Genomic DNA, 72,089 nt, shown 5'->3' on the forward strand with positions numbered 1-72,089 from the left:
AGGACATTGAAGGCAAAGCTCTCAGGAATATTCAGCAGCTGCCTTTCTCTGGAGGTGGCCATTTTGAGAAAATCTGGCCCCACCCGTCAGTCAGTGCTGAGAAGCCCCAGGGCAAACAACAATCCAGGTGGGATCACAACCCCACCCCTCAGTAAACAGGCTTCCTAAAGACCCCTCAGGCACACAGCTGCCTCTAATCCCATCTAGAGACTAAGCCCCATCCACTAGAGGGATTAAAATCAGCTCCACCTACCAGTGGGCAGGCATCAGCCCCTCCCATCAGCAAGCCTACAGAAAGCCCCTATACTGACTTCAGCCACAAGGGGGGCAAACACCAGAAGTATGAGAGGCTACAACTCTATTATCTGTAAAAAGATCACCACACCAAAAACCTATAAAAATGAAAAGACAGAGAACTATAACTCAGAAGATGGAGAAAGGAAAAACCCCAGAAAATAAGCTAAGTGATGAGGAGATTCTTAGCCTCCAGGAAAAAGACTTTAGATTGTTGATGCTGAAGATGATGCAAGGCATTGGAAATAAACTGGAGGCAAAGATGGATAACTTACAGGAAACACTGAACAAAGAGATACAAGATATAAAACTTAAACAAGAAGAGATGCAAAATAGAATAACTGAAATAATGGGTTGCCCCCATGTCCAGTATTGATCCCCTGTGCTGCACGGGTCTCTTGTGTTCCACTGGACCTGGTGTCCCCCAGCCCAAGAAGCAGCTAACAGCAGAATACAGGAGGCAGAAGAACGAATAAGCGAAGTGGAGGACTGATTAGTGGAAATTACGGATGCAGAACAGAAAAGAGAAAAAAGATTGAAAACAAATTAAGAGAGTCTCAGAGAACTCTGGGACAACGTTAAATGCACCAACATCCATATTATAGGGGTGCCAGAAGGAGAAGAGAGAGAGAAGGGGACAGAAGAAATATTCCAAAGATAATAGCCAAAAACTTCCCTAACATGGGAAAGGAACCACTCACTCAAATCCAGCAAGCACAGAGTACCATATAAAATAAACCCAAGGAGAAACACCCTGAGACACATACTAATCAAACTAACCAAAATTAAAGACAAAGAGAAAATATTGAAAGCAGCTAGGGAAAAGAATCAAGTAACATACAAGGGAATCCCAATAAGGTTATCAGCAGATTTTTCAGCAGGAACTCTGCAGTCCAGAAGGGAGTGGCATGATATACTTAACGTGATGAAAGGAAAAAACCTCCAACCAAGATTACTTTACCCAGCAAGGCTCTCATTCAGATTTAAAGGTGAAATCAAAGCCTTCACAGATAAGCAAAAGTTGAGAGAATTCAGCAACACTAAACCAGCCTTATGACAAAATACTAAAGGAACTTCTCTAGGCAGAAAAGAAAAGACAGCAACAGGAAACAAAAATTCCTCAAATGGCAAGTCTCACCAGTAAAGGTATATATACAGTAAAGATTCAAAATCATCCATGCATGATTATACCACCAAAATCAGAAAGCATGAGAAGAGGTGGGTACAAATGCAGGACACTGCAGATGAATATGCAATTGAGAACAACTTAAAACAATCTCATATACATATAGACTCTTATATCAAAACTTCAGAATAACTAACTGTAAACCAAAAATCTACAAGTGATACACAAACAAGGAATCTCTGAAGAAGAAATATCCAAAAAGGAATAAGTGCATAATCCACCATGAAGGGGGTCATGTGACATCATTCTTGGAATGCTGAGGTCTCCTTTGATCTGATTCTGATTTCCTCTCCATCAAAGAATTTATGATAATTATAATTAAATAATGCAACTGTACAATTAAATAATACAGTTCTACAATTGTATTTTTAATAACCATTTCTCTCCATGGTACAATGTAAGGTCTATAATGTCTTGTTTGTCACATCACCTAGAATGGTGTAATGCCTATATTGAAGAATCAATAAGATGTAAATTGTGAGGACATATTTATATAGTTACACTGTTTTTTAACCAATTTATGCATTTTATATTTTACTTATTTTCAGAGGGTGTATTATTTTTGTTATTCTTACCAATTAAGTTATTCTATTTATTATGCTATACAAAATATTTAATGGTATATAAGGCTTTCTTCTTTATAAATTTTAGTTGCATAATATACACAATTTTAATATAATGCTAATTTTTAAAAAAAAATTGAAATGTAATAGATAATACTAAACAGTAAAGACAAAAGCCATACAAAATGGGATAAAGTATAGAATAAATTTCCTATTTGTCTCAGCATATTTTACATTCCACTTCTAAGGAGGGAGTCACTTAATCTGTTTCTTAAGATCCATGATATAATAATCTGTGTGAATGTAATTGTGTTTAAATATGTGTATTTTATTCTGTAAAAAAAATAAAAATAAAATTACAAAAAAAACCCCAATACACCTCTGGTTGATGTATATATATATCTATTTTACATGTTTTGATGACATCACAGGTATGTTCATATGTCCAAACTCATTAAACTGTATATACCAAATATGTGCATTTGTTTATTTATTTATTTATTTAGTCTTTTGAGAGCCACACCCATGGCATATGGAGGTTTCCAGGCCAGGGATCCAATCAGAGCTACAGCTGCTGGTCTAAACCACAGCCACAGCAATGTGGGGATCAGAGCCACATCTGCAACCCACATCACAGTTCATGGCAACGCCAGATCTTTAACCTACTGGGAAAGGCTAGGGATCAAACCCGTGTCCTCATGGATAGTAGTCAGGTTCGTTAACCACTGAGCTGTGATGGAACTTCCTGTGCATTTATTTAAATATCAATTATACCTCAATATGCATTAGACAAAAAAAAACACAAAAAATCTCCATATTAAAAATCAAATATGAGCATTCTTCTTTGCCTTCCTATTCACTCTACGCTGTTATCTCTTATTTCTCCTCTTTCATCAGTTGTGAATGCTATTTAAATAAGCACAGCCTTACTGAATTCTTTAAAAGAACTATTACTTTTAGTCAAATTCACATTTTAAGTGGGTCTATTGCAAAAAATCCTGGGAAAGGAGTAATTTTTTGGAAAACAGAGCTACATGAAAAACATCTGAATTGGGAGATTCATGTACATGAAGGTGTTTGCTTATGGCATTGACTGCATTTTAGAATAATTTCTGGACATAGTTTTTACTTGTATCTCTAAATAGTGAATTAAAGGTTTGGAATCAGTATTTTCACAATTGTTTTTTTTATATATGAAAATATTCAGTAATGTTTTATATTTGAGGCTCTCAGAATGAGGAGAGTTCTTTATCCACTGTGAGGACAGAATCGTCCAGGCTTTTCTGCAGAGTGGGTGGGCAAATATCCTAGAACTTACATTCATGAACAATTGTGTTTCTAAGAGGCAATTTGGTGTTATCTTTTAATCCTGATAAAATAAACATATTGTTTGAAATGTATTCTTAAACAATCTGCTTATGTATCCACAAATTTAAGATAATAGAAAAGTGGCCTTTTATTTCTACATGGTTAGGAAAGTATTTCTTGTGAAGCATCAAGTAATAAATTTTTTCCTATTATTATTGTTGAAAGAATGGGTTGAATAATTGCTTTTTTGCTCTAAAGAAAGTCTTTTGTATCAAATTCAACTATGACTGTAAAGATTATTTTAATTAAACTTTTATAGATGAAGAAAACTCACATCAAGAAAGACAAGTTGATTAATATCATGGGTTATTGTTGGCTTGGGGGATGAGAATCTTGAATACCCACCTTACATCATATCTTCCCCACTATGCTACTGCAGTTACATGAGATAAGTAGATTTTAATCTCTGAATGTTTAATTATTTAAAAGTCTTAAAATTCCTTTTTCAACAATCTTAAGAAACATCATCAAAATAGAAATTAAAACAGGTCAAAATGCTTTTAAAACTAGGGCACTTCCCACATGTCTTAAATTACCTGCCATTATTGAGATGGAATCCTTGATTAAACCAAAAATTCTGGGCAAGGTAGTTGCTTCAGACCTTCTCACATTGAAAACTAACAGTGATTCCACCAATTTTTTCCATTATATTTGTTCTATGACTTTAATACATCATCTTCATCTTTAAATAATCTTAACTCACCAAACCTTCTCTTAGGTACTTAGAATAAAGTTTTCTAAAATAAATCCTTTAGCAGATTACTTAGATGGAGTGTGTTGCTGCCACCTTTCACTTTGTGGATTATAAATTACACTTATACATCTTAGCAGTGACATCAGATTAATGATATATTACAGAGACAAGTAATCAGCACGGTATTTCCTTAATAATGTCTTCCCCCAAGTCATCAGCATCACAGCATTACAGAGATATTACATCGATGGTGGTTTTCACCAGCCTATCATCTGTGCAATTGCACATCATTTCAGCAATGGGGACAGTAATAAATCATTTGCTGCCACTTTGGTATAGAATATTAACTGAATGCTGCCATGAGGTAATTGCAGAAATGGGCTTTTTTTCTTCTCTTACTCATTATCATTGAGGTGGAACCCACTGAATGTCTGGATGCAACTGAGGTTTAGTGAGACTTTCCTTCAAGCACGATAAACCCCTGGCATTTTAGAAATTTTGGATCTTCAGAATCTCATCTGTTAGGATGAGAAGTTGCTTCAATCAACACAATGGTTTTTAATATGAATAAAAACATTTAAAATAATTTACCAAACTGGAAAATACAAATTGGTATAGATACAATATAGAAATATCTTTATAGATATTTTATATAGATTCTACTATAAATACACTTGAATTTAAATTTCTTGGTCTGCATGTGTGCATTGTGATTTGTGTACTTCATAGCAATTTAAAAAGTAATATACGGAGGTCATATGTGTTTAAAAGAAAGTCTCCTGTAATTTAGGTGCTACTTTAAGTGTAATGTGTGTGTATTTGCATGTGTATGTGTGTGTGTATCTTCATCATTGTACAAAATGGCATGACTTTTAGATGTTTTACATGAAGATTACTGGAATATTTTCACATCTAATAGATATTTTAATCTTAACTATGGACTCCTTTTTACTGTTAACTGTTTCTCTCCTATGATTCTCAAAGTATTATTGAAATTCTGAAGAAATAGAAAATGTTGTATATTTTTAAAACCAATATTTTTTTATACAGTCATATTCACCATTACATGATATAATTTTTTACTTCAAATAATTATATTCTGAATGACAGACTGTATGTCAGTATAGTTTTAAAATTTTTATTTAAATTAATTAAATTAAAATAGGTTTATATTTTATAAGTACTATTTCTCAAACCATTTTTTTAACTTTTATTTATTTATTTTATTTTATGGCTGCACCTGTGACATATGGAAGTTCCCAAGCCAGGGACTGAATCAGATTTATTCTGCAGTTGCGGCAATGCAAGATCCTTTAACCCAGTGTCCTGGGCAGGGGATTGAACCCATGCCTCTGCAGTGACCCAAGCCACAGCAGTCAGGTTCCTAACCCACTGTGCCACAGTGGGAACCCCTCAAACCATGTTTTATAAAAGGAAAGATTGAAACAAAATGTTTAAGTTGTGAGAGTGGGGAAAACATTCACAGAATAAAGAGGGCATGCTGTTGGAAATGTAAAGAAACCTCACAGAATATTGTGTCTGACACACTTGTTCAAGTAGAAGGACTAAAATAGTTTCACATGATTTCTGTAATAACTGATGTTTCATTTAAGGAGTCACTGGTTTTTAAAAAATAAAATCACTGACCATAGAAATGAGCTTGAAGGATGAGAGTGAAAGTAAGGAAGACACGGGGAGCCCAGGAGGGACTATGAGTCTGGGTTAGACAGAACCATGAGTTCCAGGAGAGTGCTTCAAAGGAAAGTGCACCAGAGACACAAGGGCATGATTGATGTTTGAATACTCAGGACTTTAGAAGATGCTATGAGGGATTTGCACCCTGATTATTTATATGCTGTAGGATTCACTGGGTGCAGGGTGAGACGCTGGTGGAATTGAGCCAATGGACTTGGGAGATCATGAAGGCTCATTCCCAAGGAAGGCACACTTTTGACCAGGAAAACTTGGGATGAGGTATATGTGGCTGTAGGTAAGGGCATGATGTGCGTAATCATGACTGCAAAGGCTCAATGCTGATGGGGCCAGGGCTGTGGGAATTGGTTTGGTTGGTTGGGTTTTTTCTGACTTATACAGGAGACATATTGAAGGACATTTGAAAGTCAAAAGAAACAGAAGAGAAGGCTGGAGTTATTGAACTGTCCATAGAAAAGTAGTGTCAGCTTGAATACAGCTTGGACTTGATTTTCAGAAGAAAATTTCTCTGGATAAAGAATAAAAGTTGTCCTGAATCCAGATATACTGTAAACTTGCAGTCAAATTATGCTTTCTTAATAATATATGTTTCTTGGGGCTTTTGTTGTTGTTTTTCTTTATCTTGGTAAAGTTATCTCAAAACACCAGTGTACTATTATATTCAATTTATCATTTTAAGATTATGAACATTTTAAAAAGTTTAAATGCAATATGCTATCCTAGAGAGGAGACGAGAAAAGGATATTTATTTATTACTGTTTCAATATCAATTCATAATCTTGGATTAAGTTTTTGAAGAAAAATAGGAGGCTTAATGCCAAATCTTTGTTGAGATGGATGTGCTATAGGAATCATACATATTTTGTCCATATAGTGAAAGCAGGAAAATTGCTTTGTGTTTAAGAAATTACACAGCATGTGACTCTCGCAGAGGTACTTTATATGTTGACCACTCTGTGTAGCAGATTCTATGAGAGCTGTGCTGGCAGAGTGGTTAAAGGCAGAGTCAAAAGACATAAGTTTACATTCTGGTCCCAGGTTTAGTTGTATGCTTGAGGCCGTATTTCTTCATTTATTTTCATACCATCTTCTTTTTCTTTTTAATAGCTCTATTAAGGCAAAAGTAGCACCCAACAAACTGTTTATACTTAAAATGTAGTATTTGATAAGTTGTGTCACAATGTATATTTCCTCCTTCACTGTCCATTCAGTTACTGATCTCATCAGTGAATTTTTAACTTACACATAGTTTGTTACAGCTCTAGAAGCTAAATCTGGGTCTTTTTAAAAAAATAATTTCCATGGCTCTACTTAACTTTTGAACTTGTGCAATATGGTAGGAATAACTTAATTTTCTTATCTTCTAATTCTTATATCAGTGTTGACCCTGGGCCTATTATGCTTTTAAAAATCATTATAGTTTCTTTTTTTTTTTTTTTTTCCTGCAGCTTTTCATAGCTGGTGATCTTTGACTGGATGTTAGACATTATAAAGTTTAACTTATTGGTGTCTGGTATTTTTGCATTCCTATAAATATTTTTGGGCTCTGTCCCAGGATGAAGTTAAGTTATTTGGAAATAGTTTGATACTTTCAGGGTTTGTTTTTAAAGAGTTATGAGGTGGAGACAGAACAATGTTTAGTACAGAGCTAATTATGCACTAGTGAGGCAGGGCCTTTCCGAGTACACTCTGTGTTGCCTTATAAATTATGAGGCTTTCCCATCTGGCTGGTTGAAGTAAACCCTATTCCTAGCCCTGTGTGGATCCTAGGCCCTGTGCCTTACAGTCTTTATGAAGGTTGTTTCCTGCCTCTCCAGATCTTGGGAGTTCTATCTCCTCTGTGCTACAGTCTCCTACAAATTCTATCAACTGTCTTCAGGAAGCCCACTGAGCTGTAGTCTGGGTCCCCCTCCACTCACTACTATCTGGAGATGCTCTTAAGGAAGTAAGTTTGAGCATGTATGGGATTCACCTCTTTCATTCCCCATCTCTCAGGAATCATTATCCATTGCTGTCTGATGACTAGTATCTTGAAGCCCACTATTTCAAAAACCATTTGGTCAGATTTGTGGGATTGTTTCATGAAGAATTTAAATCTCTTCTTTGATGTTCCATTTTGTCTGAGTTTTAATTAACACCTCTGTGCTGATATTTCTGTCTATAAATGAGACAAGGCTAATATTTTCCTAAATGTTATCTGAGATTAATGATTAGTTATTATGTGTAAAGTATGTGAAATTTTGTTTGACATTTAAAAGGGCACAATATATATTAGTTTGTTTTATAAAAGTGAGGAAGTATATATTGTTTGTAATAGTGTGGTAAATATGGAGTATATTTATATTTTGATTCTATTAGATCTACAACCTTAAAAGAAAATGTAGTGTCATAGAAGTAGCACGAATCTATGTTTCAATGCTATGAGACTCTGTGCAAGTTATTTAAATTTCCTAAATTTCAGTTTGCTTTTTTGTTACATAGAGGTTGAAACAGCAACCAATGCAAGGAGTATTCATAAGGATTATATGTGCTAGTCATTGCAAAGCACTTGGCATAATACCAGGCTTTTGATAACTGGTTCTAATTCTTTTTCTTATCCCTGGAAAAGAGTTTGCCAAAAAACATTATGAAGTCACACACACACACACACACACACAAAAAAAAAAAAAAAACCAAAGAAATGATTTCATTTTTTTGCAAAAAATGTATTAGAATATCATCATAGATAGATAGGTGGATGATAAATAGATAAATATACATATACCTAATGACTTTTAAAAACATACATATATGTCATCAATGAATCAAGAATTCTTGAGTATGTAAAATTTTTTCAGATACTTTTGTCTAGAAACCACTAGTCCTGTCACCTCTTCTTGTTATCTTCATTAGTTTGATAATGAGTCTTCCTGATAAAAGATAAAGAATTCTGCCGCTACCAAAATTCCACAAGTTGATCTATTATCTTAGGAGATGGGATGCATCAACAATCTGTATAATTTTATTAGCTTGGGTCTATTACATCATTATAAAGCATTTTAATTAAGGCATTTTGTTTAACTGGACTTTCAAATATTTGTGTGCAATATATCATACATTGAAATTAATTAGAAGTGGACTCTATTAAAATGGTTTTGACCAAGATTGAAATAGCAATGTTATTAAAGGACTGAATCATTTGAATTTAAATGCTTTATGGTTATGACCTACATGTAAAAAAAGTTTCAAATTAGTAAGTGCTGCCTTATTTCATCATTTATTAACACTTTTAGTTATTATATTCTGAGCTTTCAGAAAAGAACAATGTATGCAAATACATTTTTCACAATTTTTATACATCATGTTATTAGGAAGCTTTTTATTAGGAAGTAATTTTTCCCTTTAGTGGACCTTGAAAAGCAGCATGTGCAGTTAAAAATCCATTGTGTTTTTTGGTGGGTTTTTAAATTTTTTTTTTTTGCCAAGATATTAAAATTCTTGAAAGGAGAAGATCAAAGGTTTCAACTCTTTTGATATCAACATATTGTTGAAATTCCATCTCTATGTATTATAAAAGTTCCTTATATAATCATTGTAATGCTTTATTTGACATTAAAAATTTTGCCTTCTCTGAAAGTACATGATTACATATAACATTAGAGATTATTCTATCAAACATAGAGTTTCTCACAATAAAGCTGGTTGCTGATTAATTCCAATGTGTTTTGATACCTTGATATGTTTGTCTTTGACTTAAGCTTACTTTATTTACATAAATGTGTTATGGATGGCAGGCAAAACTTTTGAAAACTCAAAAATTACTGAAAGAAAATGCTTAAAATCAAGTTATTACCAGATTTTATGGAAATTTTCACTAAATGAAATATTTGGAGTAATATACTGATGAGACATTTAAATTAATTTCTTAAGAAATAAAGAAAATCAAAGAAAAATGATGTCATTTATCCCAAGAAAGTGTTAGTGGCTAAACATTCAATAATTGATCAGTAGAGATCACTATTAAAAAAAAAAAACTGAAGAAACCTCTCATAAAAATATCTAGTAGATGGAGGGAAAAAGACAAAATCCATCATTAATTTGTATTGACTCTTCACAAAATATAGGATGTGACTGTTTATTACTAAAAGACTTACCAAAGATAATATTGGAATTATTTCCCCTGTGATAAAAATAAGCGTAAGAATACCCATTGATATGCCTTCCATTTAACATTGTATTATAGTCTCTAGGCAGTCCAACAGGCAAGAAAAAGTTAAAAAACTAAAATGGAAAAATAGAAATTATATTGTACATAGCTGACAAAATTATGGACTAGGAAAGAAGAGCAACAGAAAATACAGATTATACCAGCTAAAAGTGAAATTAAAAATCTCTTAACTTAAAAACTTTTGCACAGCAAAGGAAACCATTAAATAAAGGAAAAGACAACCCACAGAATGGGAGAAAATCTTTGCAAATGATGCAACTGACAAGGGCCTTATCTCCAAAATACATAAACAACTTATGCAGCTCAATAATGAAATAACAAACAATGCAATTGAAAAACTGGCAGAAGACCTCAAAAGACATTTCTGTAAAGCAGACATATGGGTGGCCAGTAGACACATGAAAACATGCTCACCATCAATAATATTAGAGAAGTACAAATCAAAACTACAGTGAGGCATCACCTCACATTGGTCAGAATGGCCATCATTAACAAGTCTACAAATAACAAATGCTGGAGAGGGTGTGGAGAAAAGAGACCCCCCCCTACACTGTTGATGGGAATGTAAATTTGTATACCACTATCTTAAACAGTATGGATTTCCTCAGAAAACTAAATATAGAATTACCATATGATTCAGCAGTCTCACTCCTGGGCATCTACCCAGACAAAAGAATCATTCAAAAAGATAACATGCACCCACTATGTTCATTGCAGCACTATTCACAATAGCCAAGACATGGAAACAAACTAAATGTCCATCGACAGATGAATGGATTAAGAAGATGTCATCCAAAAGAAGATATACAGATGGCCAACAAGCACATGAAAAAATGCTCAACATCCCTGATTATTAGAGAAATGCAAATCAAAACTACCATGAGATACCACCTCACACCAGTCAGAATGGCCATCATTAAGTCCACAAATAACAAATGCTGGGGAGGGTGTGGAGAAAAGGGAACCCTTCTGCACTGATAGTGGGAATGTAAATTGGTACAACCACTATGGAGAACAGTATTGAGGTACCATAGAAAACTATACGTAGAACTACCATATGACCCAGCAATCCCACTCTTGGACATATATCTGGACAAAACGTTCCTTGAAAAAGACACATGTGGGTTGTTTCCATGTCTTGGCTATTGTCAGTAGTGCTGCAATGAACATGTGGGTGCATGTGGTTTTTCAAGGAACGTTTTGCCCAGATATAAGCCCAAGAGCGGGATTGCTGGGTCATATGGTAGTTCTACGTATAGTTTTCTAAGGTACCTCCATACTGTTCTCCGTAGTGGTTGTACCAGCTTACATTCCCACCAATAGTGCAAGAGGGTTCCCTTTTCTCCACACCCCTCCAGCATTTGTTATTTGTGGACTTATTAATGATGTCCATTCTGACTAGTGTGAGGTGGTATCTCATGATGGTTTTGATTTGCATTTCTCTAATAATCAATGATGTAGAGCATTTGTTTCATGTGTTTGTTGTCCATCTGTATCTCTTCCTTGGAGAAATGTCTACTCAGGTCTTTTGCCCATTTTTCCATTGGATTGTTGGTTTTTTACTGTTGAGTTGTATAAGTTGTCAATTGAAAGCTGATTGGATTAGGAAGGTGTGGTATATATACACAATGGAATACTACTAAGCCATAAAAAAGAATGAAATAATGCCATCTGCAGCAACATTGGTGGAACTAGAGACTCATACTGAGTGAAGTAAGTCAGAAAGAGAAAGACAAATACCATATGATATCACTTATATCTGGAATCTAATATAGGGCACAAATGAACCTTTCCACAGAAAAGAAAATCATGAACTTGGAGAATAGACTTGTGGTTGCCAAGGGGGAGGGGGAGGGAGTGGTGTGGATGGGGTGCTTAGGGTTCATAGATGCAAACTATTGCCTTTGGAATGGATTAGCAATGAGATCCTGCTGTGTAGCACTGGGAACTATGTCTGGTCACTTATGATGGAGCATGATAATGTGAGAAAAAATGTATACATGTATGTGTAACTGGGTCACCATGCTGTACAGTAGAAAGTTGACAGAACATTGTAAGCCAGCTATAATGGAAAAAATTAAAAATCATCCATATGTTCAGTGCAGCACTATTCGCAATAGCCAAGACATGGAAACAAACTAAATGTCCATCAACAGAGGAATGGATTAGGAAGATGTGGTATATATACACAATGGAATACTACTCAGCCATCAAAAAGAATGAAATAATGCCATTTGTTGCAACATGGATGGAACTAGAGACTCTCCTACTAAGTGAAGTAAGTCAGAAAGAGAAAGAAAAATACCATATGATATCACTTATGTCCAGAATCTAATATATGGCACACATGAACTTTTCCACAGAAAAGAAAATCATGGACATGGAGAACAGACTTGTGGTTGCCAAGGGGGAGGGGGAAGGAGTGAGATGGACTGGGAGTTTGGTGCTAATAGATATAAACTATTGCCTTTGGAATGGATAAGCAATGAGATCCTGCTATATAGCACAGGGAACTATATCTAGTCACTTATGATGGAGCATGATAATGTGAGAAAAAAGAATGTATACATGCATGTGTCAACTTGCTGAGTCAACTTGCTATGCAGTAGAAAACTGACAGAGCATTGTAAATCAGCTATAATAGAAAAAATAAAAGTCATCATTAAAAATAAAAGATGTTCATATACACAATGGAATACTACTCAGCCATAAAAAACCCCAAATAATGCCATTTGCAGCAATATGGATGCAACTATAGATTCTCATCCTAAGAAAAGTAAGTCAGAAAGAGAAAGACAAATACCATGTGATTGTCACTTACATGTGGAATCTAAAATATGATACAAATGAACCTACTAACAAAAAAGAAAGACTCAGATATAGAGAACAGACTTGTGGTTACCAATGGGGAGGGGAGAAGAACCGGGATTGATGGGGAGTTTGGAGTTGATAGCAAGAATCTTACTGTAAAATTTATGTGAATTTCATCAGGTCAAGAATTGGAAGACATAAACAGTAATAAAACAAGCCATTACAAAGCTCAATATTTTAAAGAGTGGCAATAGCAGAGTAATAAATAAACAGGATTCTTAGCCAGACTCATAAATATATGATTGAATACTTTTATTTTGTTATTTAAATTTATTCAGTCATGCTTTATTACACAGATGTGATCTCCCTTGGAGAATGTTCTATGTGACCTTGAGAACAATGCGTGTTTAGCAGTAATATGGAATATTTTAGAAAATTCAATTATATCAAGATAATTGAAAGTGCTCTTAAAGGAGTTCCTGTTCTGGCTCAGTGGTTAACGAACCTGACTAGTATTCATGAGGATGCAGGTTCGATCCCTGGCCTTGCTCAATGGGTTAAGGATCCAGTGTTGCTGTGAAGTGTGGTGTAGGCTGTAGATGTGGTTGGGATCCAGCATTGCTCAATGGGTTAAGGATCCAGTATTGCTGTGGCTGTGGTGTAGGCTGGCAGCTACAGCTCCGATTCAACCCCTAGACTGTGAACTTCCACATTCTGTAGGTGCAGCCCTAAAAAGACAAAAAGACAAATTAAAAAAAAAAGTGCTTTTCAAGTCAATTATATTATTACTGATTTTATGCCTATTTAATATCCATATGAGACAATTGGTATGATTTTCATTTTTTATATAAAAAAATCTAAAATGTAAACAAATTAACTAAGATTATGCAACAAGTAAGTGCCAAAATATTTGGTTTCATAACCATGTATTCACAACCCCCAAATCACTCTCTAGCCAATGTTTCCTCTCAGTATTCCAAAATACACAATACTCAATGAAATGGCTAGAAATCACAAAAGCTGAAAGCAACTCCACTTCTAGGTATATATCCAAAGGAAATGAAAATAAGATATTGAAAATATATTTGTACTCTCATGTTTATTGCAGCATTATTCACAAGTCAAGTTATGAAAGCAACCTATGCATTTATCAACAAATGAATGGATCAAGAAGATGTACACATGTACACACCACACACACACACACACACACACACACACACACACAGGGATATTATTCACACACAGCCACGTGAAAGGAGGAAATCCTGCCATTTGTGAAAACATGGATAGGTCTTGAGGACATTATGCTAAGAGAGATATTTCAGACAGAGAAAGACAAATACTGCATATCAGTTATACATGAAATCTAAAAAAGCCAAACTCACAAAAACAGGCTAATGGTGATTACCAGGGGCTGGGTTGGGGGAAATTGGGGAGATGTTGTTTAAGAGTACAAACTTGCAACTAGTAGAACTCTTTCCCTCACTTCTTTACACTCTAAAAATATATTTTTTCTAAAATAACTCAGTCATATTCTAGATTTAAAACTTCATCTATATGCTAATGATTCCAAAATATACATTTTCCTAATCACACGTCATTCCTGAAATTCATATTCATTTTTCACTTCCATCTGGATTCTACAAGCTGCAGTGAATAGGACAAACTTTTCATTTATAACCATACCCCAAATCTACCCTTAGCTTCCAGATGTGTGCTGGCCCTAGCTTACACTGACTTGTAAGAGGCAATTTTACATTTTGCAGGAATTTATGAACAATTTGTTATTAGTTGCTTGATATAAGACATGGTGAGTATATTTACACCGTAAAAATTGAGAAACTGTTACCAATCAGGGTTCTTTTCATGGAAAGCATGCTGGTAATCATTTAGCATCAAACCACTGCACCTAATTTTCCTCTTCTACGTAGATTTACCACTTAAGGAATAACACATACTCCCTTTTGCTTAAATTTGGAAAAAATGAAACAGGAATCTTCTTTTCTTACATCATCTCTTACATCCATTCCATTTGTATGTCCTGTCACTTTTAATAACATATCTGCAACTCGACCCCTTCTATTATTCTATGATCACATTAGTCGAGTCATCATGACTTAGAATTACAGCAGCTTCCAATCTAGTCTTCTAGTCTCTACATTTTTTTCTACTGCTTAATTATTTTTCATATTGTAACTGGAATTATTTACAAATGCAAATCAGGTAATAAAACCACCCAAATCTCTCTCATTGATCTGCTGAGAGCTGCTGACTGCTAAACTCACCAATTTCTTGTTATACTCTGTCCTGGAATTCTTTCTGCTTCCTCATCAACTACAAAATAGCAAAAACATATATGCCTGCCTCAAGGAATCTGAAGGAGTTGTGACTTAGCCTAGAAGAGTCCCTTAAAACTTCATAGAATTGGCATTTTCCTTCTCTCCAGGTCTTGGCTCAAATGCTATTTTATTTGAAAACACCCCAAATAACTGCCGATCATCATCCCCGTTCTTATTTACATTCAGCCTGTTTTACTTACTAATATCTGAGATAATCACATTTGTTGCTCTGTATTATGTGTCTTGTCCTTATAGAACAGATGCTCCATAAAAGCAGAGACAATATCTCCCTTGCGGTCTTATTCACTGCTATAACCTTACCTCCTAGAACAGAATCTGGTGATATAGAGGGCAGTGAATTATGCATTATTAAATGAAAATAAAACCAAAAATGTATTTGATACTCTCATGTATGATTATAGATTGACGAAATCCTGTATTAAGGAGTAGTATGCATTGCACCAACCATGCAAAACAATTATTTGTCATACCAGGGAGAGTTTCTAAGCACCATGTGGTTTATTCTGGGGATTTCAAGATTGTTAAAATTTGGGAAATCTACTTCTACAATATATTACATTAATTGTCCTAATAAACAGATATGCCACAATGATATTTATTAAATGCTGATCTGTGATAGGCACTATCTTAAGTACTTTACATGAAATATTTTATCCAACCTCAAAATAACTTTATAAGAGCAGTATTCTTACCAATTTCATTTGAAAAATACGGAAAGTTAGACATGGCAAGATTATATAATTTGTGTGAAGTCATACAGTTGGTGTGGATAAACCACTGAATCTTAGAGCTGTTCTCTCATGAGTTTGTAACATCTCAGTTGATCAAAATATGTAGTTGATAAAAATTAAACACATGTTCTGTGGGTTTTTAATTTGTTATTTAAAGCTTCTTAAAATTAATACATAAAATTACTGTTCACACTACATCTTGACCAAAAACTATCTTTTTAATTTTAACAGTTATTTTCTCTTTTCCACCGCTTACTCTTTCCAGTGTGTTTATATCAGATGAACATCTGGATTTATATCAAACAGCTTAAGAAATAAAACATTCACTTGAATAACTGAGTTTGTCTCTCAATCTTTTTCTTCCTCTACACTTCTTGATGTTGGTGTTGATCATTCCCACATAGGCATTTTGACTTTTACTTTACAGTATGTATGTTTAAAAGTCTATAGCTCTCTTTTAAAGATTTTGAACTTTATGTAAATGAATTAGTATCACATATATATTTCTAAAACTTTTTTGCAATCAGTTATACATGTGAGCTTTATTGGAGTTAATACATAAAATTTAAGTTCCTTTTATTCTTATTGCTATAGCATTTCACTAAATAACACACCACCGTTTAGTTGCCCATTCTCTTATTGGTGGTAACTTATTGTTTCTAATATTTCCCTATTCAAGAGGCACACTGAACACATGTACACATATCTAATATATATATTATTTTCCCTTCTATATTTTCTTAACTTAAAAATGCTTTTCTCTGAACATATCATAATGTTTAAAATATTTTCCTCCCTGTTTTCTTCCACTAACTTCCATGATTTTCTACAGGGGCTTATTTTGCTTGTAGCATTAATAACATGGAATATGATTGACACAACATGAGATCACTTGATGAAATTTGCTGCATAATTTAGTTTGATATTCTCATTTAACTATAAAATATTGTTATCTTTCTATTTTGAGATTAAATGTAGTCCACATTGTTATTATAGTGGGTCCTGTGAGGTGAACTTATATGTATATACTAAAACCAATATCTATAACATTATATGTGAGTTCATTATTGAAGAATAAAATATACCTTTAGGGTTTATAACTGCTTCCCAAAATAATATGAAATAAATATACATTTATTTATTAATTACAAATAAATATTTCTTACATTTGAGCAAATTTAAATACATTGACTAAACATTCTATTTTCCAGAATAAATATACTGAGTCCTTTCACTCATTCTGCCTTATCACGATTTCTAGATCTTTTGTTGACCTGGAGAAATAATGATTGAGCTCATTACTTTATTGTGGGCAACAGAACATGGTCTTGAAGTTTTTGCAATAAGTGTTTGCAACTCCCATGGAAAACAAACATTGTCTATGTGCTTGATACCTGTTGTGTTACATTTATATAGACTAGAAATTTTTTATTTAAAAGCATTACTGAGTTTACGGAAAATCTGTCACTCTGCTTTTTGTTTTCTTGCTTTTGATAGCAAAAGTTAAGCTATCATACATGTTGTGGGGGGGCAGGGGTGTCCCTAAAGTTATTCCCAGTGTGTAAAAAATTTCTGTTCCTGAGATGATTGGATATTTCTCTTCCTTTCGATTATGGTAGACGTTATAGACAAATCTAGCCTGCTTTTGAGATTCTGTATTGGAACTTTCATGGGTGTATAAAACAAAGCCACCTTGGCTCTGACAACTGCTATAGTGTATCTCTTTTTTGGTCAGTGCAGAATTTTGCTAAGAATACTGAATTCAGAGTGGTAATTGTTAAAAACATCTGGGCTTATTATTATAGCTATCATATCATAAAAGATAGCTATTTTTAATAAATGTGAAGTAAATCAGAGTAAAGATCATCTGTTTGAAGAATTGATACAATGTGCAGAAAATAAAATAGAAAATAATGATTAAAATTGAATCATAAGGTCTATTGGATAAAGTTTGAAATCATGTCATAATGAAATTATTTTTCCAGGAACATAATGGGATATTTGTGACATACCCTTTTTTTTTTAAATTACTGTATTTATTTTTTGTTATAGTTGATTTAAAATGTCCTGTCATTTTCTGCTGTAGAGCAAAGTGACCAAATTACACACATACATATCCTTTTTCTCACATTATCCTCCATCATGTTCCATCCCAAGTGACTGGATATAGTTCCCTGTGATATATGGCAGGATCTCATTCCTAATAGCTCCAAATAGAATAGTTTGCACATACAGTTATTAACCATCTGTGATTATCATTTCCATCAACTGCCTGACTATGAAATTTTTTTTTAGATTTTTTATTACAGTTGATTTACAATGTTCTGTCAATTTCTGCCGCACAGCAAAGTAACATAGTTACACACACACACACACACACACACACACACACATTCTTTTTTTTCACATTATTTTCTATCATGTTCCATCACAAGTGATCCGATATAGTTCCTTGGGCTATATAGCAAGATCTCATTGCTTACCCACTCCAAATGCAATAGTGTACATCTACTAACCAGGACCTTGTTGTTTATTCATCCTGTATATACTAGTTTGCATCTGCTAAATCTAAACCTAAACTCCCAGTCCTTCCCTCCTCCTTAGTCCCTTCCTCTTGGCAACCACAAATCTGTTCTCCATGTCCATGAGTCTGTCTGTTCTGTAGATATTTGTGACATACCTTTTAAACCAATCATTTCAAGGTTTTTGATGGTATTTGGAAATATTTTTTGCTCGAACTACTGCCTTTCACTGATGAACATTTGAAATGTAGTAGGATGTTATTTTTCCTTATATAGTTCACCTGGTTTTCCAATTGCTTTTCACATCTTGTTCCCTGTAGATTTTCATTTTTCCCCAGTCGAACCTGAGAATGTCTCAGCATGAGAGACTGTTGCTAATCTGCAGGCTCAGCTGTTTTCTCTGGTGAAAAGTGTTTGTCACTTTGTTTGGTGTTTGGTTCCTCTGACCCTGATCTGTTGACTGAGAAATGATGAATGGTAAAATATTAACTTGTGTCATGTTTTATATGATACAGTTTTGTACTTTAACTTATTTAACACAATTAAAATATTTTTAGTAGAAGTTTTGATTAACCTGGATAATCACTTAAATGACCAGAATGAAATTATTGTTTAGATTGGCTTAGGAGTTCCGATCACGGTGCAGAGGAAATGAATCTGGCTAGGAATCATAAATCTGACTAGGAACCATGAAGTTGTGGGTTCAATTCCTGACCTTGCTCAGTGGGTTAAGGATCTGGCCTTTCCCTGAGCTGTGATGTAGGTCGCAGATGAGTTTTGGATCTGGTGTTGCTGTGGCTGTGGCAGGCAGCTATAGCTCTGATTCGCTGATTCGACCCCTGGCCTGGGAATCTCCATATGCCATGAGTGTGGCGCTTAAAAAAAAAAAAAAAAAAGAATAGATTGGCTTAATATTGTTGCATATTCTGAGAACTCAAAATATTACCTTGCTGTGCTCTTTTGTGTTACATACAGCTACTGAATGCAGAGCTCCTGAGTACATAGCCTGACTTATGTTTTTATTACAACATAAAGCATATTGACTATACACTGAAGGTCCTTGACTGAAAACACACACACACACAAATAAGACTTACCTATAGGTTGTCTATTGGAAGATTACTTCATAAATAAAGACACAAAAAGATTAAAAGATAAAGGACAGACTGAAGTGTAATATATAATAATCAAAGGAAAACCAGAGGGACTATTTATATCATATAAAGTAGGTTTGAAAGCAAAGAATATTACCAAGGGTTAAGTGGTTATCTCCCAATGATAAAGGGTTTTATTCACAAGAGCTGCATAACTAAGATTAGCATTGTGTACCTAAAAACAGAGCTTCAATTTATAGGAAACAAAATCTGATAGTATTTTTTAAAATAGATAAATATACACATATAATCAGAAATTTTAACACCCCTATTCCTCAATAATTGATAGAGCAGGTAGACAGAAAACCAGTGAGGAAATAGAAGACTTGAGCAATGCTATCAAACAGCTCAACTAAAGCGATTTGGCTAGAACTCTCTTTTTTTTTTTTTTTTTAATTTTCCCACTGTACAGCAAGGGGGTCAGGTTATCCTTACATGTATACATTGCAATTACAGTTTTTTCTTAACATCAGTAGAATGAAGTCATATTCTTTCCCAGAGCATTTAGAATATTTATCAAAATAGATCATATTCTAGCTCACCCACTGAGTCAAAATAAATCTAAAAGGCATCAGTTCATACAGAGTAGGAACTCTGGCTACAGTAGAATTAAATTACAGGTAAAAAACATCTTTGTATTATTCAGAGCTAAAAGAAAAGAGCTATCAATTCAAGAAAAAACTTACAGGAAACCTAAATACATAATACAAAGTGAAAGAATCTGAAAAGGGTACATATTGTATGATTCAATTGCATGACATTCTGGAAAAGTTAAAACTGTGGAGATAGGAAAAAGATCAGTGTTTGCTTGGGCGAGAGGATGTGGGAGGAATGAATAAACAGGGCACAGAGGATTTTTAGGACAAAATATTCTATGAAAATACTCTGTATGATACTATATGATGGATACATGTCATTATACATTTGTCCAAATCTACAGAATGTGAAATACTAAGAGTGTAACGGAATGTCAACTATGGTCTTTGGGTGATTACAGTGTGTCAAATTAGCTCATCAGTTGTAACAAATGTACCACTCTGATGGGGGATGTTGATAATGGGGAAGCCTATGCATGGGTGTGGGATATCATTGTACTTTTCTCTAATTTTTTGCTGTGACCCTGACACAGCTCCAAAAAAAAAAAAAGAAAAGAATTATACAAAATCTGACTGTGTGTATATGGAAACACATGTAATGTATGTGTTCATTATACTATTTTCCATTTTAAAATTTTGAAATTTTCAAGGAAACACTTTACTTATTTTAATTTATTTATGGATGATTTTAGCAATGGTTTGTCTATATTCATATATTTGATTTTCTACATTTTCTAAAATAAATCAGTTTTATTTTCATTACCAGAACATAAAATTTGCACAGTAACATTTATAAACCTAGATGCATATAAGTATGAACTAAATAATATAATATGGTGAAATATTATTAAATAATATAGTATTAGATAAAAGATAAAACTTTGGGCCACTATAATTTTTAACTTTGCTTCTATTTTTATTATTTATAAAAATGCTTATGTTAACATTTGCAAGGTGATTTAACACATAGTTAAATATAGTTAAACATATGGATTGGATCTATGTGAGTCTAAGAATGAGTATTGGATCTAGTTTTAAGAATGAGTATGGAAACTAAGAAAATACAAATATCTTTGCAATTGAGGAAGAATGGCAGACAGTATATAAATGTTGCTCAACATGTGATTCTATTTTGAAAATATTTAATAGCCATTATTATACATCTATAATATATTAATACAGACAAATTATCTAACTAATGCCTTGAAGTTCAATATTAGTATCACAAATAAGAAGTTAATATATTCACCCATTCTGTAAGTTGTCTTTTTGTTTTCTTTTTGGTTTCAACCAGCTATAATGGAAAAAATAAAAATCATTATATATTTTAAAAAAGTTAATTTATTCAGATAAAAACAGTTTTACAAAAAGGCTTTCAATGAGAGATAATTACCCTCTGATTCAAAACAAAGAGTAGTTTTACATATGGTGATCTATGCAAGTTAAAATGGTAGATATATTTTTGGTCTAACGGAAATAGTGATTTCTTCAGAGATATGATGAGTCATTTGGCATTTTTCATTCCCAATATAATAAATGAATTCATGCAATTGAAGCTGGTATAGAAATATGGGAAATCAGAAAACCAGGTTTTCTTTTATTTTTTTCTTTCTTTTCCTTCCTTCCTTCCTTCCTTCCTTCCTTCCTTCCTTCCTTCCTTTCTTTCTTTCTTTCTTTCTTTCTTTCTTTCTTTCTTTCTTTCTTTCTTTCTTTTTCTTTCTTTCTTTCTTTTCTTTCTTCCTTTTTCTTTCTTTCTCTCTGTTTTTCTTTCCTCCTTCCTTCCTCCTGCCTTCCTTTCTCTCCTTTCTTCCTCCCTCCCTTCCTTCCTTATTTTTTATTCTTCTTTCAATAAACAGAATACCATTCCCAACTGTCCCACTAAGAAGTTTGTATGGCCCTGAGTCTCTATTTTTCTTAGAAAATAAACAGATTAAATCTCACCATCTGTTTTAGTGTTATATATCTGTTTTTGAAGGTTATAGGTAGTTTTTAATCAAATCCCTCTAATGACATAAAACAAACTGGGGAAAAATAGAACAGGTCTTTGAAGGAACTATTGAGCAATTAAGTTAGCCAGAATGAAACAGCCAAGATCCTAGGAAAAGGCACATGAATTCAGGCAAGTTCATCATTCTCCACTAATTTTCCATTTGAGATGATTGATAATCCACATGCATTAAAGGCTTTAGGGTCACAGTTTCTGCAGTCTTTCAAACATGCAAGAATGCTGCTGAGAGTTACTCAAGATATCTGCAGTCAAAAATGTGGAGAGAGGGAACCACAGCGAAGTCAGCCTGATATTCTGCTTCACATTATCTCAAAGCACCTGCTGGTCCCTAAGCTGTGTAGAGCAAGAGGCAAAGAAGAGAGCATCAGATAAAAGGTCAAAGAGCTAAGCAGGACTTTTCCCCATCTAATGCTGAGAAGAGAAACAATGTAAACTCAGAATATACATAGGAAGAGGTGGCCTGTTTAACAGCCCAGGCTTTCAAAGGAGACCACTTGAGTGGGGGTAAATTTATAAATACTGTACTCAAGCTCAAATCATCTCAAACATTGATTGAACAAAGGTCATTTGACCCTAGATTTAAAAATTGCTAGAAGCGAATTTATGCTTACAGGAAGAAAATAACACTGCACTGAACCTCTAGAATTTTTCATACTCTGTGCAAGTTTCATAAAAAATATTAGGCAATTTTCACATTCTCCCACAGCCAGAGATCATTAAAGCTCATTTTCAAACCCAAGAAAAGGAATAGTAAAGAGGAGAAAAAGAGTACAGACTAGGGTAAAGATATATATACCTAGCAAAGAGCACCCCAGTCTTTCTGCCAGCCTTCTCAACAGGGCAGGAGTGGAGTAGGTAATTTAGCCTGTTATAGTAGGAAGTGGCTTGACTCACACAGTGCCTATTATAATATATATACTGGCCTTTGCCCACCTCTGTAACATCTCCCATAGACATACAATCTTTTAGCTTTTGCACTACTATTTTTTAAAAATCTCATTTTTATTTTGCCTCTAAGAGGACTTACACTATATGCCTAATATATCATTAATTATTTGATTTAGAATACAATTTTTTTTTAGCCAAACATAGTTGGAACAGTAGAGCTAGAGTTTAAAAATTTCTCAGAGTAAAGGGTTTAAACTATGCCAAGAAATTTCCATTTACACTGTGACTTACTGTTGGCCCTTTTATAAGTTGGCATTCTTTGTACCTTCTATTTGATGACAAAAAGAGCAGCATAACTGGAGTGATAAAAGAGAGAGAGCGGAGGGAGTGAGAAAGAAGAAGAAAGAGAAGAACAATGTTCTGGAAAAGTATTTTGTGACTTGAAGCATTATTGATACAGTGCCAGCAGTTGTCAAATGGAATTATTTTGTGTCATCTCGGCAGTTAAGATGAGTGTTCTAACTTCTGAGAAGAAAATTACTTCCTTATCCTTAACTGAACAGAGATGTATAGAGAAAGTGTTGGGGGAAAAAATTGAAAGGGAAAAAATAATCTGTCATAGAGCATCATATTTTACCATTTAGGATCCTATGTCAGAGAGAGAAGACAGACTGATGACCGATTAGGAGATAATAATACAGACACATGACCTAATATCAAAGATGGACGTTTGCTTGATGAAAGATTTTTCTCTGACTAATGCTGACTTATTACAGGCAGAGGTCCCTCTGTGATTCACTTCATGGTGTTGCCAATTGCACTGACTTTTCAAATGTCATTTATAAATAAAAGTTTGACCTTAATATTTCAGCAGCATTAATGAAACTAAATCAAAGATAATGCCAATCCAAGAAAGGATATACAACAGGGGATGTCAGAACAGGGAACTTTTGTCTGTCATATTCTATTTGGGAAGAAAAAGTCATGAGGAGGAGTTTAACAAAGTTTCAAGTTTTATAAAGGGATTCTGAGAGCTTCTTTGGTGAGCTCTTCCAACAAAGTTTCCTCAGACTGTTATGTAGGTTCTGATTGGGGACACCAGTGTAATAGGCATGAACTGTGGTCCAAGGGCACGGCACCTAGCGGGAGTGTCCTTCAGACTTACAGCTTGTCTGCATTTTCTTTCTCTTATTGCATCATATCCCTTACTTTAAATATATGTCATTGTCTTATAAGTCCTTTAAAATATATAACTAGGGGAAAGTGCACCTAGATATTGTAAAGAAATTAAGTATGTAATTAAACATTTTTGAAAATATCCATGATGACCACAAAAGTAAAAAACTACAAAAGGACTCCAGATCTAAGAAGATTTGCTTGTGTGTTCTTCCACATGCTTAAGGAAGAGATATTTTTCTTCCTAAACATGCAGAAAAGGGAAGAAGAGATAGAAGTTTCTGAGTCATTTAATGGATAACTACAATACTAAAACCTGATAAAGATACCAAGGTGGAGGAACTACAGATGTAAAATTCAATAAAATGTCCACAAGTCAAACCTACAAAAGTATAACCCAGGGTATTGCAACATAACCACATAATGATTATGTTTGGAACTGAAAGGTGAGTTAGCATTTAAATTTATCAACAATATGATTTTTCATGTTAGCAGGAAGAGAAAAAACATCAGAAAAAAACATATAAATAACCCAATAGGTGTTGAAAAAAAATCATTTGGTATAAAAGAACTGTCTTAATATGATAAAAGTGTCCAAAATAAGACAAGTAACATCACTCATACGGTAAAAAATTGAGAACTTTTCTTCTGAGCTCTTTAACAAATCAGTTTGTTTGCATCAAGGATTTTGTAGCCTTAGAAGTTCCTACCACATGGCATATTCTCGATAATTGCTGGCTCTGCAACTATTACTCTTGACCAAATAAAGTATTTGCATTACATGAGAGAAGCTAAAAAGTTCCTTTTCATGTTATAGTTAAAAAGTTCTTTTTAATGTTACGCTTTATTTCAGATTTTAATATGCAGGGGTAATTTTCTATCCTTACAACTCTTCCTGCTTACCAAAATAATTTTGTCCAGGAATTTCCCATGCAATATGATTCCCTTCCTCATCCCTTTTATAGATTTATCCTGAATTTGTTAATCTTACACATTCTTTACAATCAAGTCATGTAAATTCATTGTAATAATTCACTGTATGAGTTTTCTGATGAGTTTATACATTGCTATATTCACCCCAATCCTCCTCCAAAACCCTACAAGTTCTGATCTTTAATGAAATGCAGTGTCCTCCTGGTCTCCTCTCAAAGTTCCAGATCAAGGCCCATCTGCACAGTAACAACCTGTCTAACTCCTCTGATGCAGTTGGGTCTGGCTACTGTCAGAACCAGAAAGTGAGTTATTTTTATGTTGAGCTTGTCATATGCTCATCCTTATTATGCACTTGCACACTAATCATTTATGGACACAACCTCACTGAAAACTTCTCAAGCCCATGATCGTGACTATAATTTTTGTTATCTGCTGAGATGCCCTTCTTATTTTGGCCCTGAAGTTATTGAGTTTCACTGGTTCTTTAATACCATATACCTTTCTTATTTACAGGGCCAGGGCTAGGATGAAGTGAATGGGTACTTTGAGCACAAAATTAAGAGGGACACCAAAAAAACCTCTCATGTGTCAAGAGAAATAATGAATGCGATATATTTTAAAAATCACAATGAATGCAAAAATTCATGATGAATACAATACAACATTTTAAGTAAATATGGGATCAGTATTACTAACTTTGCCTAATGTCCTGTGCTCCAGTATTACTCAGTATTATAAATCTTATTTATAAGCTGATAAAAATAAATATCTGGGGTGTTTTCATCATTTTATTAGTGTATTGATAACTGTAAACACAAAACTGAAATGATAGAATAACACCAGCAGTTTTATGGAACATTTAGGTGAATTTTTAAAATACTTTTATGCTCTTAGGAAATGAGCTCTATATCAAAGCTCAGATATTGAAGTCATACAGACTTAATTCATAATTGCGACCCTTTCAGAAGTTATTTTTAACTGGAAAACTTTGAGAAAATACCTAATATTTAAGATATAGTCTCCTTATTTATACAAAGAAAAAGGTATGAATGTCTTTGTAGGGTTAATAGGAAGATTAAGGGAAAGAAGTAATACATATAAAACAATTGCTGGAAGAGTTGCAATAATCTCTAAATTATAGATATTATGGTAACTAGAAAACACTGGTAAGGTATGTTAAAAAGTTCTTTTATGATCTGTAAAAATACAGATGACTCCTAAGGAGAAAAAGAAAAAAAATGACCTGTGGCTTCTGGAAGTTATGAGTAGTTCTAGGTAAATAGGTAAGCCAGAATTCAAGAACCCAAGCATTCTCTAAATGGGTCATGGGCATCTGTAAGACTCCTTTGTCCCTTTCTGACAAATCTCTTCAAAGGGAGAGGCTAATCCTTCAAAGTGAAAGATTCACACCTGAGAAGAGCAAGCTGCATGCAGAATGGATAAGACAGACTGATGGATAAGGAAAGACATTGTTACTATGGGTGGTGTGGAGCAACTATTCCTGTGTGAGGAATTAAATTTTACTTTCTCTAGACCTGAAAAAAAAGGGTATAACATTTCTGAATCCTTGAAGAATTCACTTGGGAAATAAACTTCATTTACAACCTTGATTAACAAGTAATTAGTAAGCACATATTATGGGTCAAAAAGAAAAACCAATGAACAAATAACAAATTAATAGGTGAAAATAATTTAAATTATAGAATTCTGATAGAACATGATTTCTATATCCAGGGACTCACAATTCAACAGAGGAAAAATGATAAATTCAGAACCATGTACGTAATATATGACCATTTGTACTTTCAGAAAGAAGGGAGAAAAGAGGAGGCGGTATATGTAATCAGAATAATGAAGGCATCAGTCAATACGTAATGGATTATTTTGAAAATCATAATTTTATAACTCTATAATTATATATAAATTTATATATAGAGAGACAAAGACAGAGACAGAGATTATTTCAAGTATCAGTAACTGCTTTCAAGATTATTAAGGGAACGTTGATGAGAGTAAGATGTTAGTACTATGCCAAAGAAATAATGTGTATTATTTGCTACTTAGAAGCAGAAAAAATAATTAATATCAATGCCTAAATCATTAATGAATGATAGCAACAGTATGGTTGGACATTTGGGATGATTAGTATTATGAGCTGTGAAGCATTACAAAGTAAATTACCACTAAGACGCATTTTAGCCAAAAGCTCAAACCTATATTTTTTTTAGAACAAATTTTCATTTTACAGAAAAGGAAAGTAATACCTCAGAAAAGTAGTTAGAAATATTGAGGAGTTGGAATAATCTGGGAGAGCAATAGCTTGATCTTGGTCAACTCAGAATTATCTTTCAAAAACTACCTTGCGTAATAAAAGCTATCAACAAATTAGAGATAGAAGGAATACACCTCAACCTGATAGATACCATATATAACAAACCCATGGCCAATACCATATTTATTGGTGAAAAGCTAAAGGCTTTTTCTTTAAAATTAGGAACAGGACAAGGGTACTTCTTCTCACTACTTCTATTTAATATATAGGACATGAAGTCCTGATCAGAGCAATTAGGCTAGGAAAAATAGAATCCAAAAAGGAATGAATGAAGTAAAATTGTCTCTGTTTGCAGATTACACTGTCTAATATACAGAAAACCTTAAAGACTCCACCCCCCAAAACATTGGTAGAACTAACAATCAATGAAGTCACTAAAGTTGAAGGGTACAAAGTCAACATACAAAAATTGATTGCGTTTCTATAAACTAACAACAAAATATCTGAAAGCAAAATAAAGAAAACAATTACATTTACAACAGAATCAAAAAAAAAAATACTTAGGAATAAGCTTAACCAAGGAGATGAACGACTTCTACACTGCAAACTATGAGATACTGCTGAAAGAAACTGAAGATGACACAAATAAATGGAAAGGTATCTCGTGTTCGTGGATCGGAAAAATTAATATTGTTAAGTATCCAAAATACTCAAAACCACCTGTAGGGTCAGTGCAATTCCTGTCCAAATTCCAACGATATTTTTTCATAGAAATAGAAAAAACAATCCTAAAACTTGTATGGATCCTCAAAGACTCTGAATAGGCAAAGCAAGACAATAAATATTAAGGCATCACAATTTCTGATTTCAATCTATATTATAAAACTATAATAGTCTATATAATATAGTGTTAGCATAAAGCAGAAACATAGAACAATGGGATAAAATCAAGAACCTGGAAGAAAATCCATGATCAACTAATATTTGACAAGTGAACCAAAAATATTCAATGGTTAAAAGAAAATTTTTCAATTAATGGTGTCATAAAATTGATGGATATTCACATAAAAAGAATGACATTGGACTGCTATCTTATACCACTCACAAAAATGAACATGAAATGGATTAAACAACTTAACTATAATGTATGGAAAAACAAAATTCTGGCAGAAAAATAAAGGTTAAAATTCCTTGATGTTGACCTTGGCAATGATGTTTTTGGATATGAAACCAAAAGTACAGGCAACAAAAGCAAAAATAAACACGTGGAACTGCATCAAACTGAAAATGCCTGCACAACAAGAGAAATAATCAACACAACTAAAAAGCACCTACAGAATGAGACAGAATATTTGTACACCATATATCAGATAAGAAGTTAAAGGCCAAAATATGTAAGAACTTCATACAACCTGACAACAAAAATAAAACAAAGAAAAAAAAACCCTACAAATAATCCAATTAAAAATGGACAAAGGACCTGAAATAAACATTTTTCCCAAAGAAGACAGAGGAATAGACAATTAATACATAAAAAGATCCTCATGGTCACTAATTATTATGGTAACACAAATCAAAATCATAACGAGCTATCTCCTCATACCTGTTAGAGTGGCTAGCATCAAAAAGTCAAAGATACAAGTGTTGGAGAGGCCTGCAGAGGAAACACTTTCACATTATCAATGAGAATATAAATTGGCACAACCACTATGGAATCAGTATGTAAGTTCATCAAGAAATTAAGAATAGAACTATCATATGATCCAGCAATCCACTTTTGGGTATATATTCAAAGGGAATGAAGTCACTACCTCAAAGAGGTATCTACATTCTCATATTCATTGAAGTATTTTTTTTTTTTTTTTTTTTTTTTTTTTTTTTTTTTTTTGCAGTAGCCAGGATATGAAAACAATGTTAGTGTTCATTAACAAATGGATATGTAGGAGTTCCCGTCGTGGCGCAGTGGTTAACGAATCCGACTAGGAACCATGAGGTTGCGGGTTCGGTCCCTGCCCCTTGCTCAGTGGGTTAACGATCCGGCGTTGCCCTGAGCTGTGGTGTAGGTTGCAGACGCGGCTCGGATCCCGCGTTGCTGTGGCTCTGGCGTAGGCCAGTGGCTACAGCTCCGATTCGACCCCTAGCCTGGGAATCTCCATATGCCGCGGGAGCGGCCCAAGAAATAACAACAACAACAACAACAACAACAACAAAAAAGACAAAAGACAAAAAAAAAAAAACAAAAAAACAAAAAAAAAAACAAATGGATATATAAAGAATGTGAAATATATATATATACTTAGCTATGAAAAGAAGGAAGTCCTGCCATTTGTGACAATATAGATTTGAGGGCATTAGACTAAGAGAAATAAGTCAGACAGAGAAAGACAAAATACTACATAATCTCATTTCGTGGAAACTAAAACAAAAGTGAAACCCAGAGAAACACAGAGTAGACTGGTGGTTGCCAGGGGTTAAGGGTTGGGAAAATGATGAAATGTCATTCAAACGGTATAAACTTCCAGGTATAAAATGAATAAATTCTTGGTATCTAGTATTCAGCACTGTGACAATAGTAAACAATAATGTATTATATACTTGAAAGTTTCTAAGAGATGAATCTTAAATATTCTCTCCACACAGACAATTGCAATTATGTGAGGTGGTACATATGTTAACTAATCTTATTGTGACCATAATTTTACAATATACCCATATATCAAATCGTCAAGTTGCCTATCTTAAACTTACAAAATGGTATTCATCATTTATAACCTCAATAAAGCTGGAAAAAAAAATGATTATATCTCTACTTGGAGTTTATCCCTCGTTCGTTCACGAGAATGAAATTACTGCAAACCCCAATCTGGGGCCTCTTTGTTCACACTTGTTGCCTACTTCTCAGAGTGTGTTGCCTTGTGGGCTTGCATATTTGTCTCCTCTGTGAGCTGTTTCTTCTCTGAGGCTGCATGTTTCCATCTTTATATCTTTGATTCCTGTGTGCGTGCTCACTACAATATCCAGCTCACAATAGGGATTCAGTAAGTGTTTGCAGATTGCATTAAATAATTCTCTAACTAAGCTCCCAGCGTAAGAGACAGACTCTGCTGTGACTGAATGACTGATAAGCTGGGCAGATGTTGGTGAGAAAAGGAGATTCCATAATCACTACCAGGTCTATTAAGTAATGATATATTACCTCCTTCCATAGGGCTGCCAGGAAGGGTGTTTCAGTTGGTGCTAGAGCACGGAATCTTTACCCAGCTTAGATCCTCTAAATATACACATTGCGATTAATTTTGAGGTATTAAAAACAAAACAATCCAAAATAAATAAATTTTAACTTGAGAGTTCTAAGTCAATTCAAAGTCGTTTTGTTTCTGTAGATAAAGGAGGCAGGGAGTGATGAAGAAAATTCAGAGTATGAACAGAATGTTCTCTATTTTGTGTGTTTCAACTTTGTGTATTCACTGTTCATCCATTGTGATTTCAACTGTCACATATCTTCAAACAAATCACCACTTGTTTTGCAACTCTGATATTAAATTAAGTTCAATAGATTTTTGCATATAGGCTCCATATTTGAGTTAGTTCATAGGGAGAACTTTTTTCTTTTCTTTTTACATTTGATATACAAAACTTACATGACAATGCTATACTCATCAATTATAAAGCAAAAGCATCCACTCCACACTGTCAGCATTTGAACTTTTTTTTTTTTTTTTTTTTTTTTTTATTTTCAGGGCCACACCCATCACATAGGCATAGGCAAGTTCCCAGGCTAGGGGCTGAATCAGAGCTACAGCTGCTGGCCTATGCTTCAGCCACAGCAATTCCAGAGCTGAGCTGCATCTTCATTCAAGGCCAGATCTTTGGCAACGCTAGATCCTTAACCCACTGATTGAGGCCAGGGATAGATCTTGCATCCTGATACTAGTTGGGGTCTTAACCTGAAGAGCCACAATGGGAACTCCTTGAATGGATTTCTTTTTTTTTTTTTTTTTTTTGTCTTTTTAGGGCTGCACCCATGGCCCATGGAGGTTCCCAGGCTAGGGGTCTAATCGGAGCTGTAGCTGCCAGCCTATGCCAGAGCCACAGCAATATGGGATCCGAGCTGCGTCTGTGACCTATACCACAGCTCACGGCAACGCCAGATCCTTAACCCACTGAGCAAGGCCAGGGATTGAACCCGCAACATCATGGTTCCTAGTCGGATTCGTTAACCTCTGAGCCACAACGGGAACTCCTGGATTTCTTAAATAAATACGTTATTTTATCTTGACCTTTGGAGGCTTCATTTAATCTCTTAATTGGAAAAGTAAGTGAAAACATCATTTTGCAATGCTGATCAGTAAAACACTGATTTTTTTTAACTAATTTTACAAGTTGCATTTTCTTTTATCCTATGTTCATTGGTGACTGAGAATTAGATGTACTGACTATATGAGAGAGAAAAAGCAAAGGTGTAAATCTTAAGTGCATTTTTGAAGCAGCAAGAGAGATGATTCTGCAAGTGTGATATGCATAGAAATAGTAAAGGCCTCAATATGTTCAGAGCTACTTCATCAAGCAAATACATTTACAAAGCACTGGAGCCAGCGGGTTGGCTCCTTCTATATGAGATGTCTGAATTATGTTGACAATCTAATAACGCGGCTGAGTAGCTAAAGGCTGATGCAGGCCTTCAGGAGTTAGTGATGTTGCTGCAACATTTTACAACATTAATGGCATCATGGAGATAAATGAGACTAATATAGTTTGAAAATGATCATCTCTCTTGTTTTAAAGAAAGATTTAAAATGTATAAATATTATATATTTATATGCCTATGCCTCATCATTCACATTATATGTCCTAGCACACTGAGCATTGCATATAAAGAAGAAATCAACAGTGGTAGGAAGTCTTTGTGAAATTCGACTTAACATTTTCTTGAAAAGGCTAATTAAGGTATAATAAATAATAAAGATTGATTTTGAATTTGGAAATGATTTGTAAGAGAGAAGAGCATGGATATTTCTATTCTTTTTTTCCTAAACATTGGCTGTAGCCTTATAAAAAAAAAAACATAAGATATATGAAAAAGTAATAAAGTGTGGGTGAACATGTCGACAGATGATAAACACAGAGTTACTTTGTAACTATATGTGATGGTAATTTAAATGTAGTCAAAATACTGCTCAGTACAGCACTTTAAACAAATAGTTGGTAATTTTATTTCATTAAATTTTAAACAGTAACATGTTAAACTGAAGGAGACTTGGTATAGCAAAAGTTAAAGACCATTTAGTATGAAGTGCCTTGTATTTAATATTATTTCCTTAATACCTATTAAGAAAAAAATTCTAAAAAGAAAAAAATTCTGTTAGAAAGTAACATGATATGTATTTGTCACTTAATCCATTCTATTTTCTTACATATCCTTTTACAGTAACAGGCATTTGATATGAATAATTATGCTAGCTATTCATTGACTGCAGTAGAAAGAATCTAAGAAAAGAAATATAGAAAAACATTGTCCAGCATGAAATAAAGTGATATTTTTTCTTTCAGTTGATACTAAAGAAATGGTTATTGTGACCATTCACTTTCAGAATTTCATGCTTATTTGTTTCATATGATAACTTCAGCTCTGACAAACTGCAACAGAAAGAGTCTATACAGTTTGTGACACCTAGAACTCCTTGAGCATTTTGTGAAAACATGCTAAAGCAGCAAGAGCATTACTGTTTATTCTAGGACAAACAGAAGGCCACTTACAGTGATCCGATTCAGGGAGCACTGTCTTATTATCCAGGTATTCATCCATTCAACAATAGTTATTGCACCTTTTATTTGGAAAGCATTTTGATCAGATACAGTGGGGAATACAGAGATGAACAAGATCCAGTTTATTATTGAGACAGCCGTGTGAACACCAGCCAGTTCTTTAAGTCTGGCCAATCCACGAAGGCTTGGTCATTTATGAAAACAATTTAAACCAAAATTAATGACTTTTTTCATATAAATCCCACCCACCCTTTGCTTCTGATTCACATCTACTTGGCCCCAGTTCCTGGGCACAGGACTTCTAATTTCCATGCTCTTGTTTAATCTACCATCAAGATAGATATCCTGTGGTTTACCCACCTTCCTTTGCAAGACTCAATGTACATGGTTTCCGACTGTGTTGAACTCATTTTTGATGTCCTCTGCTATTTCAGTTTACAATATTGACAATACTCTGTCTGGACTCTTTTCAGTACTTGTAATTAACCTGACCCCAGCTAGTTAAAATACCAACTGACCAACTACTTGTACCATAATAGAGGAAATTTGGACATTTTATTTCAGATAGAATGAAAATGGGTTAAAATACAATATAATTGGAGGACACACATGAAAGAAAAAGACAAACACATATGCACTAACATAAAGTAAAATGAATCCACCAAAGCATACACTATGTTTACTTATTTAAATTGGAATTACATGTATTTGTTATGTCATGAATTTTTTATTCTTTACATTTTCTTAACCTTGGTCCATCTACATTAATTTGGTCACATGGGGAAACTTAATATTTCATATGGAATATAAAAGTAGCATGAGGAGTAAGTGCTGATTAAAACAGAGCTGAATACATTTTGGAGAAACATATTTGATGATTGACATTAAATATTCCAAAGACTTTGGGCAGGCAAATATCCAATAACCATAGACAAAATGTTTGGTTTTATCTTGTAAAAACTGGAGATCAAAATCAGCAAAATATGTATTTGGATCTTCCTAATTCTTGGGGGTTTGGAGTTGTTTCTGAAATCTGTAAAAGCTTAACTAGGCCATAGTTACAGAATTTCCACATTTTCGTTTAATTTCTAGGCCTTAATTTTTCTTCCCAAATGTTATTTGTTTCCTAGTTGCCTTGATTGTTAGTTAACATGCTTTTGTGTCAGCCACAGATTTTTATGGTGATATCTTGAAGCCATCGAAAAAGCCCATCTCTCTTTATTATTTCCTATGAAATTTTAAATCAGCATTTTGAATTTTATGGTGATACTTGGGCACAGTGTATGAGTCATATAATAATCAATACTTAATTCACTATTAAATAGATGATTCATTTGGAGAACTATGATATTAATGTTTAAATATATGCTTTTTATTTATGAGAGCATCTTGACTGGACTTGTTTCTTTCTTGTTTGAAAAATATGACTTGGTATATCATTTATCTCAGTAACAAGACCCACACTTTCTATCTGTATCTTATCTTTCTTTATGTGTAATGAAAACTGGCCTTAAGCACATTGGTAAAGAAGAATAAGTGAAAACAAGGGAAGCAAACTGTCCCTTTCCCTCTTAGTCCCAGGCCCCAAGTGGCCTCCAGCTGCACAGTAATTGTCTCACTGTGGTGCCTCTCCCAAAGTTGATGGACTTTGAATATAAATGAAAGATTTTAGTGTGGCAACCACAAGTAGAAATGTAGTTGCCTAATTTTTACTTCCCATTTATTGTTGTCATGGCTTCAAGCACTAAGAATCAGAGGATAAGGAGGAAAAATAAAATTAACACAGAAAAGAGTTAATCTCTCTTGAGTACATGCATGTCTACATTTCATTTCTGCCCTTGATTTTCCCCTTCACATTTGAATTTGTTTTTTAAGCACTGGTTAAGTTTGTTGATAGTGTAAATATAAAGCCCATTAGGAAATATTTGTGTACAAAATCTAGGAAGGATTTTTTCCCCCTGATTTCTCTTGGTGGATGTAAGAATATTTCAAGGTTAAAAAAAACTTAGAATGCCATCGTGCTGCAATTTAGACCAGGCACTAAATTTCATGTGGTATGAAAGATGTCAATCCCATCTACTTTTGAAAGAAGGAGAGGAAGTATCTAGCAATTTTAGGAAGGTGAGTGAAAAAACCACCTACTATTTGCTATACATTCAAAGCATATATTTTAAATATAAATTTTAATAGTTACAAAAGCTACTTTTTAACACTGATTAATAATCTGAGATACTCAATTTGGAAACTTGAAGTTCATAGGAACACATCCTAGACATATGATATGTTCTTTTCACTATCTTTTAAAATTTAATAACATAAAAAAAGAAAGTTAAAAAAGGGAAGGGAAGAAGGAAAAGATAGATTTTTACATTTCTTTTTAAAATTCCTAACCATATTTCTATTTATAACTCAATAGTATTTATAACCTCCAAGAACATGTTCACCTTTACTGGCAATAATGCTGTACAGCAAGCAACAAAAAACCTCGTAGTAATAACAAATATTGTATCAATTGATTGATTGATTGATCTTTATGGGGGCAAATGGAGCATCTCAAGCTTTCTGAACCATGTCTTTGTGACCTGGGACTGCAGGCCCCCATTCATCAAAAAGATACCAGAGGATGATCAAAAACATGTGCTCTCTCCCAAGATCTACACAGAGAGCAGATATCGTTCTGCATTTATTCTCTTGGCAAAGCAGTCATTAGGCAGCCCAATGGGAGAACATTACATCCATTTGGGGAGAAGATACAAAGTCAAATGTTACAGAGCACAGATGGACAATTCTGAAAGAGGGAAGGAGAGAAAAGTTGAGAACAAACATCCAATTCACCACTGATTTCCAGGGATAACCAGCAGGCCATTAGCACAGTGAGGTAAATACAAGCTGAATTTATTCAACAAATGTCAATCAACAAAGTTTTCTTAAATCCTGTATGAGTTTTTTAGTTCTTTTGTATGTGCAATCTTTATAATGAAATGTCCTATACATAGCAGTTTCTTAATAAGTATTTATTAAATCAATACCTATCTTCTTGCCAGCAGATCAATACATATAAATTTATAATGTAGTGTATGTTATAGTATATTTGAGGAGTTCCTGCTGTGGCTCAGTGGATTATGAATCCAACTAATATCCTGGAAGATTCAGGTTTGATCCCTGGCCTCTCTCAGTGGGTTAAGGAATTGGGCATTGCCTTGAGCTGTGGTGTAGTTCGCAGATGCGGATCAGATCCCTGCATTGCTGTGGCTGTGGCATAGGCCAGCAGCTACAGCTCTGATTCAACCCTTAGACTGGGAACTTCCAGATGCTGCCTATATGGCCTTAAAAAAACAAAATTGTACAATAAATTTGAATTTAAAGAGATGACGTTTTATCATGACAAAAAATTTATGTATATTTTCTTTTTCAATTATTTTAGAAAACAGTATTGTATTTATAGGTCATTACTCAGATGATCTATAATAAATAATTACATATTTTATATATGTATATATATTTACTATGAAGACTAATACATATATGTACAATATATAAGTACATGTATTTTTATACATACATATGTATTTTTTACTTTGGAGAAATATCCTTGGCTTTATTTCTTTATTTTATTTTATTTTTTTTGGCCACATCCCTGGCATGTGGAAGTTCCCATGCTAGGTACCTCTTAATCTCCATCCTGCAAACTAAGGGACAAGTGATCATTTCACACTTGAAAATATCATGGTGCAGCCATTTGTGGATAAGTGCATGAAACCCTCACATTATCAGAGATGAAGGATGAGAGGTATGTAGCAGTCACTGAATCACAGAAGATCTGAGATTCCACTGTGCACCTGGTGCCACGCCCGCCCACTGAAGAAGTCATGTATGTCACTTCACCTAGTCCTAACCTGTGGGAATCCCTCCCTAGTTCACTATCCTCCATGTCTTTTCATTTCACTGTATAGGATCTTTACTCTGTCTCCTGAGATGTCCAATTTTTTTCCTTAAGAAATTACAGGGATATCTACACAATATTCTGTAATAAACTATATGGGAAGAGAATCTGAAGAAGAATGGATACATATGTATATATGTGTATATATATATGATTGACTTTACAGTACACCTGAAATAAACACATTATAAATCAACTATACTCCAATTAAATTAAAAAAAAGAAAGTTCAATGTTTGTAGTCTAATAATTTTCTCAAAAAACTTTCTGCTGGTATGAAGGTGACAGTCCTGAGTGCCCTTTGAAATCTGGTCCACAGTGAGTCCTTTTGGTTAAAGCCACCAGGTTTTCCTTATAAACTTTCGTGATGATATTATCTTTGTTTATAATCCATTTATTATCAAAAAAAGAAAAAAAGCTACAGTTCTTTTGAAATAGATCTCTCTCTGCTATATATGTTTCAATGCTATATATTGTTTCCTACTGTAGCTGAGAGGGTATATTAGGCATTGTATTAAACCTTTTGAAGGGATAAATACATATAGCCATATCTTTGACATTAAGTATGGGTGTTGGTTCTCCTTTAACTTCAAGAATCTTTTACTGGCTTAGAGACTAAGGTAAGTAGAGTTTATTTTACAGCCCAATAATTTATGCCTTCTTTATAACCCTTTTAAATTATTCTTGCAATCTTAACAGTTTCTTCCACAGCTCACCTTTCTCCTAATGCTCTTTATCACATACAGTTAGGAACATCCAACTGACACTTTCAATATTCTGTCTGGAGAGTTCTTTGGAAAACATCACGTTTATTAGGTAGATTTTCTATCTGCCAAGTTATTGCTGGTTACAGTTCTACCAATTGTCTCAGACAACATAAATAAGTTGTCATTTTTTTTTCACCCTTCAATAATAATTTCCACACCATTTCTCCAGCCTTCTTCAACTGTGTCTGGTAATTTTTCATTTTCTGACTATCACCCAGTTCCAAAGCCAATGCCATATGCTTTAGAATTTAAAAAGACAACAACTATTTCTAGGTAACAATTTCTGTTCCATGTAGGTTTTCTCTTAAAAAAAAAAAAAACAACTGAAATTTATTTACAACAGCAATATTACACTAAAATTTATTTAGATAAAAAAAATCCATGTTTGTTTTGTCTTCTTTGTTTCTCTCTGCTTGTTTGCTCATCCCTCCAAAATGTGTGAGTAACTTAGTTGGAAGTCACTTAGTTGCTGTCTGGGGTTTGGCATGCTTGTGGTTTAACTGGGATAGCTCATTATCTGTTCCATGTGGTCTCCTGGAGTCTAGAAGTCTAGTCTGGCCTTATTAATGTGTTTGTCTCAGGGTTTGACAGAGCAGCAACTAAGTGAGCTCTTGTGTCCAAACACTTGTCAAGACTCTGTGTTTATCACAGTTGGGAAAGTTCTAACTGGCCTTTGAAAGTCATTGCACGCAAGTAACTCTGTTGTCAACCTAGACTCAAGGGGTGGAGGTGTAGGTTATATGTTTTGATAGAAGCAGAAGAATTTGGTATCATTTTTTAACTCTGCCATTGCATGTTTCTGTTACTTCCTTGTGTGTCTTCCCTCAAGAGGAGAAATGATTCTCCTGTAGTGGCTGTCCTAACAGAGCAGTGGCAGTGTGCCATCTTCCTGGGCCAGCCTTAAGAGGGATGGTGTGTTTCTTGCCTTTCTTCTATGGCTCTAAGAAAAGCTTTCTTCAGTTTCTGCCCCCTTAATTAGACTCCAGAACAGAAAATACATGGACTATATTTTATCCAAAATGCAGTGGGAATCAGTCCAGCTAGTTCTGCAATTTGAAGTAGCCTCGCCCACTATACCTCAACCAACAACAACCAGATACACCTATGTGTGAGTGAAAATAAATGGAATGTTATGGTATGCCACTGAGTTTGGAGTGTTTCCTAATGAATCAATAGATGATTAATACATGTACTTTCACTTTGAATACCAGAAAGACACACTGAAAATTTGACCTGAACTAGTGGGTTTATTTCCTTAGATAAACTGAGATTATTCATAATGTTTATCTAATTATTTAGGTATATTAACCAATTTATTTTCTTTTTCATGTTTCAATGATAAGAGCTGCATGTTATATTAGGAAAAAATGGAGTCAATCTATTCTCATTGTCATTACTCTTCAAAATAAACAAGGAACCTGTGGACAAAACATTTTTTTTCTTTTTCTGATGAGCAGGATATCTCCAATGAAGTCTAAAAATGTCAGCTTAATATTTGTACACTCAGACGCCTGCTAATAAAGGCAAAATCACTCTACCTAAAAAGTGGGTGAGTTTGAGCCCAACTTTAAAAAGCTTTTATTTCTTATTCAATTTGTGCATGATGATTTTGCCTAAATATTTGTTTCAGTCTTCCTGTTTAGGTATTTGTTAACACCAGTCCATAGCAATCCTTGACATCAGGATTTTTTGATAAAATGAAAGTTTTTTTTTTTGAGAAAAATTTAATAGAAACTATGGAATGAACAGTGATGACTTCAAAAATTACCTTCAGTTCATGCTAAACAACCATACACACAAACACACACACACACATTCCAAGCCATTTCTCACTGGGGCAATATTTAAGCCCCAGGGATTAATAAAGGAATAAACCTCTACAATTGGTTTTTATATTATCTTTACAATCTGCTGATTTATGTCTACAGTGCGTGAATTATACTGTATAATTATACTTTACTATATCAAGTAAATTTTATATTATATTTTACTGTATCAAGACACACAACTGATCCCTTCCTTGATTCAGTTGTTATACTTACTCATTGCTCTTCATCTATATGTCTACATTTGCTCCAGGTATGATCATTAAAACATAGGGAATACATTATTTGAACTAATTATCTCTCTATTTTCTACTGTAAGGACAGGTACACAATGAAGGCACTGCAGTGCAACCTTTTTACACTTTAAACAGATTCCACTAACGCATTCTACAAAAGTTATACAAATTATCTTAGACCATATTTTTTTTTTTTTTTTGGTGCAGTGAGATAGAGTTTATAAAAGTTGATGGCTTTAGCAGCAGAAATGACTCTTTTGTGGTTTGAATGTTGCTGGAAGAATTCTCCACTATCTCAGTATCAGCCCCTTTAGCTGTGGGCTGATTTACAGCACAGTTTATGGATTATCTGGCTTCCTCAGACAAATGAATGGTGATGTAAGTATTTCACAGATATATCATGGTTATGAGGACTCTAAAAAATTATTCCAAGTTCTACCATTTGCTTACGTAGGAAATCCAGAGATTGATAGGAAACTGGGTAGATTTTCTTTTTTTCTTTGAGGGCTTTATTTCTATTTCTTACTTTATTCTGTAGGTCTTGCTCTGACATTTATTTATGAAACAGGGGAGTCAAACTTCAGAAAGGCAGGAGGGAAATCTAGAAGGGCAAGTCTATGAAGTTTTCTAGATAGTCCAGCCTCCCTGCTGCATCTTGTTATTCTCACCTTCCTGTGACTATAGGTGCAAGTTGCCTTTATTAAGTAATAGGGTTCAGAAAACTCTTAAGCATGAACATACAATTATTGCTCCTGTTTTCTTTTTGCTCCTCTGACCCATGAAAGACATCTGGCTCAAGAGTACCATTAGGAATAAAGGGGAAAATGATTGAAAAATTGATTCAAACTTTAGTTTTTAAATTTCTTATGAATTTTCTTTTCAACCAAGAAGAAACATAGAAATCTGGTCTTGACAGCCCTTAAGAGACACAACAGGAAAGCTAAAATAAAACTTGTAACAATTCAAAACAATGATTTTAGTTTTCAAAGTAAAATACTTACACACTTTCATAAGAAATAATAAAGCACTTTACTTTTTGTGATCCACATAGAACAGAGAGAATATCCAAAAACGAAATGAAATACTGAAGAATAATCATATGGTCTTTGATTGGCTTTTTTTTCCTTTCCTCCAAAATTGTTGTTAAAGCTGTTATAACAGTGATTTTTAATTTTTAAAAGAAAAATACATTCTAAAAATGGCACTACTTTGAATTTTGTTGAGTTATTTATTGTATATTTATGCCAGTGTTAAAATACAGCTAACTGAGGAGGTAGATTATATTTACTGATGTTGTCAAATGTTCTCTTTAATTGTAAAAATGGCACTTTTTAATGTGATAACTAACTTTTACTTTGAGCAGTAACTGTTTACTAAGATGGATTATAATCTCAGCTCTTGCACCTAGCAATTCAGACATTTAGTATCATCCCCAGGTTTTAAAAATGTGCATCCCTATATATTTATGTGACTGGTCATTGCACAGAAGTCACACACAGAGTTTATTGCTTGTCACTGACCTGACTCCAACTATCTATGTGTCTTGAAGTTTCTTAAACATTGCAATGCTTTCCCAACTTTACTCCAGTCCTATTATGTAACATACCCATTTAATCAATGTTATTTTGGACTTTTGGAGACTGTTTTAGAATATTAGAACACAAGGAATAAGATGAAGGAATGAGAAGCAGTCTTTTGATATCCTATACTCTGTAACTCATTTTTCAATCTAACCTCAAGTAGAATATAGCAATTATTTATGGAGGACTGTCAAGGGTTAAGAAGCAAATTAAAATTGATAGATCTAGATGATAAATTTTTTAAAGCAAAGGACATTATAAAGTCTTAGTTAAAATTTTAGTTTTAATTATAATTTTGTGAAAAAAATATATACACACACAAACCCATATGACTCTATTCCTACATTTGAATGGAACTATTTATCAAGGCAAGAAACTGTTAGAGAATTCAGTAGGCTTTATGCCATTGTGGTAAGATGAATGATGAATCAGATGCTAGGCAGGATTCCTTAATAATTTATTGGGTCATGAGTTATGGTTTTGTTCAATTGAAAATTATTAGATGGGTTTGCCTCAGGCGAGGAGCCTAGTGTATGGAAAAGGAAAATAGATTAAGCAAACATTCCATGAGTTTAATCATTTCAAACAGTGTACTGGATAAAGGACCTGATGCATTTGTCATTAATTCAGGGGACAGTTTTACCTCCACACAACATAATTACAAGATGGGAGTCATCAGTACAGCTCTGTAAATGGGGATGTTCATAATTAATAGTCAGTGTAAGTCATTATTTTCATCCAATGTTCTTCCTTGTGGATTAGGATAAGGAATAGTGCAGAAGCCAAAGCCTGTGATTATTTTTTTCTTCTTTTGGCTGCAGCATATGGACTTTCCTGGGCCAGGGATCAAACCCATGCAACAACAGTGACAACAGTGAATCCTTAACCCACTGAGCCTCCAGGAATATCCATGATATGTTTTTTTAATTGAAATATTTTAAAAATCTCTGATAGCACATTGATCACTGACTTTCCCACTCATCTTGCAGCTAATTTTTAGCCCAAACTTTTCACCAGAGACACTGCTCAGAGCACATTATAATAATTACTTTTAAATAAAGACTTGGAGTTCCCGTCGTGGCGCAGTGGTTAACTAATCCAACTAGGAACCATGAGGTTGCGGTTCGGTCCCTGCCCTTGCTCAGTGCGTTGACGATCCGGCGTTGCCGTGTAGGTTGCAGACGCGGCTCGGATCCCGCGTTGCTGTGGCTCTGGCATAGGCTGGTGGCTACAGCTCCGATTAGACCCCTAGCCTGGGAACCTCCATATGCCACGGGAGCGGCCCAAGAAATAGCAAAAAATAAATAAATAAATAAATAAAGACTTGATGACAGCCACTTCTGAGTCAAAACACTGCCTGAACTTTCTTAGACTGAGACATTTGTAACATTTCCCAGATTTGGCCAAAATAATGAAATCAATGTTCAGGCAAAGTTATATCCTCAATTTTTATTTAACTTATACCCTTTTACATTTTGGAGAAGTCAGGATATGTCTGCAGTTATACACAATAAAGCAATTTTATGTTAAACAACTTTGTATAAATAACATTTAGTTAAAGGGTATAAGTCAAAGTTAAATCAACCTCTAACCAGTAGGTATTTGGTTTTAAGATCTGAGGTTTTGCTTTGGGAGATTTTTCATGATGCCCTGAATTATTGTTATTTATCGGTAATTCCTCATACAATATATTGGAGCTGGCAAAAAACAAACAGCAATAATAAAATCCTAGTAGTCACTTTAGTTTTATGTCCCTCCCCAAAAATTCTCTAACCTCAGTCTCCACATACTGGGATGTAGGAATCTCAAAGGAGAAGCAGAAAAAGTGATATATTTTGATTGTGATATTTCTCTGGCAGTGAGTTAGCCAAGAAATGTGTCTCTTGAGGACTAAAGGTCAACCTCCCACTGGCTTAGAGATAGATAAAATGGATACTTCAGCCACCTATCACCACTAGGCTTTAGGATAAATTTGTGAGTGACTATCCTGTATTGGTCATATGTAGGTGCTTCTTTTATTTGTTTTTAATTTTATTTTACTTTTATTGGAGTATAGTTGATTTACAGTTTTGTGTCAATTTCTGCTGTACAGCATAGTGACCCAATCATACATATATACATTCTTCTTCCCATACTATCTTCCATCATGTTCTACCCCAAGAGATTGGATATAGTTCCCTGTGCTACATAGCAGAACCTCATTCCTTACCCATTCTCAAAATAATAGTTTGCATCTACCAACCTCAAACTGCCCATCTATCCCATTTCCTCCTCCCTCCCCCTTGGCAACCCCAAGTTTGTTCTCCATGTCTGTGAGTCTGTTTCTGTTTTGTAGATAGGTTCATTTGTGCCAAATTTTAGATTCCACATATGTGATATCATACCGTATTTGTCTTTCTCTTTCTGACTATGGAAAACAGCATAGAGGTTCCTCAGAAAACTAAATATAAAACTACCATATGATCCAGCAATTCCACTCTTGGGTATATAACCAGATAACACTATAATTCAAAAAGATACATGCAGGAGTTCTCACTGTGGCTCAGTGGGTTAAGAACACAACTAGTATCCATGAGGATGTGGGTTCAGTCCCTGGCCTCACTCAGTGGGTTAGTTTGCATAGATTCTGCGACTGAATCCATTATTGTTATTCTGAAAAGAGAAAAAAAATTCAAGAAGGGGAACCACAAAAATGTGTCAAGTTATATAATTAAAAACTTCTCAAAAAGGTACCAAGTAAAATTGTCAAATCGTTCATTTTTTAAATCATTTTTAAGAGCCAGAAGAAATTTCATGAGAATATGACAATCTTATTAGAATCATGTTTTAAAATCTACTCCTTTATTTTTCTACATTTTAAAGAGTATAAATTATTTCTATGAATTATATAATTTATGCATTTCTAGATTATAACCAAAGTTGAAAGTATCTTATTTGAAAATAATATATTGGTATGCCCTTTATTATACGTGTGTGACGGAGTCCTTATTACTTTTAGCCATTAAATGTTGACTGTATATAGCAGTTTTGATCCTAGTATATATCACGCAGGCTCATTAAGAATTCAGTATAATGTTGTTAAAATGTTAGACCAATTTATCCAGAACTGAGATTGTGATAAATTTGTAAGAGCCAGACTTTATTTCCTATGAAATATTCATAACATTGATTTGCCCTGTTTTGTCACACACTAAAAAGAATGGTTCAAAATAAAAATCACAAAGGAAAAGTATTTTTTTCCATTGGTCATAGAGGCAAGTTCCCTGGTTTCTGAGGTATAGGTAGAGCTGCTGCTGGATATGGATGTTGCACACTGCACAATCCAGAAGGCACTTTGCATAACCAGGTTACACAGTGTCTCTAATCCTAGGTCTGGTTGTGAGACCCTTATTTTTGTCCTAGAGCTAAATCACATTTTATCGTGGTCAGCAATACTTGATCATGATGACCACAATAATGTGGATTACCTTTTAGAGAAAAGTCAAATAATATTGTTAGGCAAACTTTTAAAGTAGCCACATGTACGAGGGGGAAAAATATACATAGATAGTCCCAACTTACAATTTTTCTATGTATAATTTTTTTAGCTTTATGATGGTATGAACGCAATATTCATTCAGCAGAAACCACACTTCGAATTTGAATTTTGTTCCTTTTCCGGGCTGTAATCCTCTGTAATCCGGGCTGCAGTGATTGCAGCTCTTAGGCAGACACATGATCACAAGAGTAAATAAGGAAACACTGACAACCATTAGGTTTTTCAGTTTCAGTACAGTATTCAATAAGCTACATAAAATGATTCAACATTTTATTATAAAATAGATTTTGCATTAATATTGAACAATGGTAGGCTAATGTAGGTGTTGGGAGCACGTGTAAAGTAGAGACTACGCTAGGACAGTGGGTGGGTTAGGTGTACATTTGTCCCTGGGTATCTAAGGAGGATTAGTGACAAAATTGTCCATGGATACTCAAATCCCCAGATGCTAAACTCTCTTATATAAAATGGCATAGTCTTTGCATATAACCTAGGTATGTAAATCCTTCTGTATTCTTTAAATCATCTCTACGTTTCTTATAAAACCTAATACAATGAAAATACTATGTAAATGTAAATATAAATGTTATGTAAATATGTTATGTAAATAGTTGGTGGCATGCTAGAAATTCTTGGCATTCTTTTTAAAACTTTCTGGAATTTTTTTTTTTATCAAATACTTTCGATTCACTGTTGGTTAAATCTTCAGATATGGACCTGTAGATACAGAGGGTCAGTGGTATTAAGTGTATCTTCAATTTATGATATTTTCAGCTTATGATGGGTTTAACACGACATAACCTTATTGAAGGAAAATCTGGATAAAGAAGAATTTCTGCTCAGGAAAAATCTAAATACAGTGAAGATGTGAAGTTTCCCATAGTAAGTTGAGTTGGGGAATCACTTCTCCAGAAGTCTCTTATTTTAATATTAACTTTATTGGATGATATGGGGAAGGAAAAAGCCAATAAAATTGCAAATTCAAAATTAACAGTTTCCTCAAAAAGTAAACATAGGACATTCAGAGCAGATTTTATTTCATTTTATTCTTTTTGTCTTTTTTTTTTTTTTTTTTTGTACTTTTAGGGCCACACTAGTGGCATATAGAGGTTCCCAGGCGAGGGGTCTACTCAGAGCTGTGCCACTGGCCTACACCAGAGCCATAGCAACACAGGATCCGAGACACATCTGTGACCTACATCACAGCTCACGGCAACACCTGGTCCCTTAACCCACTGAGCAAGGCTAGGGATAGAACATGCAACCTCATGGTTCCTAGTCAGATTCATTAACCACTGAGCCATGATGGGAACTCCCCAGAGTAGATTTTAAATTAACATTTGATTTAATATGGTAGTCAGTAGTAGATATAGCCAATAATGTTTGGGGGAAGATGCACTAAAGTGTCAGATGAGTGCATGCAGGTAATCACTTTTTTTTTTTTTTTTGATGTGAAAAATCTTTAATCTGAAAACATATATTGTGGAAAACGCCTTAGAGAGTGTTAATTAGAGATAATAGCGAAAAGAGCACAGTGGCTAAATCAGGGACAAGCAGAGTGTGAACAAATAATTGAAATATTCCTGAGAACTAAGTCTATTTTTAAACTACTGTAGCTCTAAAACCTCTTAAGTGTCTGGAACACAGTTGTGAATTATTGAATGAATGAGTAAATATCCATATGGCATGGATGCACGAAAGAGGCAGAGAGAAGATTTAGGCCTGAGCTGGCTGATGAACTACAACAATTTAAAACTCAGAAACAAGAACAACAAAAAGCAGAGAAAATTGAGCATTGTTGTAGAGTTAAGATATACGGATTGGCTAAGATATCACAGAAAATGCTATAGAAGAGAAATTTAATTAAATATTTTCTTCATGGGATGTCATAAAAAATGTTCGCTGTTAATCTATCAAATAAGAGGTTTTTAAAAACTTTGAGAGGGTACTTTATTTACTTATTTATTTATTTCTTTATTATTGTTTTTAATTTTTTTTTATTTTCCCACTGTACAGCAAGGGGGTCAGGTTATCCTTACATGTATACATTACATTTTTTCCCCCACCCTTTCTTCTGTTGCAACATGAGTATCTAGACATAGTTCTCAATGCTATTCAGCAGGATCTCCTTGTATATCTATTCTAAGTTGTGTCTGATAAGCCCAAACTCCCGATCCCTCCCACTCCCTCCCCCTCCCATCAGGCAGCCACAAGTCTCTTCTCCAAGTCCATGATTTTCTTTTCTGAGGAGATGTTCATTTGTGCTGGATATTAGATTCCAGTTATAAGTGATATCATATGGTATTTGTCTTTGTCTTTCTGGCTCATTTCACTCAGTATGAAATTCTCTAGTTCCATCCATGTTGCTGCAAATGGCATCATGTCATTCTTTTTTATGGCTGAGTAGTATTCCATTGTGTATATATACCACCCCTTCTGAATCCAATCCTCTGTCGATGGACATTTGGGTTGTTTCCATGTCCTGGCTATTGTGAATAGGGCTGCAATGAACATGCGGGTGCACGTGTCTCTTTTAAGTAGAGTTTTCTCCGAATAGATGCCCAAGAGTGGGATTGCGGGGTCATATGGAAGTTCTATGTATAGATTTCTAAGGTATCTCCAGACTGTTCTCCATAGTGGCTGTACCAGTTTACATTCCCACCAGCAGTGCAGGAGGGTTCCCTTTTCTCCACAGCCCCTCCAGCACTTGTTATTTGTGGATTTATTAATGATGGCCATTCTGACTGGTGTGAGGTGGTATCCCATGGTAGTTTTGATTTGCATTTCTCTTATAATCAGCGATGTTGAGCATTTTTTCATGTGTTTGCTGGCCATCTGTATATCTTCTTTGGAGAAATGTCTATTCAGGTCTTTTGCCCATTTTTCCATTGATTGATTGGCTTTTTTGCTATTGGGTTGTATAAGTTGTTTATATATTCTAGAGATTAAGCCCTTGTCAGTTGCATCATTTGAAACTGTTTTCTCCCATTCTGAAAGTTGTCTTTTTGTTTTCTTTTTGGTTTCCTTTGCTGTGCAAAAGCTTTTCAGTTTGATGAGGTCCCATGGGTTTATTTTTGCTCTAATTTCTATTGCTTTGGGAGACTGACCTGAGAAAATATTCATGATGGTGATGTCAGAGCGTGTTTTGCCTATGTTTTCTTCTAGGAGTTTGATGGTGTCCTGTCATATATTTAAGTCTTTCAGCCATTTTGAGTTTATTTGTGTGCATGGTGTGAGGCTGGGTTCTAGTTTCATTACTTTGCATGCAGCTGTCCAGGTTTCCCAGCAATGCTTGCTGAATAGACTTTCTTTTTCCCATTTGATGTTCTTGCCTCCCTTGTCAAAGATTAATTGACCATAGGTGTCAGGGTTTATTTCCAGGTTCTCTATTCTGTTCCATTGGTCTGTCTGTCTGTTTTGATACCAGTACCACACTGTTCTGATGACTATGGCTTTGTAGTATTTCTTGAAGTCTGGGAGAGTGATGCCTCCTGCTTGGTTTTTATTTCTCAGGATTGCTTTGGTGATTCTGGGTCTTTTGTGGTTCCATATAAATGTTTGGATTGTTTGTTCTAGTTCTGTGAAAAATGTCATGGGTAATTGGATAGGGATTGCATTGAATCTGTAGATTGCTTTGGGTAGGATGGCCATTTTCACAATATTGATTTTCCCAATCCAGGAACATGGAATATCTTTCCATTTCTTTACATCTTCTTTGATTTCTTTGATTAAAGTTTTCTAGTTCTCGGCATATAGGTTCTTTACCTCCTTGGTCAGGTGTATTCTGAGGTATTTGATTTTGTGAGGTGCAATTTTAAAAGGTATCGTGTTTTTGTATTCCTTTTCTAATGTTTCATTGCTGGTATACAGAAATGCAACTGACTTCTGAATGTTAATCTTATATCCTGCCACTTTGCTGAATTTATTATTCTGTTCAAGGAGTTTTGGGGTTGAGTCCTTAGGGTTTTCAATGTATATTATCATGTCATCTGCATACAGTGACAGTTTGATCTCTTCTCTTCCTATATGGATGCCTTTGATTTCTTTGGTTTGTCTGATTGCTGTGGCTAGGACTTCCAAAACTATGTTGAAGAGCAGTGGTGAGAGTGGGCATCCCTGTCTTGTTCCAGATTTGAGTGAGAAGGCTTTCAGGTTTTCCCCATTGAGGATTATATTTGCTGTGGGTTTATCAGAAATGGCTTTGATGATATTCAGGAATGTTCCCTCTACACCCACTTTGGCGAGGGTCTTGATCATGAATGGATGTTGGACTTTGTCAAATGCTTTTTCTGCGTCTATTGAGATGATCATATGATTTTTGACTTTTTTTTGTTAATGTGGTATATGATGCTGATCAATTTGCGTATGTTGAACCATCCTTGTGAACCTGGGATGAACCCTACCTGGTCATGGTGTATAATTTTTTTGATATGTTGTTGGATTCGGTTGGCTAAGATTTTGTTGAGAATTTTTGCATCTATATTCATCAATGATATTGGGCGATAGTTTTCTTTTTTGGTGGTATCTCTGCCTGGTTTTGGAATGAGGGTGATGGTGGCATCATAGAATATCTTTGGGAGTATTCCTCCTTCTTCAACCTTTTGAAAGAGTTTAAGGAGGATGGGCACCAATTCCTCTTTATATGTTTGATAGAATTCACCTGTGAAGCCATCTGGTCCTGGACTTTTATTTGTACGGAGTGATTTTATGACCTCTTCAATTTCATTTCTAGTGATCGGTCTGTTCAGTTGGTCTGTTTCTTCTTGATTCAGTTTTGGCAGGCTGTAAGATTCTAGAAAGCTGTCCATTTCTTCCAGATTGTCAAACTTGTTGCCATACAGTTGTTTATAGTATTTTCTTATGGTTTTTTGTATTTCTGCTGTATCTGTTATGATTTCTCCTTTTTCATTTATAATTTTGGTTATTTGGGTTCTTTCTCTCCTCTTTTTAGTGAGTCTGGCCAGGGGTTTGTCAATTTTGTTCACCTTTTCAAAGAACCAGCTCTTGGTTTTATTAATTTTCTCTATTGTTTTTTGAGTCTCTATTTTATTGATTTCTTCTTTGATCTTTATAATTTCCTTCCTTCTGCTGACTTTAGGACTTTTTTGTTCTTTTTCTAATTCATTTAGGTGGTGGGTTAAGTTGTCCATTTGGGATCTTTCTTCCTTTTTCAAAAAGGCCTGTATTGCTACAAATTTCCCTCTGAGCACTGCTTTCGCAGCATCCCATAGATTTTGAGAGGTTGTGTCTTCATTATCATTTGTTTCAAGGTAGTTTTTAATTTCCTTCTTGATTTCCTCATTGACCCATTGGTTTTTTCGTAGCATGTTGTTTAGTCTCCATGTCGTAGGTTTTTTCTCTTTCCTTTTCCCATGGTTGGTTTCTAATTTCATGGCATTGTGGTCAGAGAAGATACTTGAAATAATTTCTATGCTCCTAAATTTATTGAGGTTAGCTTTGTGTCCCAATATGTGGTCGATTCTTGAGAATGTTCCATGAGCATTTAAGAATGTGTCTTCTGATTTTCTTGGATGTAGTGTCCTGCAGATATCAATTAAGTCTAACTTTTCTATTGTTTCCTTTAGGATCTCTGTTGCTTTGTTGGTTTTCTGTCTAGAGGATCTGTCCATTGATGTGAGGGGGGTATTAAGGTCTCCTACTATGATTGTATTCTCATCAATATCTCCCTTTATATCTGTTAATATTTGTTGTATGTATCTGGGTGCTCCTATATTTGGGGCATATATATTGACGATAGTAACATCCTCTCCTTGGATGGATCCCTTAATCATTAAGTAGTGTACTTCTTTGTCTTTCTTTATGTCTTTTGTTTTAAAGTCTATTTTGTCTGATATGAGGGTTGCGACTCCTGCTTTTCTGTCATGTCTATTGGCGTGAAATATTTTTCCCCACCCTTTCACTTTCAATCTATTTATATCTTTTGTCCTAAGGTGAATTTCTTGTAGGCAGTATATTGAAGGTTTTTGCCTTTTTATCCACTCAGCCACTCTGTGTCTTTTGATTGGGGCATTCAGTCCATTGACATTTAAGGTGATAATTGATAGATGATTATTTATTGCCATTTTGAACCTCATGTTCCAGTTGATTCTATGGTTCTCCATTCTTCCTTTCTTTTTTTTTTTTTTTTGGTTGGATGGTCTCCTGTTATTATCTGCTTGAGTGTATTTTTTTTTTCATTTTTTGCAAATGCAATATTTGGTTTTGGCTTGTGGTTGCCCTGTTTTTTAAGTATGCTAACCCCTTCCCATAATTGTGTGTTTTAGCCTGATGGTCCTGTAAGTTCAAACACTTCATTATTATATTAAAATTAAGAAGAGAAACGTACAAACAAACAAACAAAAAGGGTTATTTACTTCCTAACATCCTTTGCCCACATTTTATGGTTTTGATGACTCTTTTTTATTTTTTTATTTTTAATTTTATTTTTTTTGAAGCATGTTCATGATTAAATCGTTATGCTGGATTATTTGAGTGACTGCTCTCTGATTGTGGTTTCCTCAGTCCTAGTTCTTCCTCTTCTTCTTTTTTTTTTCTTTTCTTTTTTCTTCCCTTTCCTTCCTTTTTTTTTGGTTTAGAGAAGCCCTTTCAATATTTCCTTTAACCTGGGTTTTGTGTTGCTGTATTCTTTAAGTTTTTGTTTGTTGGAAAATTTTTATTTCCCCTTCTATTTTAAATGATATTCTTGCTGGATAGAGTAATCTAGGTTGCATATTTTTTCCTTTGAGCACTTTAAATATCTCTTGCCATTCCCTCCTGGCCTGTAGTGTTTCTGTAGAGAAATCAGCTGATAATCTTATGGGGGTTCCCTTGTAGGTAACATTCTGATTTTCTCTTGCTGCCTTTAGGATCCTCTCTTTATCACTAACTTTGGCCATTTTTATTATGATGTGTCTTGGTGTGGGTCTGTTTGGGTTCAGTTTGTTTGGGGCCCTCTGTGCTTCTTGTATCTTGAACCCAGTATCCTTTAGATTTGGGAAGTTTTCATCGATAATTTCTTCAAATATATTTTCCATTCCCTTATCTTTTTCTACTCCTTCTGGAATTCCTATTATGCATAGATTGGCCCCCTTTATATTATCCCATAGGTCTCTTATATTTCTTTCCAGTTTTTTGATTTGGTTTTCTGTCTGCTGACCTGATTGAGTGATTTCCATTATTCTATCTTCCATATCACTGATTCGTTCTGCATTATTCATTCTGTTTTTTACTGCCCTTAGTTCAGTTTGCATCTCTGCAAATGAATGTTCTAGTTTTTCTTGGCTCCTCCTTATCTTTTCTAGTTCCTTTCTGAGGGTATCTGCATTACTGTTCATATCTTCTCTTCATTCCTTCAGTATTTTCACTATTTCTCTTTTGAACTCCAGGTCTGTCTGACTGCAGAGATCTGTTTCATTGTTGACTGTTTTAGGTGAGTTCTCCTGTTGGTTTGACTGGGGGTGGTTTCTCAGCTTCTTCATCTTGCTTGCTGTTTTCTTTCTCCTGAGGGAGTTGTACTCTCCGTGATCGGGCAGTGTTTGCCTTGTCACTGCCGTGGAATATTTCCTGAGGGCTGGCGTTGTTGGTCAATCTTTTTTGAGGCAATGTGGCTTTTCTGGAGTGTTGATGGGGCTAACAGTGTTTCTTTGAAGCAAAGGAGGACTTCCTGAGGGCAGACAGGACTGGGAGTTCCACACCACGATGGTAGCAGATTTCACTTGGTCATGCAGAGTTTGCTCTGGTGTTTTTAGGCTGTGGGGTTCTTGCAGGGGGTTGGTGGTGTTGGGCAGCTGTTCCTCAGGAGTGCAGCACCCCCTGGGGGCTGGAGCAGCTATCTGGGTTACTGAGAACCTAAGAGGCTCTTCCCTAGGGCAGCCCAACTCAGAAGGACGGCCTGAGAATGTAGGCGGATCTTTTCACAGTCTGGCCAAGCTTGTTGCAGCTTTTCTGGGCTGCAGGGGCTTCTCCAGGGGCTGGTGGTGCTGAGCAGCTATTCCGTGGGAGTGGGGCACCCCCTGAGGGCTTTGATAGCCAGCAGGGCCGCTGAAAACCCAAGAGGCTCCTCCCCAGGGCAGCCCGACTCAGAAAGACTGTCTGAGATCTTTTCCCGGCTCGGCCAGGCTTGTTGCAGCTTTTCTGGGCTGCAGAGGGTCCTGCCTGGAACTGGCAGTCCTATGCAGCTGATCCACTAGGGCTCGGCACCCCCTGGGGGCTTTGGCGGGTAGCAGGGCTGCTGAAAACCCAAAAGGCTCCTCCCCGGGGCAGCCTGACTCAGAAAAACCATCCGAGAATTAGGCAGATCTATTCACGGCCTGGCTAGGCTTGTTCTAGCTTTTCTGGGCTGCAGGCCTTTTCTTGGGGGCTGGTGGTGTTTGGTGCTGTTCTGTGGAAGTGTAGCCCCTCCAAAGGGCAAACAGGCCTGTGCAGGGACAGCCCCTGTGGTGGTAGGCTTCAGGCAATTGTTGAGGCCAGCCCTCCCAGATGGCAGGTAGCCCCAGGTCCGGCGAGAGCGTAGGGGATGGCAGGGGTGGGGGGGAGGGAATGCACTGGTAGGCACAGCTTTCTGCTAGCTAGCAGGCCTGTAAGCTTGCTGTGGTGAGGGGAGTATTCTATGGGGACCCACCTCTTCTTCTCTCCCTTCCACAACACGGGGGAAAACCAGGCTCTTCTCCCAGGTTCCCTCTGATGCGGCTTTCCACTTCCCCACCCTAGAGTATTGTTCCCTTCCTCTGTGACAGCTTTGTTTTCTAGTCTCCCAGGCTGTCTCTTCCCCGTCAAACTTGACAGACCGGTTTCTAGACCTCCCAAGCAGTCTCACCTCCACCCCGCCCCCCCCAGCCCTTTCCCAGGGACTAACCTTCGGAGGTGAGGTCTTGGTGCCCAGCCCCCACCCAGGTGTCTCAATTTTTGGTGACTGTACCCCTAGTTCAGATGGTCCGTTCGGTTCTTGATTGGCTTTTCAGTACTCCAACTTCCTGCTATACTCTTCTCATCTGGAGATTCCTCCAGTTTGTTTGATCTTTCCCCCAAGTAGGTGACTTTCCAGGGTGCGGAATCCATTTCTCCTCTGCAGTTCCTTTTCGGGAGTGCCCGTCCCACTCGGATTCACCTTCTCTCACTCTCCTCTTTTCTCCCATTCTTCCCAGTAATGTCACGAACTTCTTGCCATTATTGGAGTTTAGGTTTCTCTGCCAGCGATTGGTTGCTGTTTTGTGTGAGTTATTTATTCTGTAGATGTGCTTTTTTTGTTGTGTTTGTGGGAGAGGGCTAGTGTGTCCCCCTACTCTTCCGCCATCTTGTCCTCCCTCTGTCTCAAATTTCTACTTATTTATTTATTTATTGTTTTTTAGGGCAGCACCTGCAGCATATGGAGGTTCCCAGGCTAGGTGTCAAATTGGAGCTGTGGCCTCTGGCCTACGCCACAGCAACACCAGATCCCAGTGCGTCTGCAACCTACACTATAGCTCATGGCAATGCTGGATCCCTAACCCACTGAGGCCAGAGATTGAATCGGTAACCTCATGGTTCCTAGTCAGATTCATCACCTCTGTGCCACAATGGGAACTCCAGGTACTTTAAAGGAAATTTTCTACAGAAAATGGACAAAACCAGAAGCTGCCTTCTTAGAGTGATGGTTCAGGCTCCAGAGCCCAGGTGGGGCTTCTGCTCCTTCCTCACAAGTACTGAGGATTCATCAGGCTCTCATTTAGAATGTTCTAGAACCCTCTTAATCCACTTGGCCTATTTGCAATCTCCTTTGTACAAATTTAATCCCCTATCAAAAGAGTCCTCTTAACCTCTTACCAAACAGCAAAGGTCACAGATATTGAAAGTATGTTTGAAATGCTGAGTGCGCTCTTTAGAATTCTTCATATCTACAGAGAGAGGAGCCATGAAGCATCAATTAAACTGCATGTTTCATGACCATCACATAGATCTAAGAACCAAGTGTGAATCCCAGTCAGCAAGTTGAGTAATTCGTCATAAGCAAGAGAACACTGCCCTAAGTCTAAAGAGTCTAACAATTTTGTATAAACTAGACATTTCATAGAAACTTGGAGTTCGGTAATACAGTTCTCTGCTGTGTAAATGAACCCAGATGGTGTGAACTCTAGGTTAGTTTTTTATATTTTCATGACTGATGCAAAGTGAACTGCATATGTAGATTGTAGAAATATTTCTTCCAGTTCTGACACCATAATTCAAAAATTTAATAGCCTATTGCTATATATTATAATTATACATATAGCATTAATAAAATATTAGCTAAAATGCTTGCCATATAGCCATGAAGTTAAGGGAAATTTTTCATTTATATTTTAATTTTAGCTTTAAACAGATAATTCTGGGAATACTACTCAATCTATATTAACCAAGACTGATAATCAATGCCTTCATTTAAACTTAAATACTAATGCATGCAGCAGAATTAAATCCAATGACTTTGATTTTTTTTCCTGGAGCTATTGTGAAATTATTTGATCCATCTTTCTTAACATCTTGAATTTGGTCCATTAAGACTTTGAAAAGGCAGAGAAATGCTGCATTAAAATTAAAAGCTCATATTCTGAGAAGCAGCTAGCTAAACTTTGAGGCAATAGTGTCTGTATATAATATTTTTTATTGTAAATGAAAGGAAATAAGCTTCTATTGCTTTTGACCTTCAGAAGTTGTGTTTTATGTGTAGTTAAAGTAAATAACCTGTTTGCTGATCAGTAAATGAGTCTCTTTTTGGGAGTCAGTAGAAATAATTGTGTGTATGCATGAAATTTTAGGAAGGCATAAAGTTCATACCCTACAGCTATTCAGCTCTATCCATTATTATTTGAACTCACTCAATTTTAGACAATTATTTATTCATATTTATCCATCTAAACTAATTAATTTTTTCCCTGTTCTTGGAGCTACAAGTTTGCTTGACTAGTAGAAAAAAATATGTTGCTTCAGGTCTGGTGAATTGTATTCTTTATTAAAGAAAAATTATTTGATGCATATATTTCTCTGACTCTTCTCAGGTTTCATGTCATATTTTAATGATTATCTTTATATATTTCAACATGTCTATAGTCCTTTGAGAGGTGTCACTTTTAGTTTAGATTTTTAGGATATGATGATGCTTGACTGCATGTACTTATAATGAGCATCTATAAATAGATTGCTATCCCAGTCCAATAGACCTTGCCAACCAATTAGAATGAAAAGACAGAAACCCTGTTACAGTTAATGCACTTACACTTTGCTAAGCCATTCCTACACATTTTTTAATGTAGTTATCATTATTTTTAGTCTATACTTTTTATTCTATAAGTTCATGTATGTCAATTTAACTCGCAGAAATTTCAGTGTTTTTTTAAACAATACTGAAAATGGAGTTCTTGTTGTGGCTCAGTGGTTAACGAATCAGACTAGGAACCATGAGGTTGTGGGTTTTAATCCCTGGCCTTGCTCAGTGGGTTAAGGATCCAGGGTTGCCGTGAGCTGTGGTGTAGGCCAGCAGCTATAGCTCTGATTAGACTCCTAGTCTGGGAACCTCCATATGCCATGGGTGCGGCCCTAGAAAAAGACCAAAAAAAAAAAAAAAAAAACTGAAAACCATCAAAAATTCACTTGCTAATTTAATAAACAAATATACTCTATCATGTCATTCCATTTTAAAAGTTTTCTTTCCTAAGTAATCTATATTTATTATTATAGTATGAGAATAATATGCTGATAAGATAATGCTTCAAGTGTAAGCATAGTTTATGTTTTATAAGTTTTAGTTTGTTTTGGCACATCTATAAAGATGCACAGAGATTTCTTAGATATTAAATATCATGTAAATATTAAAGAATGATTATGGAGAAAGTTGTACTTTCTAAATGAGGAACATCAAGTTATCTTAATAATTTATAGTCATTCTAGAAACATGTACAAAAGCTAAAGGACAGAATACCGAGTAAAATTGTACATCTATATCATTCTAACTCTATATATAATTAAAAGAGAGAACAAAATTGAATATAAAATGTTTCACTCAGATTCCCATCGTGGCTCAGCGGTTAACGAACCCAACTAGCATTCATGAGGAAGTGGGTTCAATCCCTGGCCTCGCTCTGTGGGTTAATGATCTGGCGTTGCCACGATCTGTGGTGTAGGTTGAAGATGCAGTTCAGATCCCGAGTTGCTATGGCTGTGGCATAGGCTGGTGGCTACAGCTCTGACTGGCCCCCTAACCTGGGAATGTCCATATGCCACCGGTATGGCCCTAAAAGACAAAGACAAAAAGAAAAAAAGCATCCAAAATGTTTCATTCTACCACTCTTTTGTACTCACGTTTTTAGTATTTGTTTTAAGAATCAAATGTTGATTACAATCAATAATGAGTTTTTATGAGAAAAAGCAGACTTTTTTTTTTTTTTAAACAGGTCAGGTCAGTGTTTAGCCATGAACTTATTTGAGACCCAACAATTCCAAAATTAGATTTCTTATATCTTATGAAGGATAAACTGCTGTCTTAGCATCCTTCAAGCTATAGTTCCAGCTGGAATGGTCTGCTATTTCTTTCCTTTCCTACAATTAATTCATCCCCAAAATAAAACATTAGAATGATTTGCCACGATCTATATACAGAAAGAAATATAAGAGAGTGACCTCTGGAACCACATTGCTAAAATTTGAGCACCATATTTATGACCTCAAGAATTTAGCCTCTACGATCTGTTTCTTTGTGTTAAATATGGGGTAAACACTATTACACCTATTTTATAGTGTTGCTGTGAGTTGTAATGAGTACAATGGGAAAACTCTGAGAACTATATCTCACACGTAAATAGGACCTCTTCTAAATATTATCTAAACTCAGTAATGTATTTGCATATAATTTATGTTTAAGCAATTCTAGAGGCCTTTGTCAGAAGTTAATATGAAAATCACGTACCAGTCTTATATAGATTTTATATATAACTCACACTGTATGTTCCACAGTGACACACGTCAAAAGATACTTCCAGTCAATTTTTTAAAGATTTCCCGAAAAGCATTTTGCAGAAAATACTGAGATTGGGAAGAGATTTTCTTGAATCCTATAAATCCCTTCAATGATGATACACCATCCTTGTTTCTAGTCAAATAATTCCAAAGAGGTCCATATTTAACCTTATTTCTTCTCACACATATAGTTGTGCTATATTGTCTAATTATATAAATATATATGATCACTGATTGCAAGTGGATACCAAAATTACCAAATAATCATAATAAATTTTCATGGAAACTTAGATTCCTTTTTTCAGAAAAGCTTGTTATTTTACTTTTCCCTAAGCTTTTCTGGCTGCCTACAGATTCTCAGCTGATGACCTTCCTTTATGCTTCAATTAGAAAATAAAGGCAATTAGGGAGGGACTAATTTGTATTTCCACTGCCGAAAGGAGGCATTTGCAAACACTTGTGCCCAGACACCCTGTCTTTTAGGCAGTTACTGTTAAAAGACTTCTGTTCTACATTTCTTCCTTCCTCTGATATTATGAATCCAAAATTCCTTCAACTTTTCATAAGTCTCTACAGAAATTATATTATAACTCTGCGTTATTAATCACACAACTAATTCTTCAGGGAAGTAAAATATTGTTCATGATATTTCCTGCTTCTGTGATCCCTCTAAAAATTCTCATTCCACAAGAGGATTATGTTGTTCAGACACATACACTCATATATTAGGATTTGCCACATGATTCCCTTGGCAAGTGTTATGACAGTGAGAATAACATATGCCACCTCTTAGCAAGAGCTTCAGAGTTATTATACAGTTTTCCTAGTGTCACTTTGTTCCATCATAAGGGGAGTGATGACCCAGAAAGGGGATGCTGTTTCAGGCAGGGCTATACACAACCAAGACGAGATAATTTTGCATATTAACACTAATGAGGCAAATTATATATATATATACATATATATACACACACACACACACATATGACTTGAATCTTGAGCCCACATTCTAAACTTCTGTTCTGAAATATACTCACCATTTTCCTAAAGGTTAGAAATGCAAAACATTAACCTAACACATTCAAAAGTAACATATAGTAGTTCCCACTGTGGTTCAGTGGGCTAAGAACCCGACATAGTGTCTGTGAGGATGTGGGTTCAAACCCTGGCCTTGCTCAGTGTTTTTGGGATCAGGTGTTGCCAGGGCTGTGGTGTAGGCCTGCAGCTGCAGCTCAGAATTGACTCCAAGCTCAGGAACTTACATATGCTGCAGATGCAGCCATGAAAAAAAAAAAAACAAAAACAACAACAAAAAAACCTCTGACGATAACATTAAAAATCGCTTTTCAGATTGAAAACTAAAAATTCCAATCCACCAAGTTCTTTTGTAATACTAACCAGACCATCTGCTTCCTCACTTTCTGCCATTGAAATCCCATTATGAAGATGCACCTAGGCTTGTACTGTCCATAATGTCTTTAGAGCACAATATTGAAAGATAAAAATTCAACATAATATCTTGAAAATTACCCTAAACTTGGATGAAATGAGGTAATTTTCAGTCTCTGATATATTCAGGAAATCTGTTAATAAAAACATGAATCTTTTATTCATTCACTCATTCATTCATGCATTTAATACTTATCAACATCCTACCAAGCCATAAGCCCTGAGATACATGGTAGGAAAAAAAGATGCATAGAAGACACAGTTCTTGTCATTGAGTGGCTTTTGGTCACAAGGAGCTAAACAGAGCTGATAATAAATTAGTAAAATATAGTGTTACAGGTATCACTATAGATTAATATGCAGGATGGGATATTAAAGAATATATCATCAATTCTACAAGAAGGAAACAAGACATATTAGCAGTGTTTTTGTTGTTGTTGTTGTTGTTTTTTAACACTATTTAACCATAAAGGTGGAGAGTGGTACAAGGACAAAGGAAAAGTGGTAGCACAAGCAAAGACTAGAAATACGAAGCATACTGGAATGTTCTAGGAATCACAAGTATTTCAAAACAGCTAGAGTTTCATGTGTGAAAGGAGTAGTGAGCAAGGGAGAAAATAATTAGATATTGTGACATAGATTCCTTTCCTGTCTAAGTGATAAGTAGATCAAAAGTGCACACAAAGTGTGCTGTTTTCATTGACTGTGTCTATGAGAAATATATTAATTATACCATGAGTCCATGTAAAACATAACACTGTCTTCAGAAGCATCTTTCATGGAATCATATCAGTGCCCAGAGGACAAGTATCTTTATGGTGTTAATATTACAAACTTAAATCTACTATAAGATGGGAGTAAGTTTTAATTGCATCCTAAAATTGATTTAAGTCGTGATACTGGAAAAAACGAAACAGGATACTTATGAAATCCCAGGATTGGGAGTATAGTATAGGAATAAAGCTAATGCAGAACTGTTTTAGGATGTGTTAGGAAGGCCATTTGATACCAGATCAGAAAATATCTCCACTCACCCTTGAATAACTTTTTGATGGACTATTAGCCTATTAATTAGGGTGAAGAATAAAATAGACTCAGATCATTACAGTGAAGATAAACCAAAATGAGTTTTTAAAATTATGCAAAATATTAAGATAGAATACATTTTGCCCAGAGAAGGATTTGTTTTTGACATTATTAATGCAAGAGTATAATTGCAAATTAAGTTTATTATCATTTTTATGTCAGCATTTTTTTCCCTGAACTTCTCACGGGGAACACTGATGAATAAAGAATCACAAATGGGTTTGTTTCACTTCAGAAGTACATCAAATGTTAATGCACTATAGAAAGCTCTTCCATAAAGTAATATGAGCATCTGTGTTTTGAGAAATCTTTTCAACTAAGACCAGTTTTATTCTGCCTTAGTTATTTTTTCTTTTCCTTTATCCTGATTCCATTTTAAAGAAACAATGTGGAAATCTAAGAAGCTGTAAAGCTGTTTTTGTTTTGTTCTGTTTTGTTTTGTTTTGTCTTTTTAGGGCCACACTTGTGGCATATGGAAGTTCCCAGGCTAGTGCCAGATTTGAGCTATACTTGCTGGTCTACACCACAGCCACACCAACGCTGGATCCAAGCCATATCTGCAACCTACACCACAGCTCACTGCAACACTGGATCCTTTCTTAACCCACTGAGCAAGGCCAGGGACTCCTTTCCTCATGGACACTAGTCAGGTTCGTTACCACTGAGCCACAACAAAACTCCCAAGAAGCTATTTTTTGATAAGAAAATTTGACATATATATGTGTCTAGTCCCATGAGCTTTTTCATGTTTTTATTTCTTATATTTTTTTGTATATTTCAGCATTCCTTTCTATCTCATACACTCATTTTTTTTACTCATTCAAAAAATATTTACTGAGTATCTAGTGTGTGTTGGAAACAATTCTGGAATGGGGGTTTACGGTAGTGAACCAGGACCTAATGGTTTCTGCCTTCATGCATGTTACCTCACTTATATCAAATCTTTAAATTTCACAAGATCTGTTGGAATTAGTGGTTTCAGCTCCCATTTTGTAGATGTCTATAATCAGAATGATGTAAACCTGTCCAAGTTTACAGAGCTGACAATCTTTTCTTCCTAAATTCCTTTTCTCTCTCATTGATACAATGATTTTCTAAGGTACTCATTTCAAAATTTTAATATGTTCTTTTAACTCATCCTTCTTCTTTAATTTCAATATCAGTCCAGTGATTAATATCATATCAGTTAATTATCTTTTTTGTCCAAATCCATAGCATACGGAAGTTCCCAGGCCAGGGATTGACTGTGCCTCTGCAGTGACCTGGGCCACTGCAGTTGAAGTCTTAACCCACTGCACCGCAGCAGAACTCTCTATCAGTTACTTCTTAAAAACAAATTCTTTAAAGAATAAATTCATTTTTATTGCCATGGTGATCAAACTGGTTCATATTTTTATAATTGCATGGTTGTAATGATAGCAAAACCTCCTCCTTAAACTCCTTGAACTCTCTTTTATCTTACCATTTATCCCTAAGCCACATGGCAGAACAAAATGATGGCCTCCCTTTTTATGTATGCTGATTCTTAAGATGGTTTCCTCTTTTTGTGTTATATTTAATTTACATGTCTTTTTTAAAATTTTTTATTGTCATTTCCATATCTTTTACTTATTTCCTTAGCTTCTTACTTTATTCCTGTCTATAATAACACATTTTTAATTGGTCTGTGGCCAAATATTGCTCTTTATTCCATTTCTTGGTTAAAATTTATATGTAAGTTTATTTCTGGTCACTGGGTGTAACCTAACCTGTTCTTGTCTGGTAGTCTGTATCCCCATCCTGTGTTGGCATTTAGAGGTGGTACAATCACATATTTTCCCCAGAAAATCTCAAAAAACTTTTTTTTCAATAAATTCAGCCTATTGATTCCTTAAACATTGCTTTGCTCCTCGTTTGACTATCAGGAAATTCAAGTTTCATGTGTAAAACAGAATTTGTTGCATTACTCTTTAAGTCTTGTGCCTCTTTCATACTTCTCTCATTATATGCACGTTTGCATAAATGAGGAGTTCAGGAAGTATTCCTGACTGTTTCTTCTGCCCCAATCTAGAACTGATTTAAACATTAGTCCTGTCTTATTTTGTTCCCTAATATCTCTTTAAATTTTCCATTTATCTTTATCCCTAAGCTACCACACTTATCTGGATTATAGCTATTTATCATGTGGACAATTAACGCAGACTGCTAAGAGGTCATCTTTCCCTTACTGCATAACCATTATTATATTTTCATCTACATTATGATGCATATTTTATTGAAATGTAAGTTCCTCAAAGAATGGAATCATAATCTAAATCCATTTTTACATTACTTTCAGTGTTATCTTTCAAAATATATAAATACAATTATGATATCACTTATGAGATTTCTTATTTTATATTTTCCATATTATTAAACTTTTCAGTGGTTTCTTGAAAAGCCCAAACTTTTTGATATGACTTACAAACCCCCATATATTCTGATCTTCATCTATCTTTTCTGCATATTTTCATTTTTTTTATTAGACACAATGTTCCAGTCCTAATACCCTTCCAGCAGATTTTACAAAGTGGAAGTCCACATCCCTTTAATCTACCACATACAGAGAATATTTTTCTGTTGGTTCTGTTAGTTGGGAGAACTAACACACTGACTACTGAAAGAAATGCCATTGTTTTTTTAAATAAGCAATGCTGCATATTAAAATTTTAAGTAAGCTCTTTTACATATTCTGTACTTGTGCTTGTTCTTTTTTTTTTTTTTTTTTTGTCTTTTTGCTATTTCTTGGGCCGCTCTCGCAGCATATGGAGGTTCCCAGCCTAGGGGTCTAATCGGAGCTATAGCCACCGGCCTACGCCAGAGCCACAACAACGCCAGATCCGAGCTGCGTCTGCAACCTCCACCACAGCTCACGGCAACGCTGGATCCTTAACCCACTAAGCAAGGCCAGGGATGGAACCCACAACCTCATGGTTCCTAGTCCGATTTGTTAATCACTGAGCCATGACGGGAACTCCGTGCTTGTTCTGCCTTTTAAGGTCAAACATAAATATGACACTATTTTGTAAAATATACTACTTAGAATTTTTAAAGCGTCAGTTTAACAATATTTATAGATTAATATTTAAGATGACCTATAATTAATTTTTAGCTCTATCTATAAATAACCATTCTTATCACATGTTTCTTCACCTCAAATTAGTAAGTTGAATGGTGGAAATACACACCTTCTAGCAAGCATATGTGCTCCCCATAAATATTGACTGATGCTGATATTTAAGTGAAATAAATAGAACTCTTTTCCAGAATTTTAATTTCTGAAATGAGCACATTTGCCTCTAACAAAGTTGGGCCCATCATACTAGACAAACTTATAATAGTATTCCATGCAATCTTTTTATACAGAGTTTATTGACTTTTTTCTCCAGTCAAAGAAGTGAAGACAGGGCTGGGCCCTAGGACAACATCTTCATGTATAAGCATTAAGCAGAAGGCAAATCCACATACTTGTTTTAATAAGGCCATGACACATGGAGAAATAGCATCTAAAACAGAAACTCTGTAGCAATGACACATGGAGAAATAGCATCTAAAACAGAAACTCTGTAGTATCTGAACAAGAAACTGTGTCCCCTGTAAGACCTTCTCCTATATGTGGCATTCTACTAGAGAGGGGAAATTTAAGGGAAAATATCTCTTAGAGAGCATGTATGGTGGCTTCAAGAGACAGGTGCCCCAATACTGAGAAAACCTGGGTGCAATCCAGGCCACATTTCAACATTTCCCTCAATAAATATTCCACCTCTAATCAAAACAACTCTCACCCATTCAAAGAGCTATAAATGAGATAAAACGAGCATCAAGAACCCTGTCTTTCACCCCTCACTCCCTCCAGGATGCCTGCACTATTCTTGGAGTGTAACTTTTGCTTCTGTCCTAAATAAACCGCTTCTTTGTTCTCGTTCTCAGCGTCAGTGTGTTTATTTTTCCTTGCTGTTTTGTGTTCCTCACCCACATTATTTTGGAGAGGTTGAACAAGAGCCTTTGGCTTTTGATAAAGCTTTTCCCCTATCACAGGGACTCTCAACTTCTATCGCTGTCATCCAAACTCTTTCTTGGCAATTATCCAAATCTTGTCATTCATTTGAAATGATCATTATGAAATTAAGTCAAATATCCTAGTTTCTGATAACACTTCTGTTTCACTCAGCGATTACTAAGTGGACGTTCTTAGGACTAAGCCCAAGTTCTCCTTTTCTTCTTACATCTACTGTGTGTTCTGTGATTCTCCTTTTTTTTTTTTTAATTAAACTCAGCATTATGCTCAATTACTTTACACTGGGAATATCTTTACCCTAGATTAATCCATCCACCTGGCCTCTCTATAGCAACTCCAGAACTGATAAAGCCTACTGGAAAAAAATGTCCAACACGTCAGATTTGGTCTCTATCAGTTTCCTAACTTTAATTCAATAGAGGACAAATTAGTGCCCAGAAAACCTTTTGTTCTTAGTTGTTCTTTTTTTTTCCTCCATCTTCTCCATAGTGGATGATTCAAGTGTTTTCTTTTCTTTTTTTTTCTTTTTCTTTTTTTTTTTTTAACCAATGGAAAGGCTACTAATTTATAGTTTTAGGTACATGAACTAAATTTCTACTTCAATAACAAAAATGTAAACAACCAAAAAGAATTTCTCTCAAGGAGTTCCCATTGTGGCTCGGTGGTACCCAACTAGTATCCATGAGGATGTGAGTCTGATCCCTGGCCGCACTAAGTGAGTTGGGGATCTGGTGTTGCTGTGAGCTGTGGTGTGGGTCACAAATGTGGCTCAGATCTGCCATTTCTGTGGCTGTGATGTAGGCTGGCAGCTACAGCTCCAATTTGATCCCATAAGCCATGGGTGCAGCCCTCAAAAAAAAAAAAAAAAAAAAAAAAACCAAACCTCAACACTAGGCCAATGACACTAAAAGATGATCTTCACCTATGCCTTTGCTGTATTCCATGTGTCAGATTCTATTGGTCAAGGAAAACTTCCTAGAGAATAGGAGTTGCTCTTCCCCTAGAACCTGCTGTTACATCCACCCTTCTTCTCTAATCTAGAAAATCAGAATGATAACTGCATCAAAGTTATATGTTTGTGTGAGAAATAAGAATTCGGATGAATGAAAAAGTTCCTATTAGAGTCATCACCAAGCAAATATTTTGATTCAGATATATACCTTAAGGAATATATTAATTCATTTTATTACTCTCTTGCTTTTGAAATATGATTATCAAGTAAGACCTAAATGATAGATGAATAAGATCTAAAAAGATCATTCAAATTACTTTAGTAAATCTCCTTAACAAATTTTAGGGTCATAAAAGTTATGGTTTTCACTGTACCTGAGCTACTGCAAAGTATTTATTGCAAGAAATACTATCTGAAGTATTTAAATTTATCACAGGAAGTTTGTAATGGGCTCCTTCAGACACAGGATACAGGAGGAGATTTGTCTCCTAGCAGTATGTTGGATGTTTAGGATTTTTAAGGTCAACAGTTCATCAAAAGAATTTTGGGAGAAAATAATATAAGAAAAATTATTCTGGAAAGTTATCTGTGGGATAATATCATCTAAAGATTATCCTAGTGAAAATGACATTTTCCTCACACTTCTTTATCATCTCTCTGTTTCTGGGATAAATAGAAAAGATATGTTGACACCAGCAATTAACATTATAATGATAGCACCAGAAAGAAGAACTGCATGCAGAAATGCAATTTCGATAGGAAGAAGCTGATGCCAGCAACATACAAGCTAAAAAGGTACAGATTGTATATAAAGTAGTAGTTATAAAGAACTCAAATAGTAACACCTAATATATGGGGGAAGGTTATTTAACTCCTGTCATATTTCCTGCTTTTCTCTAAAAATATCCAATGTCCAATTTGATTATTTCAATTGATACACTGAGCTTGATTGCAATAAAAATGAGTTTAACCTGGAAAAGGTGAGCATTTGTATATTACAATGTAAGAAAATGTGGTTGTCAAAATAAAAATGTTGAACAATAGCATTAGTCAAGCTACAGTTAGCATGGATGTATCTTCCACATTTTGATTCTGCATATCTTCCATTGATTTATTTAGTATTCATACAGAGACCTTGAAAAAAGATTCGTTTTGCTGATGGATGTTGGGGTGGAACTGCATCACTGCACAGAAAGTGCATTAACTGATATGATAATATTGTTATAAATGTAATAGGATTCATTACTACCAAGAAATAGTGCTATGATGCCTACAAACTTTTTCTCTGGTTTTTAAAATGAATATTAAATAGAAATTTCAATAGGAGTTTAAACCTATAAGGACTTATATTACAGTCAGTAAATAAACTGAAATTAATCATTTCAAAAGGCAAAGAATTATTTCTGTTCTGTTCTACGTGATGCACTTTTTATTTTTCATGTGAATAAGATGTAATACAAACAAAATGTGTGTGTACAAACACATACATCTATGTCTACCTATAATCAAACATCTATACACTATTTGGCACAAATTTCACTCACTATTTGGTTAAATCTGTGTGTGTGTGTGTGTACATCTTTCCTTTGCAGATTTTTCTTTCTTACCTTTGAAATTCAAACTTAAAATTATCTTTAATGTATCCACTGGTACATTTTTTTTTTAGGTGGCAGGAAAAGATTTCAGGACTTTACATTTTTCATCCTATTCTAATCAGTATTCCTCTATAAAACTTTGTCTTTGTTATGATGGTCATGATTGTGCTTTTTCAAGTGTTTTAACCCCAGCAACAAGCACATTTCCTGCTACAGGTCATGTAGGCATCAAAACATTGTATCAAATTAATTAATAAATGAATGGATGAGCAAGGGAACATATCTCTTTCTCATAATGCTGTAGAACGTACATTTTATGGAGGCTGTCATTTGTATAAAGAAAAAAAATGATTCATTAATTTTACATAAGACATGGTAAAATATAGGCAATAACTTCTGGTTGTTTCACTTGATTAATGATGATAATTCATATTTTCCTTGATACACCAATTCTACAACCCAAACATATTCTAATTTTTGCCAATGTAGATAAATAATATGAAGGACATTTCTTTTGGAAAAATATAAATTTATCTTATTTGTCTACACTTAGTTCAAACGAAACATGACCAAAAATAATAAAGAAAATACTAAGGTGATATTTCACAGTTCTCTGAAACTTACTCTTCATAGTGTCTATTAACTGCTACCTTAATCTTTTTTTTTTAATTGAAGTATAGCTAACTTATAATAATATATTTGTTTCAGGTGTACAACCTACTTATTCAATTTTTTTATGGATTACAATATTTTTGACAATATTCCCTGTGCTGTGTATTACATCTCGTGACTTATTTATAACTGGTAGTTCATACCTCTTAATATTTTGCCCAGCCCCCAACCCCCTCCCACCTGCAACTACTAGTTCGTTCTCTGTATCTGTAAACATATTTCTGTTTTGTTATATCTGTTTGTTTGTTTTGTTTTTTAATTCCACATACAAGTTAAAACATACAGTATTTGTCTTCCTCTGTCCGATGTCCTCCAAGTCCACCTACATTGTTGCAAATGACAGTACTTTGTTCAGAGTAATATTCCAGTGTGTGTGTGTGTGTGTGTGTGTGTGTGTGTGTGTGTGGTATGACATCTTCTTTATCCATTTATCTGTTGATGGACACTTAGTTTGTTTCCATATCTTAGCTATTGTAAGTAATGCTATAATGAACACTGGAGTGTATATGCCTTTTCAAGTAAGTATTTTTGTTTTCTTCTGACAAATACCCAGGTGAATACCCAGGAGAAGAGTTGCGGGATCTTATGATAGTTCTATGTGTAATTTTTTTCTGTTTAATTTTTTGAGGAACACACATACTTTTTTCCCATAGTGGCTACACTGATTTTCATTCCCACCAGCAGTGAACAAGAATGTTCTTTACTCAACAAATTCATCAGCACTTGTTACCTATTGTCTTTTGGGGGGTCAGTTTTTTCTAAGGTTTTATCTCATTCTTCTACTTGGAATATATTTCTTTGCCTTCTCATTTTTTTTTTGACTTCCTATGTCTATAAACTAGGCAAAACTGTTATTTCTCCCAGTCTTGAAGGCATGTCCTGTTGCAGAAGTGTCTCCTACACCTTGTATGACATGTGGCTATGGAGCTGGCCATAGATTGGTGCCAGCAGGAGCTTCTCCCACAGCATGCTGGAGCTGGAGCTGGAGCTGGAACTAGAGCTGGAGCTTAGTGTGGTCTGGAGGATGTGCTGGGGCAGCCATATTTTTCAATCTGCTGCTTCTGTGCTGAAACTGAGAACAAGTTCATCCGCAAGCTCTTTAAATAAGAGTGAGTCTCAATTTCTCCCAGCCCTCCAGCTCTCCCAGTCCTAAGCCTTGATGATTCAAGGGGGCTCGTCTTCTTGGTGCTGGATCACAAGGTTGCCCAATCTGGGGCTCAAATCCCCCACACTTGACTCTCCATAAAGAGGAACTCTGAGTTTGTAACACTCCCTCTCTCTTTTCAATTGCCCACCCTGAGTGTGGGTCCTGAATAGATTGCTTCCCTTCCCCTCCTACTCATCTTGATGTTTTTTTTATCTTTATACCCTTGATAATAAAAGAGCTGTTCTGGCTTGTATTCTGGTCATGCCAGGTTTTTTCTGAGTGTCACTGTAGTTTTGTGTGTTCCAGGCAGAGATGAGCTAAGGGTCTTCATACTCTGCTATCTTGCTCCCACCTTCGGCTGTAGATCATCTTAAAATACCTCTTTTTGAGAAATATCTGGGGCTTTTCTTATAGTTGTTCACAGTAAATCATTTTTACATATTTTAGGTTGCTTTGGCATTTTTGGACTCTATTTTTGTGCAGTCCATGTGCTCCTGTTTTGTAATCATTTTACTTAAATCATATTGGGCCTTTATCTTTTACTAGGAGATATTGATGTTGCTGTCAGTTTGTCTCCATGTATTTCAGACCAGGGTTTCTGGTTAAGAAGTGACATTCTTGTTAGTCTCTGCCAGGCTATATAAACATAGATGGGCAGCTGGGTGATAGAATAGATACTCTTATTTAAGTCAAAGTTGAGAAAACTCTTTCTGCTCAGAAAAAAAAAAAAAAATCCCTCACACTCCTTTATAACTACAACAACAACAACAAAAAAAGAGATACATTTAATTTGTAGCTCTCTTTGTGAAATTTATTTCAAAATCACTTATCCTTAGTTGTAAATTGAGCTTACTTTTGTTGGCTTTCTTATTTTATTATGAAAAATGTATAAACCTCTCAGCATAAAGGAGTTCATTTCTTCTGGCAGATATTTTCCATTTACTACTTCAATTAGTTCTTATAGGCGAGGTTTGCTTGCTTATGCATTAGGTGATAAATGTATGTTGCTTAAGGTCCGCCATATACAATCATGAAATTTTCAGTTTGGAAATGAATTAGTAGTCATCAGATTTAATCATCCATTAGTTGAAATAGTTTCTCCTTTAAGATTCTTTTCAAGCTATCATTCAACCAGCACTTCAAGTGGAAATTTCTCTTTTATATAGCACATGATAAATATCCTACAAATACTCTAACAAAATATTTGCTTCACATTTTTTGTTGGTTCTTAACCAAATTAGCAGTGTGTGGTCATATTTTGTCAGTAAATTATTTTAGTCATAGTATATAAATTCCTCTCCATCTTTGTCTTTAATAGTCATAAAATCAGATATTACACATCACTACCAAGAAAAAAATACCATTACAAATTTATTATGAAAGCACATACTTTCCTTTCACTCTTTTTCTGGATATTTTTAAAGAAGTAAATATGCATCACTTGTTTAATATTAAAATACCCATCAAAGTTAAAGAAAAATTGATCATCTAATCATATTAAGCTGTCTAAATTATATAACTACATTTAATTTTTTCCTCTTCGTGACCCATCCTCACCACCTTGCAAAAGTACATATATTCATTTTTTACCCAAATATATTTTATAATAGATAAAAATATTTATCTACCAATTTACATTATTTTTAAATTTGTCTATCCATTTTCACTGTTTTGACCTATATGTAAATTGCATGCAGCTATTAATTAATGATCATGTTACTGAAGGTACATTAAAGTTGCTGAATCCTCTATTTTTAATTAAAGAAATTAGGTATCTTAACGAATCCATCCATGCTTACCCAGAAGTATTCCCTCTCCACTCTAAATGTTTGGGACTTTAAAGTAGACACAATTTGACACAATTTACTTTCAATTAAATATTCTATTTATTGAAAGTAAAAGAAAAGATTCACAGCTAATGATCTATTTTTATATTTATGTGTATTAAATGAGTCCTGATTCTGTATTTGAGATTCCAACCGCTACTTACTCAAAATTTCTTTTTTTTTTTTTTTTTCGTCTTTTGTCTTTTCAGGGCTGTGCCCTGGCTATAGCTGCCATCCTACACCATACCCACAGCAACGCCATATCCAAGCCGCATCTGCGACCTACACCACAGCTCACAGCAATGCCAGATCCTTAACCAACTGAGTGAGACCAGGGATTGAACCCACAACTTCACGGTTCCTAGTCGGATTCATTTCTGCTGTGCCATGACAGGAACTCCTCAAAACTTATTATAAAGTTATATACCATGACATATTTATTTCCTAAAATATAGCTGCTGATGCCAAATGGAAAGTTATTGTTGAAAGGTCAAATATTCTTGACTCTACTATTAACTCATGAAATTCATTACAGAAAAATTCCATATAATTATATTTTTAATATAATTTTTAATTATAATTTTTATTTTTAACCCTTTATTAATGGCAGGAGTAGCCTCTGCCATATTTTATTCCACCCTTTCAAAAAAAAAGAAGAAAGAAATGTATTAAGTAATGAAAGAAAATGAATGCACTTTGATACTGAAAAATCAAGCATAGAATGATGGACAGACCCAGATTGTAAATGTGTGTAACATGTAGAGTAGGAGAGATGAGGCTGACAGTATAACCAGATTGAGTTAAGGGAACAGTTCATTCTGGAAGAGCACAGAGATTGTCCCAATAAAGTAAGTTTTCACCTGAAAATTGATAATAAACTGGAATAATCTGTAAATTAAGGACAGGAGCTACGAAGGAGAACACACTGAGATATGTAACTCGATAATTTACATATGGAAACAAAGCCACAAGATAATTTCTGCACATGTTACTTTATACACATTAGTTAGTTTTTGTAATTTGTCTCAAGATGATTTAAACCTTGTTCTCTAAAAGTAAGAACTCAGTATAAATACTGGGTATGGAAAAATGGAGTTTGCCACAGTAACCTAGCATTCTGGAACCGTTACAGGATATACAAATCACTAGTACATGTTGAAGGGAAATCATCCATCATCAACTTTCTTCCCTTCTTTCTCACATCACCAGGATCAGGGCTTAATCAT

Source organism: Sus scrofa, chromosome 1 (assembly GCF_000003025.6).
Source record: "Sus scrofa isolate TJ Tabasco breed Duroc chromosome 1, Sscrofa11.1, whole genome shotgun sequence".
In the NCBI taxonomy this organism is placed as follows: Eukaryota; Metazoa; Chordata; class Mammalia; order Artiodactyla; family Suidae; genus Sus; species Sus scrofa.